This window comes from Rutidosis leptorrhynchoides, chromosome 11 (assembly GCF_046630445.1).
Source record: "Rutidosis leptorrhynchoides isolate AG116_Rl617_1_P2 chromosome 11, CSIRO_AGI_Rlap_v1, whole genome shotgun sequence".
NCBI lineage: Eukaryota > Viridiplantae > Streptophyta > Magnoliopsida > Asterales > Asteraceae > Rutidosis > Rutidosis leptorrhynchoides.
This window is the reverse complement of record NC_092343.1, coordinates 162,895,492-162,967,580: the sequence shown is the minus strand read 5'-3', so window position 1 is coordinate 162,967,580 and position 72,089 is coordinate 162,895,492. Positions and strand designations below refer to the sequence as shown.

Genomic DNA, 72,089 nt, shown 5'->3' with positions numbered 1-72,089 from the left:
TTGTTCATTTAAGAATAATGTGTGTTGGAATTGTCAAAAAGAGGGTCACAGATCTGCAGAATGTCTAGCGGCAAGAAAGAGTTATTCCGGGACAGGGTTCGGGTTAGGGGTACGTGCTTTGTCAGCTGGGGGATCATCTGCTTCCTTTGTGGGGGCAGAAACGCAAGAATCCTCCACGACCTGAAGCTAGAGCCTTTCAGATGTCAGTAGACGCTGCCACTACTACTGACGATGCAATCACCGGTATGTTCTTAGAAAATTCTTTGCCGGCTCGTGTACTATTTGACTGTGGAGCAAATTGCTCGTTTGTGTCAACTACATTTTGTGCTAAGTTAAATGTGTCTGTTAATGTAATAAATGAACCCTTAAGTGTCGAAGTGGGTGACGGTAGGACAGTTCAAGTCACAAAGTTTGTGTCTGGAATTACTATTTACATAGAGGGTAGTCTTTTCCCTGTGACTTGTTTAGTGATGCCTATACCAAGCTTCGATGTAGTTTTAGGCATGCATTGGCTTAGTGACCATAAGGCCAGTATTAAGTACGATAGGAAAGCTATTTCTTTTTCGGTGGATGGTGGAAAACGGGTAGTAGCTCGTGGTGATCGCGGTGGGTTCCGTTGTCCATTATTGTCGATGATGAAAGCTCGGAAATCTTTGTCCAAGGGATGTGATTCTTTCTTAGCTTATGTGATCGATATAAAGAAGGAAAAGAAAGTAGATTTCAAATATTCCTGTGGTGTCTGAATAACCAGAAGTGTTCCCAGATGAATTGCCAGGCTTACCGCCAATCAGGGAAGTTGAATATAAGATCAAGTTAGTGCCAGGGGCTACGCCAGTTACCAAAGCTCTGTATAGATTAGCTCCTTCAGAAATTAGAGAAATGATGTCCCAAATTCAAGAACTGTTGGACCGCGGGTTCATTCGTCCGAGTTCTTCGCCGTGGGGTAAACCAGTGTTATTCGTGAAAAAGAAAGATGGTATGCTCCGAATTTGTATAGATTATCGTGAATTAAATAAAAGAACAGTGATGAATAAGTATCCGCTTCCTAGAATAGATGACTTATTTGATCAGCTTCAAGGAGCTTCGTTCTTTTCAAAAATATATTTACGTTCGGGATATCACCAGGTGTAGTGACTCGAACTTTTCCATGATTATATATTAATTGAAAACTATATTTTCATGATTAAATGTTTCCAACATGTTAACCAATCAAACTTATTAAGACTTAATTAATTGAAATAGGTTTCATATAGACAATTGACCACCCAAGTTGACCGGTGATTCACGAACGTTAAAACTTGTAAAAACTATATGATGATATATATGATTATATATATAGTTAACATGATATTATGATAATTATGTATCTCATTAGGTATTTTAACAATGAGTTATATATATAAAATTGAGTTTATTGAATTAAGAAACTCGAAACGATATATATAACGATTATCGTTATAACAACGTCTTACTAAATACATATGAATCATATTATGATATTGATACACTATGTTTAACATGATAAAATGATAATTAAGTATATCATTAAGTATGTTAACAATGAACTACATATGTAAAAACAAGACTACTAACTTAAGAATTTCGAAACGAGACATATATGTAACGATTATCGTTGTAACAATATTTAACTGTATATATATCATACTAAGATATATTAATATATCATAATATCATGATAATGTAATAATTTAACATCTCTTTAGATATTATAAACAATGGGTTAACAACATTTAACAAGATCGTTAACCTAAAGGTTTCAAATCAACATTTACATGTAACGACTAACGAAGACTTAACGACTCAGTTAAAATGTATATACATGTAGTGTTTTAATATGTATTCATAAACTTTTGAAAGACTTCAAGACACTTATCAAAATACTTCTACTTAACAAAAATGCTTACAATTACATCCTCGTTCAGTTTCATCAACAATTCTACTCGTATGCACTTTTATTCGTACTCGTACAATACACAGCTTCTAAATGTATGTACTATTGGTATATACACTCTAATTATCAGCTCTTAGCAGCCCATGTGAGTCACCTAACACATGTGGGAACCATCATTTGGCAACTAGCATGAAATATCTCATAAAATTACAAAAATATTAGTAATCATTCATGACTTATTTACATGAAAACCAAATTACATATCCTTTATATCTAATCCATATACCAACGACCAAAAACACCTACAAACACTTTCATTCTTCAATTTTCTTCATCTAATTGATCTCTCTCAAGTTCCATCTTCAAGTTCTAAGTGTTCTTCTTAAATTCTACAAGTTCTAGTTTCATAAAATCAAGAATACTTCCAAGTTTACTAGCTCACTTTCAATCTTGTAAAGTGATCATCCAACCTCAAGAAATCCTTGTTTTTTATAGTAAGATATCATTCTAAATCATGGTAATACTCATATACAAACTTTGATTCAATTCCTATAACTATAACTATCTTAATTCGAGTGATAATCTTACTTGAACTTGTTTTCGTGTCATGATTCTACTTCAAGAACTTTCAAGCCATTCAAGATCCTTTGAAGCTAGATCATATCTTGTCACTTCCAGTAGGTTTACTACTAAACTTGAGGTAGTAATTATGTTCATAACATCATTCTATTAATACATATAAAACTATCTTATTCGAAAATTTGAACATGTAATCACTAGAACATAGTTTAGTTAATTCTAAACTTGTTCGCAAACAAAAGTTAATCCTTCTAAATTGACTTTTAAAATCAACTAAACACATGTTATATATCTATATGAGATGCTAACTTAATGATTTAAAACCGGAAAACACGAAAAACACCGTAAAACCGGATATACGCCGTCGTAGTAACACCGCGGGCTGTTTTGGGTTAGTTAATTAAAAACTATGATAAACTTTGATTTAAAAGTTGTTCTTCTGGGAAAATGATTTATCTTATGAACATGAAACTATATCCAAAAATCATGGTTAAACTGAAAGTGGAAGTATGTTTTTCAAAATGGTCATCAAGACGTCGTTCTTTCGACTGAAATGACTACCTCTTACAAAAATGACTTGTAACTTATGTTTCCGACTATAAACCTATACTTTTTCTGTTTATATTGATAAAATAGAGTTCAATATGAAACCATAGCAATTTTATTCACTCAAAACGGATTTAAAACGAAGAAGTTATGGGTAAAACAAGATTGAATATTTTTTTATTGTTGTAGCTACGGGAAATATTGTAACAATTCTATACAAATCATATCCTAGATAACTTATATTGTATTATACATGTATTCTAATATATTATGTAATCTTGAGATACCATAGACACGTATGCAAATGTTTTGACATATCATATCGACCCATGTATATATATTATTTGGAACAACCATAGACACTCTATATGCAGTAATGTTGGAGTTAGCTTTGAGTTGTGATCTAGCCTGAGACGTGTATACACTAGGTCATGGATTGATCCAAGATATGTATATCGATTTATTTTTGTACATCTAACTATGGACAACTAGGTGTAGGTTATTAACGAGGATAGCTGACTTAATAAGCTTAAAACATTAAAATGTATTAAAAAATGTTGTAAATATATTTTGAACATACTTTGATATATATGTACATATTTTATAGGTTCGTGAATCGACTAGTGGCCAAGTCTTACTTCCCGACGAAGTAAAAATCTGTGAAAGTGAGTTATAGTCTCACTTTTAAAATCTAATATTTTGGGATGAGAATACATGCAACTTTATAAATGTTTTATGAAATAGACACAAGTAAATGAAACTACATTATATGGGTGAATGATCGATGCCGAATATGCCCCTTTTTAGCTTGGTAGCCAAAGAATTTGAGAACAGACCCCTAAATTGACGCGAATCCTAAAGATAGATCTATCGAGCCCAACAAGCCCCATTCTGGAATTTGGAATGCTTTAGTACTTCGAAATTATCATGTCCGATGGGTGTCCCAGAATGATGGGGATATTCTTTATGCATCTTGTTAATGTCGGTTACCAGGTGTTCACCATATGAATGATTTTTATCTCTATGTATGGGATGTATTGAAATATGAAATCTTGTGGTCTATTATTATGATTTGATAATATATAGGTTAAACCTATAACTCACCAACATTTTTGTTGACGTTTTAAGCATGTTTATTCTCTGGTGATTATTAAGAGCTTCCGTTGTTGCATACTAAAATAAGGACAAGATTTGGAGTCCATGCTTGTATGATATTGTGTAAAAACTGCATTCAAGAAACTTATTTTTGATGTAATATATTCTTATTGTAAACCATTATGTAATGGTCGTGTGTAAACAGTATATTTTAGATTATCATTATTTGATAATCTACGTAATGCTTTTTAAACCTTTATCGATAAAATAAAGGTTATGCTTGTTTTAAAAAATGAATGCAGTCTTTGAAAAATGTCTCATATAGAGGTCAAAACCTCGCGACGAAATAAATTAATATGGAACGTTTATAATCAATATGAACGGGACATTTCACCAGGTTCGTGTTACTGAATCTGATATTCCTAAGACCGCATTTCGTACTCGTTATGGTCATTATGAGTTCTTAGTGATGCCGTTTGGGTTAACCAATGCTCCAGCAATTTTCATGGATCTCATGAATAGAGTGTGTAAACCGTTTTTGGATAAGTTTTTTATCGTGTTCATTGATGACATCTTAGTGTTCTCCAAAATTGAATCCGAGCATGCTGAGCATTTAAGACAAGTGTTGGAACTCTTGAAACGTGAACAACTATATGCAAAGTTTTCTAAGTGTGAGTTCTGGTTACGTGAAGTTCAATTTTTGGGTCATATTATCAGTACAGAAGGTATAAAAGTGGATCCGTCTAAAATTGAAACTGTGATGAATTGGAATTCACCAAAGAATCTGACAGAAATCAAGAGTTTTCTAGGATTAGCTGGTTACTACCGAAGGTTTATTAAAGATTTTTCAAAGATAGCAAGTTCTTTGACAAAGTTAACTAGAAAGGATGTGTCTTTTCAGTGGGGTAATGAACAAGAAACTGCGTTTCAGACTTTGAAAAGTTTGTTGTGTCAAGCACCAGTGTTAGCCTTACCCGAGGGATCCGACGACTTCGTTGTGTATTGCGACGCATCTTTATCCGGTTTGGGCTGTGTATTAATGCAAAGAGATCGTGTAATTGCGTATGCGTTGAAATGTCCCGTTCTTATTGATTAAAAACATTCCATATTAATTGATTTCGTTGCGAGGTTTTGACCTCTATATGACACATTTTTCAAAGACTGCATTCATTTTTAAAACAAACCATAACCTTTATTTCATAAATAAAGGTTTAAAAAGCTTTACGTAGATTATCAAATAATGATAATCTAAAATATCCTATTTACACACGACCATTACATAATGGTTTACAATACAAATATGTTACATCGAAATCAGTTTCTTGAATGCAGTTTTTACACAATATCATACAAACATGGACTCCAAATCTTGTCCTTATTTTAGTATGCAACAGCGGAAGCTCTTAGTATTCACCTGAGAATAAACATGCTTTAAACGTCAACAAAAATGTTGGTGAGTTATAGGTTTAACCTATATATATCAAATAGTATTTCAATACACATCCCATACATAGAGATAAAAATCATTCATATGGTGAACACCTGGTAACCGACATTAACAAGATGCATATTTAAGAATATCCCCATCATTCCGGGATCCTCCTTCGGACATGATATAAATTTCGAAGTACTAAAGCATCCGGTACTTTGGATGGGGCTTGTTGGGCCCGATAGATCTATCTTTAGGATTCGCGTCAATTAGGGTGTCTGTTCCCTAATTCTTAGATTACCAGACTTAATAAAAAGGGGCATATTCGATTTCGATAATTCAATCATAGAATGTAGTTTCACGTACTTGTGTCTATTTTGTAAATCATTTATAAAACCTGCATGTATTCTCATCCCAAAATATTAGATTTTAAAAGTGGGACTATAACTCACTTTCATAGATTTTTACTTCGTCGGGAAGTAAGACCTGGCCACTGGTTGATTCACGAACCTATAACAATATATACATATATATCAAATTATGTTCAAAATATATTTACAACACTTTTAATATATTTTGATGTTTTAAGTTTATTAAGTCAGCTGTCCTCGTTAGTAACCTACAACTAGTTGTCCACAGTTAGATGTACAGAAATAAATCGATAAATATTATCTTGAATCAATCAACGACCCATTGTATACATATCTCAGTATTGATCACAACTCAAACTATATATATTTTGGAATCAACCTCAACCCTGTATAGCTAACTCCAACATTCACATATAGAGTGTCTATGGTTGTTCCGAAATATATATAGATGTGTCGACATGAAAGGTCGAAACATTGTATACGTGTCTATGGTATCTCAAGATTACATAATATACAATACAAGTTGATTGAGTTATGGTTGGATTAGATTTGTTACCAATTTTCACGTAGCTAAAATGAGAAAAATTATCCAATCTTGTTTTACCCATAACTTCTTCATTTTAAATCCGTTTTGAGTGAATCAAATTGCTATGGTTTCATATTGAACTCTATTTTATGAATCTAAATAGAAAAAGTATAGGTTTATAGTCGGAAAAATAAGTTACAAGTCGTTTTTGTAAAGGTAGTCATTTAAGTCGAAAGAACGACGTCTAGATGACCATTTTAGAAAACATACTTCTACTTTGAGTTTAACCATAATTTTTGGATATAGTTTCATGTTCATAATAAAAATCATTTTCCTAGAATAACAACTTTTAGATCAAAGTTTATCATAGTTTTTAATTAACTAACCCAAAACAGCCCGCGGTGTTACTACGACGGCGTAAATCCGGTTTTACGGTGTTTTCCTTGTTTCCAGGTTTTAAATCATTAAGTTAGCATATCATATAGATATAGAACATGTGTTTAGTTGATTTTAAAAGTCAAGTTAGAAGGATTAACTTTTATTTGCGAACAAGTTTAGAATTAACTAAACTATGTTCTGGTGATTACAAGTTTAAACCTTCGAATAAGATAGCTTTATATGTATGAATCAAATGATGTTATGAACATCATTACTACCTCAAGTTCCTTGGATAAACCTACTGGAAATGAGAAAAATAGATCTAGCTTCAAAGGATCCTTGGATGGCTTGAAAGTTCTTGAAGCAGAATCATGACACGAAAACAATTTCAAGTAAGATTTCCACTCGAAATAAGATTGTTATAGTTATAGAAATTGAATTAAAGTTTGAATATGATTATTACCTTGTATTAGAAAGATAACCTACTGTAAGTAACAAAGGTTTCTTGATCTTGGATGATTACTTGGAATGGATTTAGAAAACTTGGAAGTAAACTTGCAATCTTGGAAGTATTCTTGATTTTATGAAACTAGAACTTTTGGAATTTATGAAGAACACTTAGAACTTGAAGATAGAACTTGAGAGAGATCAATTAGATGAAGAAAATTGAAGAATGAAAGTTTTTGTAGGTGTTTTTGGTCATTGGTGTATGGATTAGATATAAAGGATATGTAATTTTGTTTTCATGTAAATAAGTCATGAATGATTACTCATATTTTTGTAATTTTATGAGATATTTCATGATAGTTGCCAAATGATGGTTACCACATGTGTTAGGTGACTCACATAGGCTGATAAGAGCTGATCATTGGAGTGTATATACCAATAGTACATACATCTAAAAGCTGTGTATTGTACGAGTACGAATACGGGTGCATACGAGTAGAATTGTTGATGAAACTGAACGAGGATGTAACTGTAAGCATTTTTGTTAAGTAGAAGTATTTTGATAAGTGTCTTGAAGTCTTTCAAAAGTGTATGAATACATATTAAAACACTACATGTATATACATTTTAACTGAGTCGTTAAGTCATCGTTAGTCGTTACATGTAAATGTTGTTTTGAAACCTTTAAGTTAACGATCTTGTTGAATGTTGTTAACCCATTATTTATTATAACAAATGAGATGTTAAATTGTTATATTATCAAGATATTAAGATATATAATATATCTTAGTATGATATATATACAGTTAAATGTCGTTACAACGATAATCGTTACATATATGTCTCGTTTCGAAATCATTAAGTTAGTAGTCTTATTTTTACATATGTATTTCATTGTTAATACACTTAATAATATATTTAATTATCATTTAACATAATTAACCAAGTGTATCAATATCTTAATATGATTCATATGTACCTAGTAAGACGTTGTTATAACAATAATCGTTATATATATCGTTTTCGAGTTTCTTAAATTAATAGTCTCATTTTTATGCATATAACTCATTGTTAAAATACCTAATGAGATACATACTTATAATAAAATCATGTTAACTATATATATATAACCATATATATGTCATCGTATAGTTTTTACAAGTTTTAACGTTCGTGAATCACCGATCAACTTGGGTGGTCAATTGTCTATATGAAACATATTTCAATTAATCAAGTCTTAACAAGTTTGATTGCTTAACATGTTGGAAACACTTAATCATGTAAATAACAATTTCATTTAATATATATATAAACATGGAAAAGTTCGGGTCACTACAGTACCTACCCGTTAAATAAATTTCGTCCCGAAATTTTAAGCAGTTGGAGGTGTTGACGTATCTTCTGGAAATAAATGCGGGTATTTCTTCTTCATCTGATCTTCACGCTCCCAGGTGAACTCGGGTCTTCTACGAGCATTCCATCGAACCTTAACAATCGGTATCTTGTTTTGTTTAAGTCTCTTAACCTCACGATCCATTATTTCGACGGGTTCTTCAATGAATTGAAGTTTTTCATTGATTTGGATTTCGTTCAACGGAATAGTGAGATCTTCTTTAGCAAAACATTTCTTCAAATTTGAGACGTGGAAAGTGTTATGTACGGCCGCGAGTTGTTGAGGTAGCTCCAGTTGGTAAGCTACTGGTCCGACACGATCTATAATCTTGAATGGTCCAATGTACCTTGGATTTAGTTTCCCCTGTTTACCAAATCGAACAAAGCCTTTCCAAGGTGAAACCTTAAGCATGACCATTTCTCCAATTTCAAACTCTATATCTTTTCTTTTACTGTCCGCGTAGCTCTTTTGTCAACTCTGGGCGGTTTTCAATCTTAGTTGAATTTGGATGATTTTCTCGGTAGTTTCTTGTATTATCTCCGGATACGTAATCTGTCTATCCCCCACTTCACTCCAACAAATCGGAGACCTGCACTTTCTACCATAAAGTGCTTCAAACGGCGCCATCTCAATGCTTGAATGGTAGCTGTTGTTGTAGGAAAATTCTGCTAACGGTAGATGTCGATCCCAACTGTTTCCGAAATCAATAACACAAGCTCGTATCATGTCTTCAAGCATTTGTATCGTCCTTTCGCTCTGCCCATCAGTTTGTGGATGATAGGTAGTACTCATGTCTAGACGAGTTCCCAATGCTTGCTGTAATGTCTGCCAGAATCTTGAAATAAATCTGCCATCCCTATCAGAGATAATAGAGATTGGTATTCCATGTCTGGAGACGACTTCCTTCAAATACAGTCGTGCTAACTTCTCCATCTTGTCATCTTCTCTTATTGGCAGGAAGTGTGCTGACTTGGTGAGACGATCAACTATTACCCAAATAGTATCATAACCACTTGCAGTCCTTGGCAATTTAATAATGAAATCCATGGTAATGTTTTCCTATTTCCATTCTGGGATTTCAGGTTGTTGTAGTAGACCTGATGGTTTCTGATATTCAGCTTTGACCTTAGAACACGTCAAACATTCTCCTACATATTTAGCAATATCGGCTTTCATACCTGGCCACCAAAAATGTTTCTTAAGATCCTTGTACATCTTCCCCGTTCCAGGATGTATTGAGTATCTGGTTTTATGAGCTTCTCTAAGTACCATTTCTCTCATATCTCCAAATTTTGGTACCCAAATACTTTCAGCCCTATACCGGGTTCCATCTTCCCGAATATTAAGATGCTTCTCCGATCCTTTGGGTATTTCATCCTTTAAATTTCCCGCTTTTAAAACTCCTTGTTACGCCTCCTTTATTTGAGTTGTAAGGTTAGTGTGAATCATTATATTCATAGATTTTACTCGAATGGGTTCTCTGTCCTTTCTGCTCAAGGCGTCGGCTACCACATTTGCCTTCCCCGGGTGGTAACGAATCTCAAAGTCGTAATCATTCAACAATTCAATCCACCTACGCTGCCTCATATTCAGTTGTTTCTGATTAAATATGTGTTGAAGACTTTTGTGGTCGGTATATATAACACTTTTGACCCCATATAAGTAATGCCTCCAAGTCTTTAATGCAAAAACAACCGTGCCTAATTCCAAATCATGCGTCGTATAATTTTGCTCGTGAATCTTCAATTGTCTAGACGCATAAGCAATCACCTTCGTCCGTTGCATTAATACACAATCGAGACCTTGCTTTGATGCGTCACAATAAATCACAAAATCATCATTCCCTTCAGGCAATGACAATATAGGTGCCGTAGTTAGCTTTTTCTTCAATAATTGAAACGCCTTCTCTTGTTCATCCTTCCATTCAAATTTCTTCCCTTTATGCGTTAATGCAGTTAAGGGTTTTGCTATTTTGGAGAAATCTTGGATGAATCTTCTGTAGTAACCAGCCAATCCTAAAAATTGACGTATATGCTTCGGAGTTTTTGGGGTTTTCCACTTTTCAACGGTTTCGATCTTTGTCGGGTCTACCTGGATACCTTCTTTGTTCACTATGTGACCGAGGAATTGAACTTCTTCCAACTAAAATGCACACTTTGAAAACTTAGCGTACAGTTTTTCTTTCCTCAATACTTCTAGCACTTTTCTCAAATGTTCTTCGTGCTCTTGATCATTCTTTGAGTAAATAAGTATGTCATCGATGAAAACAATGACAAACTTGTCAAGATATGGCCCACACACTCGGTTCATAAGGTCCATGAACACAGCTGGTGCGTTAGTCAATCCAAACGGCATAACCATAAACTCGTAATGACCATAACGCGTTCTAAAAGCAGTTTTTGGAATATCATCCTCCTTTACTCGCATTTGATGATATCCAGAATGTAAATCGATCTTTGAATAAACCGACGAGCCTTGTAGTTGATCAAATAAGTCGTCAATTCTCGGCAGTGGATAACGATTTTTGATGGTAAGTTTGTTCAACTCTCTGTAGTCAATACACAACCTAAATGTACCATCCTTCTTCTTGACAAACAAAATAGGAGCTCCCCATGGTGATGTGCTTGGTCAAATAAAACCACGTTCTAATAGTTCTTGCAGTTGGCTTTGAAGTTCTTTCATCTCGCTGGGTGCGAGTCTATAAGGAGCACAAACTATTGGTGCAGCTCCTGGTACAAGATCTATTTGAAATTCAACAGATCGATGTGGAGGTAGTCCCGGTAATTCTTTCGGAAATACATCGGGAAATTCTTTTGCGACGGGAACATCATTGATGCTCTTTTCTTCGGTTTGTACTTTCTCGACGTGTGCTAGAACAACATAGCAACCTTTTCTTATTGGTTTTTGTGCCTTCAAATTACTAATAAGATGTAGCTTCGTGTTGCCCTTTTCTTCGTACACCATTAAGGGTTTTCCTTTTTCTCGTATAATGCGAATTGCATTTTTGTAACAAACGATCTCTGCATTCACTTCTTTCAACCAGTCCATACCGATTATCACATCAAAACTCCCTAACTCTACTGGTATCAAGTCAATCTTAAATGTTTCGCTAACCAGTTTAATTTCTCGATTCCGACATATATTATCTGCTGAAATTAATTTACCGTTTGCTAATTCGAGTAAAAATTTACTATCCAACGGCGTCAATGGACAACTTAATTTAGCACAAAAATCTCTACTCATATAGCTTCTATCCGCACCCGAATCAAATAAAACGTAAGCAGATTTATTGTCAATAAGAAACGTACCCGTAACAAGCTCCGGATCTTCCTGTGCCTCTGCCGCATTAATATTGAAAACTCTTCCGCGGCCTTGTCCATTCGTGTTCTCCTGGTTCGGGCAATTTCTAATAATGTGGCCCGGTTTTCCACATTTATAACAAACTACATTGGCATAACTTGCTCCGACACTACTTGCTCCGCCATTACTCGTTCCGACACCATTTGTTCCTTTCGTTCTGTTAACCCCTGGTCCATAGAGCTCACACTTCGCCGCGCTATGACCATTTCTTTTACACTTGTTGCAAAATTTGGTGCAGAACCCCGAGTGATACTTTTCACACCTTTGGCATAGCTGCTTCTGATTGTTGTTGTTGTTGCGGTTGTTATTGTTGTTGGGATGATTGTTGTAGTTGTTGTTGTTGTTGTTGTTGTTGTTGGGCCGTTTGTTGTAGTTGCGATTGATGTTGCGATTGTTGGGATAATTGTTGCGATTATTATTGTAATTGCTGTTGTTGTTGTATTGGTGATTCTTATCATCGTTTTCCTCCCACTTTCTTTTGACTTGCTTCACATTGGCCTCTTCAGCCGTCTGTTCTTTAATTCTTTCCTCAATTTGGTTCACTAGTTTGTGAGCCATTCTACATGCCTGTTGTATGGAGGCAGGCTCGTGTGAACTTATATCTTCTTGGATTCTTTCCGGTAATCCTTTCACAAACGCGTCGATCTTCTCTTCCTCATCTTCGAACGCTCCCGGACACAATAGGCACAATTCTGTGAATCGTCTTTCTTACGTGGTAATATCAAATCCTTAGGTTCGTAACCCTCTAAGTTCTGTCTTGAGCTTATTGACCTCGGTTCTGGGACGGTACTTCTCGTTCATCAAGTGCTTGAATGCTGACCATGGTACTGCGTACGCATCATCTTGTCCCACTTGCTCTAAATAGGTATTCCACCATGTTAACGCAGAACCTGTGAAGGTATGCGTAGTGTACTTCACTTTGTCCTCTTCAGTATACTTACTTATGGCAAACACCGATTCGACCTTCTCGGTCCACCATTTCAATCCGATCGGTCCTTCGGTTCCATCAAATTCCAAAGGTTTGCAGGCAGTGAATTCTTTATAGGTGCATCCTACATGATTTCCTGTACTGCTAGATCCAAGGTTATTGTTGGTATGTGAAAAGTACGAAATTCCTCTTCATTCAAATTCACGGTGTGTCGAGTAGTCGGTGCCATTTCCTTCAAAAGAGTCAAATGGAACAAGTTAATCATACAGAATATTAAGAGTAGTTAATAGTATTTCGTAGCATAATGTGAACTCATTTATAAAAGCTTTTTCTTCATATTAGCGTTTTATAAGTTTAAATTCGGGTAGTACCTACCCGTTAAGTTCATACTTGGTAGCTAATATACAATTCAACTACTACAATTCTATATGAAAAACTGATTATAATAATATTTCGCGTTCAAACTTTTATACAATATTTTACAAACTTACAATACCGCTTATTTTACATAAAGCATGAAATATAGCACACAATAACTTTGATACAAGATAGTTGTGAAGATAATTCTAGCTAGTACACAAGTTGTTCAGTAAAGGCAATAAAGACACGTAATTCATACATCCAGAAACAAGTCATGCATTCTGGTTTTACTAGGACTACTTCCCATCCTTGGTCTTGTGGAACATAACCGTCATGGCCGTTGATAAGACAGCGTGTTGTAACGTCGTCAAAGGGACGAGGGTTACGTAATGACCAACAGTCTCGTAATAACCTAAAAACCTCATTTCTTACCCCAATTACCGACTCTGTCACTTGTGGGAACGTTTTGTTTAATAGTTGTAGCCCGATGTTCTTTTTCTCACTATGGTGAGAAGCGAACATTACTAACCCGTAAGCATAGCATTCTTTTTTATGTTGCATGTTAGCTACTTTTTCTAAATCATGAAGTCCTATATTCGGATACATTGAGTCAAAATAATTTCTTAACCCGTTGCGTAAAATAGCATTTGGGTTCCCCGCAATATATGCGTCAAAGTAAACACATCGTAACTTATGGGTTTCCCAATGTGATATCCCCCATCTTTCAAACGAAAGTCTCTTATAAACCAAGACATTCTTGGAACGTTCTTCGAATGTCTTACAAACTGATTTCGCCGTAAATAGTTGTGCCGAAGAATTCTGACCGACTCTAGACAAGATTTCATCAATCATGTCTCCGGGTAGGTGTAGTGACCCGAACTTTTCCATGTTTATATATATTAATTAAGATTGATATTTACATGATTAAATGTTTCCAACATGTTAAGCAATCAAACTTGTTAAGACTTGATTAATTGAAATATGTTTCATATAGACAATTGACCACCCAAGTTGACCGGTGATTCACGAACGTTAAAACTTGTAAAAACTATATGATGACATATATATGGATATATAGATAGTTAACATGATACTATGATAAGTAAACATATCATTAAGTATATTAACAATGAACTACATATGTAAAAACAAGACTACTAACTTAATAATTTTTAAACGAGACATATATGTAACGATTATCGTTGTAAAGACATTTAATGTATATATATCATATTAAGAGATATTCATACATGATAATATCATGATAATATAATAATTTAAAATCTCATTTGATATTATAAACATTGGGTTAAAAACATTTAACAAGATCGTTAACCTAAAGGTTTCAAAACAACACTTACATGTAACGACTAACGATGACTTAACGACTCAGTTAAAATGTATATGCATGTAGTGTTTTAATATGTATTTATACACTTTTGAAAGACTTCAATACACTTATCAAAATACTTCTACTTAACAAAAATGCTTACAATTACATCCTCGTTCAGTTTCATCAACAATTCTACTCGTATGCACCCGTATTCGTACTCGTACAATACACATCTTTTAGATGTATGTACTATTGGTATATATACTCCAATGATCAGCTCTTAGCAGCCCATGTGAGTCACCTAACACATGTGGGAACCATCATTTGGCAACTAGCATGAAATATCTCATAAAATTACAAAAATATGAGTAATCATTCATGACTTATTTACATGAAAACAAAATTACATATCCTTTATATCTAATCCATACACCAACGACCAAAAACACCTACAAACACTTTCATTCTTCAATTTTCTTCATCTAATTGATCTCTCTCAAGTTCTATCTTCAAGTTCTAAGTGTTCTTCATATATTCTACAAGTTCTAGTTACATAAAATCAAGAATACTTTCAAGTTTGCTAGCTCACTTCCAATCTTGTAAGGTGATCATCCAACCTCAAGAAATCTTTGTTTCTTACAGTAGGTTATCATTCTAATACAAGGTAATAATCATATTCAAACTTTGGTTCAATTTCTATAACTATAACAATCTTATTTCAAGTGATGATCTTACTTGAACTTGTTTTCGTGTCATGATTCTGCTTCAAGAACTTCGAGCCATCCAAGGATCCGTTGAAGCTAGATCCATTTTTCTCTTTTCCAGTAGGTTTATCCAAGGAACTTAAGGTAGTAATGATGTTCATAACATCATTCGATTCATATATATAAAGCTATCTTATTCGAAGGTTTAAACTTGTAATCACTAGAACATAGTTTAGTTAATTCTAAACTTGTTCGCAAAAAAAAGTTAATCCTTCTAACTTGACTTTTAAAATCAACTAAACACATGTTCTATATCTATATGATATGCTAACTTAATGATTTAAAACCTGGAAACACGAAAAACACCGTAAAACCGGATTTACGCCGTCGTAGTAACACCGCGGGCTGTTTTGGGTTAGTTAATTAAAAACTATGATAAACTTTGATTTAAAAGTTGTTATTCTGAGAAAATGATTTTTATTATGAACATGAAACTATATCCAAAAATTATGGTTAAACTCAAAGTGGAAGTATGTTTTCTAAAATAGTCATCTAGACGTCGTTCTTTCGACTGAAATGACTACCTTTACAAAAATGACTTGTAACTTATTTTTCCGACTATAAACCTATACTTTTTCTGTTTAGATTCATAAAATAGAGTTCAATATGAAACCATAGCAATTTGATTCACTCAAAACGGATTTAAAATGAAGAAGTTATGGGTAAAAAAAGATTGGATAATTTTTCTCATTTTAGCTACGTGAAAATTGGTAACAAATCTATTCCAACCATAACTTAATCAACTTGTATTGTATATTATGTAATCTAGAGATACCATAGACACGTATACAATGTTTTGACCTATCATGTCGACACATCTATATATATTTCGGAACAACCATAGACACTCTATATGTTAATGTTGGAGTTAGCTATACAGGGTTGAGGTTGATTCCAAAACCAAAATATATATAGTTTGAGTTGTGATCAATACTGAGATACGTATACACTGGGTCGTGGATTGATTCAAGATAATATTTATCGATTTATTTCTGTACATCTAACTGTGGACAACTAGTTGTACATTACTAACGAGGACAGCTGACTTAATAAACTTAAAACATCGAAATATATTAAAAGTGTTGTAAATATATTTTGAACATACTTTGATATATATGTATATATTGTTATAGGTTCATGAATCAACCAGTGGCCAAGTCTTACTTTCCGACGAAGTAAAAATCTGTGAAAGTGAGTTATAGTCCCACTTTTAAAATCTAATATTTTTGGGATGAGAATACATGCAGGTTTTATAAATGATTTACAAAATAGACACAAGTACGTGAAACTACATTCTATGGTTGAATTATCGAAATCGAATATGCCCCTTTTTATTAAGTCTGGTAATCTAAGAATTAGGGAACAGACACCCTAATTGACGCGAATCCTAAAGATAGATCTATTGGGCCTAACAAACCCCATCCAAAGTACCGGATGCTTTAGTACTTCGAAATTTATATCATATCCGAAGGGTGTCCCAGAATGATGGGGATATTCTTATATATGCATCTTGTTAATGTCGGTTACCAGGTGTTCACCATATGAATGATTTTTATCTCTATGTATGGGATGTGTATTGAAATATGAAATCTTGTGGTCTATTATTATGATTTGATATATATAGGTTAAACCTATAACTCACCAACATTTTTGTTGACGTTTTAAGCATGTTTATTCTCAGGTGATTATTAAGAGCTTCCGCTGTCGCATACTTAAATAAGGACAAGATTTGGAGTCCATGCTTGTATGATCTTGTGTAAAACCTGCATTCAAGAAACTTATTTTGTTGTAACATATTTGTATTGTAAACCATTATGTAATGGTCGTGTGTAAACAGGATATTTTAGATTATCATTATTTGATAATCTACGTAAAGCTTTTTAAACCTTTATTGATGAAATAAAAGTTATGGTTTGTTTTAAAAATGAATGCAGTCTTTGAAAAACGTCTCATATAGAGGTCAAAACCTCGCAACGAAATCAATTAATATGGAACGTTTTTAATCAATAAGAACGGGACATTTCAGTTGGTATCAGAGCGTTGGTCTTAGAGAACCAGAATTTTGCATTAGTGTGTCTTATCGAGTTTGTTAGGATGCATTAGTGAGTCTGGACTTCGACCGTGTTTACTTGAAAAATGATTGCTTAACAAATTTTGTTGGAAACTATATATTTTTAACATGTGAATATTATGTGATATATTAATCTCTTAACGCGTTTGATATTATGTGATAGATATCTACCTCTAGAACAAGTCCCATTGACTCACCTAATAATAATGAAGAGTCAAATGTAAATTGGAATGATTCGTGGACTGATTCACAAGTTCCCGAAGAGGAACCGGAAGAAGAGTCGGAACCGGAAGAAGAATCGGAACCGGAAGAAGAATCGGAACCGGATGAAGAAATAGAACCGGTGGGGGAAATAATAAAACGGTTAAGTAAAAGAAAATCCTCAACCAACCGACCAAGGTTAATTATGGTCAATGGTGTTTCCGCCAAGGAAGCAAAATATTGGGAGGATTACCAATTCTCCGATGAATCGGATTCCGACGAGAATTCCGATGATGTTATAGAAATTACCCCAACTGAATTTAAAAAGGCAAAAGAAAATAATAAGGGAAAGGGCATAAAAATAGAGAAATCTAATTCCAACCCCGATGAACTTTATATGTATTGTCAACCCCCGAAGTCCTTAAGTTGTAACAATGACCCGGGAACCTCTAAACCACCAGGTTTTTCTAAACCAATGTGGAAAACGACGGCTCGTATTAGGGGAACATCATATATCCCTAGAAACTTGGCAAAATGAACCAAAACCGAAGAAGAAGAAACAAGCGAGTCGGAATAAGATAGTTGTATTCGTGTGGTGTAATATATGTAATATGGTGTGCTTATGCTTTATCATATATGTAAAAATTGCTTGTATTAATAAGTATTTTTTTTTATGAATCTAACTCTTGTCTATTTTACAGTATAAAAACACAAAATGGATAGACAACCCAATATTTTAAGAGATCTACCCGGAGACATGATTGATGAAATCTTGTCTAGAGTCGGTCAGAATTCTTCGGCACAACTATTTAAGGCGAGATCAGTTTGTAAGACATTCGAAGAATGTTCCAAGAATGCCTTGGTTTATAAAAGGCTTTCGTTCGAAAGATGGGGGATATCACATTGGGAAATCCATAAGTTACGATGTGTTTACTTTGACGCATATATTGCGGGGAACCCAAATGCTATTTTACGCAATGGGTTAAGAAATTATTTTGACTCAATATATCCGAATATTGGACTTCGTGATTTAGAAAAAGCGGCTAACATGCAACATAAAGAAGCATGTTATGCTTACGGATTAGTAATGTTCGCTTCTCACCAAAGTGAGAACAAGAACATCGGGCTACAACTATTAAACAAAACGTTCCCACAAGTGACGGAGTCGGTAATTGGGGTAAGAAATGAGGTTTTTAGATTGTTACGGGACTGTTGGACATTACGTAACCCTCGTCCCTTTGACCACGTTACAACACGCTGTCTTATCAACGGCCATAACGGTTATGTTCCACAAGACCAAGGATAGGAAGTAATCCTAGTAAAACCAGAATGCATGACTTGTTTCTGGACGTATGAATTACGTGTCTTTATTGCCTTTGCTGAACGACTTGTGTACTAGCTAGAATTATCTTCACAACCATCATGTATCAAATTTATTGTGTGCTATATTTCATGCTATATGTAAAATAAGCGGTATTGTAAGTTTGTAAAATATTGTGTAAAAGTTTGAACGCGAAATATTATTATAATAAGTTTTTCATATAGAATTGTAGTAGTTGAATTGTATATTAGCTACTATGTATGAACTTAACGGGTAGGTACTACCCGAATTTAAACTTATAAAACGCTAATATGAAGAAAAAGCTTTTATTAATGAGTTCATATTATGCTACGAAATACTATTAACTACTGATAATGCTAAAAATGAACATATATTTCATAGCATTATTCCTCAAGAAAAACAAGCTTTTAGTTGCAATTGTTCTATTTACAAGTGATATTCGTTTAAATAATAAAAGGTGAAGACAAAAGACAGATTCGACGAATTGAAGACGCAAACGACCAAAAAGCTCAAAAGTACAAAATACAATCAAAGAGGTTCCAATTATTGATAAGAAACGTCTCGAAATTACAAGAGTACAAGATTCAAAACGCAAAGTACAAGATATTAAATTGTACGCAAGGACGTTCGAAAATCCGGAACCGGGACCAGAGTCAACTCTCAACGCTCGACGCAACGGACTAAAAATTACAAGTCAACTATGCACATAAATATAATATAATATTTAAATAATTCTTATAATTATTTATATATTATATAAATAAATAAAAACCGTCGGCAAGAAAGACTCCAAATTGTGTGAGCTGTATTTGCAAACTCCGCGACTCGCGGAGTTTGAAGGCAAAAAATGCCGCGAGTCGCGGAGCCCCAAAGTTTGAAACTCCCTATAAAGCCAACCGAATTCTGATCATTTTTCATAACATATATATCCATCTCTCTATCTATATACGTAAAATATATATATATATATATATAATTTATATTTTAATTTTAATTTTAATTTTAATCCTAATAATAAGGGTATGTTAGCGAATGTTGTAAGGGTGTAAGTCGAAATTCTGTCCGTGTAACGCTACGCTATTTTTAATCATTGTAAGTTACGTTCAACCTTTTTAATTTAATGTCTCGTAGCTAAGTTATTATTATACTTATTTAATCCGAAGTAATCATGATGTTGGGCTAATTACTAAAATTGGGTAATTGGGCTTTGTACCATAATTGGGGTTTGGACAAAAGAACGACACTTGTGGAAATTAGACTATGGGCTATTAATGGGCTTTATATTTGTTTAACTAAATGATAGTTTGTTAATGTTAATATAAAGATTTACAATTGGGCGTCCCTATAAATTACCATATACACTCGATCGGACACGATGGGCGGGGTATTTATATGTACGAATAATCGTTCATTTAACCGGACACGGGAATGGATTAATAGCCACTAGAATAATTAAAAAGGGGTGAAATTATGTACAAGGACACTTGGTATAATTGATAACAAAATATTAAAACCTTGGGTTACACTCAGTCAACATCCTGGTGTAATTATTAAACAAAGTATTAAAATCTTGTTACAGTTTAAGTCCCCAATTAGTTGGAATATTTAACTTCGGGTATAAGGATAATTTGACGAGGATACTCGCACTTTATATTTATGACTGATGGACTGTTATGGACAAAAACCAGACGGACATATTAAATAATCCAGGACAAAGGACAATTAACCCATGGGCATAAAACTAAAATCAACACGTCAAACATCATGATTACGGAAGTTTAAATAAGCATAATTCTTTTATTTCATATTTAATTTCCTTTATTTTATATTTAATTGCACTTCTAATTATCGCATTTTTATTTATTGTTATTGTATTTAATTTCACTTTTAATTATCGTACTTTTTAATTATCGCAAGTTTATTTTATCGCACTTTTATTATTCGCAATTTCATTATCGTTATTTACTTTACGCTTTAAATTAAGTCATGTATTTATTTATTATTTTACATTTGGTTTTAACTGCGACTAAAGTTTTAAAATCGACAAACCGGTCATTAAACGGTAAAAACCCCCCTTTATAATAATAATATTACTTATATATATATATATATATATTTGTATTTTTATAAAAGTAAACTAATATAGCGTTAAGCTTTGTTTAAAGATTTTCCCTGTGGAACGAACCGGACTTACTAAAAAACTACACTACTCTACGATTAGGTACACTGCCTATAAGTGTTGTAGCAAGGTTTAAGTATATCCATTCTCTAAATAAATTAATATCTTGTGTAAAATTGTATCGTATTTAATAGTATTTTCTTGTAACATTTAATAGTATTTCGTATACCCCGCTGCACACATCAAGTATTTTTGGCGCCGCTGCAACGCTAATATAAAATAAAAAAAAGATTTTTAGTTTACTTTTATTAAAATTCGTTTTTATAAAAATACGTTTTAAATATTCGAAAATATAAAAAGAAAAACAAAAATTTATATATTTTTAAGATTTTGTTAAAAATTTAAGTTTTATAAAGTTTCTTTATTTTTATTTTATAAAAATATAAGTTTTATTTAAGTATTTGGTTTTTATTTAAAACATATAAAAAAAACCGTCAAATTTTGAACTGTACCAAAGTTGAATTTTGGAACCCCGCGACTCGCGGGGTTTGCAGCTTCGGGAACCGCGACTCGCGGAGCCGTCTGACACGAACCTGGTCCAGTAATTAATACGATTTAGGTTTTAATTATTTATTATTATTATTATTAAACCTAATTAGGTTTTATATATAATATTATGTAGTTTAAGTTTTTAATTAATTTGTAATATTAAATTTTAATTAGTTTTATTTATATATAAAAATTAATACTATTATTAAATAAATAATATAAAAATAATATTTTTATAAAAATTGTACTTTTTACAACTTTTTATATATTTTTTTATTTTGTCCCTTTTTAATCGTTTTAGCGTAATATTTGTATTTTTCGCTCATATTTAGTTTTAAACTTAGTTTTTGCCATAGTTATTTTTTACTTCTAGATTTTTAGGCTTTGCCGTAGAATTCCTTAAGTACTTTTTCTTTAGACTAAGATTTAGGTGCTTTAGAATTTTGCGACGCCTTTTTAAGTTTTAGTTTCTTTTTAAGTTATTTCCATTTGGGATTTAGTTTTTCATGTAAGCTTTAATATTTTTAGACACCTTTTTACCTATGTATCAATTATCATTCCAATTAGTAATCTCAATTTGCGATTATAATTTTAAGTTAGTTGTAGTAATAAGGTTAGGTTAGTCACGTATTTTTAAGTTTTATAAGTTTCTTTTATTTTTCCGTCACCTTTTATTTTTCAACCATTTTTCTTTTTCGACCTTTTTCGACGAACTCTTTTTCTTTCTTATTTCTCGCTATTCTAGTTTTAGGACATAGATTTTTATTCTACTTCTTATCTAAATTTCTTAAAATTACGAAAATTTATTTTAAGTGGTTAAATTGATAGACATCAAAATTTTCTGGTTCGTAGTAATAGTTGGATTTGTACGTGGACCGGGTTATTGGAGCCAAACAGTCCTCAATTATATTGAGACCAAACGAATCCTGCCCCTCTGCTGCATCTTTTGGCTATTCGAAACGTGGGCAAAATCAGAAAAGTCTATTGATTGGATAACTTATTATAATTTTTCTTTCCTTTTAAAAACTAATAGGATATTCAGTGAATGCGTCGAGCAAGACGTTCACCACCTTTTGTACGTTCACCACCTGTAACTAGATCAAGACATTTAGCAAATATTACCGCCGTTGATTTTTCTTTAGAATCGTCATCCAGTCGACCAAGTACTCCAGTTCAAATTTCCGATAATCCATTTTTTGAACCCGACCTCACAATTGAGAATCCGGAGAATATTCAAGAATGGTTCGTAGATCCTGAGCCACTAAACTTTCCTCCGGAACCACCAATCATTCAAACAGAGATTGTTGAGGAACGAACCATTAAATCAGAATCTTCTAGTGATTCCGATTCAACAAATTCAATTATGGAGAATCTAGAACCTTTAAGTATGGAAGACCGAATGAGAGCTAAACGCACTGGCCAAGGTCACGCAATTACTCATCCAGACATTAATGCGCCAGATTATGAAATCAAAGGACAAATTCTACACATGGTGACTAATCAATGCCAATTTAGTGGTGCGCCGAAGGAAGATCCAAATGAACATCTTCGTACCTTTAATAGGATCCGCACACTATTTAAAATCCGAGAAGTGGAGGATGAACAGATATATCTCATGTTATTTCCCTGGACTTTAAAGGGAGAAGCCAAAGATTGGTTGGAATCGTTACCTGAAGGGGCGATTGATACATGGGACGTTTTAGTTGAAAAATTTCTTAAACAATTCTTTCCTGCATCTAAAGCCGTAAGACTTCAAGCAGAAATTGTTACGTTTACACAGAAGCCAAATGAAACTCTATATGAGGCGTGGACTAGATTTGGAAAGTTATTAAGAGGATGTCCGCAACATGGTTTAGACACCTGTCAAATAGTACAAATATTCTACCAAGGATGCGACATCACTACAAGGAAAGACATAGATATAGCAGCTGGTGGTTCTATTATGAAGAAAACCGAAACTGATGCTTACAAAATTATTGATAACACTGCTTCCCACTCACACGAGTGGAACCAAGAAAAAGATATCGTTAGATCATCTAAAGCAGCTAGAGCCGATTCTAGCCATGACTTAGATTCCATTTCCGCAAAGATAGATGCTGTCGAGAGACGAATGGAAAAGATGACTAAAGATATTCACTCAATACGAATTAGTTGTGAGCAGTGTGGAGGACCACATTTGACAAAAGATTGTCTCAGTATTGAATTAACAATGGAACAAAGAGAGAATATTTCATACATAAACCAAAGGCCTGGAAATAATTATCAGAATAATTATCAACCGCCAAGACCTATTTACAATCAAAACCAGAATTATAACCGAAATATTCCATAAAACAACCAACAAGGTCCTAGCAATCAACAAGTATCCAATAATACTTACAATCAGCAAAGACCTAATTTTCAAAACAAACCACCACAACAAACCAATGATAAAAAGCCGAATTTAGAAGATATGATGACGAAGCTAGTTGAAACTCAAACACAGTTTTTCACATCTCAAAAATAAACCAATGAACCAAATTCTCAAGCATTTAGATATCAACAAGCTTCCATTCAAAATCTGGAACAAGAAGTAAGTAACCTAGCAAGGTTAATAGGTGAAAGAAAACCGGGAAGTCTACCTAGTGATACAAATGCTAACCCCCGGAATGAAATAGCTAAAGCTATTACCACAAGAAGTGGTACAACACTTAAACCACCGAAAATACCTGTAACTTCTGATGAAGCTATTCCTACTCCACAAGAACCACAACCTGATCAAGATAAGGAAAAAGAACCGGTAGTTGAAAAGGTTAATGAAGATAACACAGCTAAGGCTAAACCTTATGTTAAACCATACCAACCACCACTTCCTTACCCGGGTAAAATGAAGAAAGAGAAACTTGAAGCCGAGCAATCCAAATTCTTGGATATGTTTAAACAGATAAATGTAAATCTTCCTTTCATTGATGTGATTTCAGGAATGCCTAGATATGCTAAATTCTTGAAAGATCTAATTTCAAATAGAAAGAAAATGGAAGAACTCTCGGCTGTTACTATGAATGCTAATTGTTCAGCAGTGCTGTTGAATAAGATACCAGAAAAATTATCTGATCCAGGAAGTTTCACAATTCCATGTTTTCTGGGTAGTCTTAGTTCAATAGAAGCATTGGCAGACTTAGGTGCTAGTATAAATATAATGTCGTATTCACTATACGCTAAAATAGACCTTGGAGAATTGAAACCAACCAGAATAAGCATACAACTAGCCGATAGATCAATAAAATATCCTAGAGGGATAATGGAGAACATGCTAGTTAAAGTTGGTACTTTAGTATTTCCAGTAGATTTTGTTGTTCTGGACATGGAAGAAGATTCTCAAGTTCCTCTCATATTAGGAAGACCATTCTTAAACACGGCTAAAGCAATGATAGACGTGTTCGGTAAGAAACTGACCCTAAGTATAGAGGATGAGAGTGTTACCTTTTCAGTTGATAGAGCAATGCAACAACCACAATCTGCAGATGATACATGTTATTATATTCAAACTATAGATGCACATGCAGAATTGTTAGAAGAATTTCCAGAATTACAAGGAACAGGAGAATGTTCTTTAGGAGAAGGTAATGAACCAATTGATGAAGCTGAAATGTTAGCTACACTTATAGCTAATGGATATGAACCAACAACAGAAGAAATTCAAATGCTAAAAGAAGAAGACAGATATCGATATAAATCATCGATAGAAGAACCTCCGAAATTAGAGTTAAAGCCACTTCCAAACCATTTGGAATACGCTTATTTACATGGTGAATCTGAATTACCTGTAATAATATCGTCTTCTCTTACTGAAAATGAGAAATCACAACTCATTTCTGTGTTGAAAGCTCATAAACCAGCCATTGCATGGAAGATTCATGATATTAAAGGAATAAGTCCTTCGTATTGCACACATAAAATCCTTATGGAAGAAGGTCATAAAACGTATGTGCAAAACGAAGACTAAATCCTAATATGCAAGATGTAGTTAAAAAAGAAATTATTAAACTGCTAGATGCAGGTTTAATTTATCCAATTTCTGATAGTCCATGGGTAAGCCCAGTTCAATGCGTGCCTAAGAAGGGTGGCATGACTGTCAATACAAATGAGAAAAATGAGCTTATTCCTACTAGGACAGTAACAGGATGGCATGTATGTATTGATTATAGAAAATTAAATGACGCCACCAGAAAAGATCACTTTCCCTTACCTTTCATTGATCAAATGTTGGAAAGATTAGCCGGAAATAGTTACTATTGTTTTCTAGATGGATTTTCCGAATATTTTCAAATTCCAATAGCACCCGAAGACCAAGAGAAAACCACATTCACGTGCCCTTATGGTACTTTTTCTTACAAACGCATGCCATTTGGACTTTGCAACGCCTCTGCAACCTTTCAAAGGTGTATGATGGCGATTTTTCACGACATGATAGAAGAATGCATGGAAGTATTCATGGATGACTTTTCAGTCTTCGGTGATACATTTGAAACATGTCTAGTTAATCTTGAACGAATGCTTATTAGATGCGAACAATCAAATCTAGTACTTAATTGGGAGAAATGCCATTTCATGGTTAAAGAAGGCATCGTTCTTGGACATAAAATTTCAAAAGAAGGAATTGAAGTGGATAGAGCTAAAGTAAATGTAATTGCTAAACTTCCACATCCCACCAATGTTAGAGGAGTTAGGAGTTTTCTAGGGCATGCCGGTTTTTACCGACGTTTCATAAAAGATTTTTCTAAAATTGCCACTCCTATAAATAAACTACTAGAAAAGGATGCTCCATTCATCTTTTCAGATGAGTGTATCAAATCTTTTAATATTCTTAAAGAAAAACTCACTAATGCGCCGATCATGATAACACCAAATTGGAATCTACCATTTGAACTAATGTGCGATGCAAGTGATTTTGCAATGGGATCCGTTTTAGGACAAAAGATTGAAAAACGATTTCAACCTATATATTATGCTAGTAAGACGTTACAAGGAGCACAAACGAACTATACAACTACTGAAAAAGAACTCCTTGCTATTGTCTTTGCTTTTGACAAATTTCGATCATATCTCGTTCTAGCAAAAACGGTGGTCTATACCGACCATTCTGCTCTTAGATACCTATTTTCGAAACAAGATGCTAAACCAAGATTAATCCGTTGGATCTTACTCTTACAAGAGTTTGATATTGAAATCCGAGATAAAAGAGGAGCAGAAAATCTCGCTGCTGATCATCTTTCTCGTCTTGAAAATCCCGAATTAGAAGTTCTAAATGAATCGGCCATACAAGACAACTTTCCTGATGAATATCTATTGAAGATAGATTATAATGAAATCCCATGGTTTGCAGACTATGCAAACTATTTAGTTTGTGGATTCCTTGAAAAAGGATTATCGTACCAAAGACGAAAGAAATTCTTCAGTGATATAAAACACTATTTTTGGGAAGATCCACACCTGTTTAAAAGTTGTCTAGATGGAATAATACGCCGATGTGTATTTGGAGATGAAGCTAGTAAAATTTTAAACCATTGTCACACAGGACCAACAGGAGGGCATTATGGGCCTCAACTAACAGCAAGAAAAGTTTATGATGCTGGATTCTATTAGACTACAATTTACAAAGACTCACACCTTCTTTGCAAATCCTGTGATGCTTGTCAAAGGGCCGGAAAAATAAGTCAACGTGATGAAATGCCACAAAATGTCATCCAAGTATGTGAAGTATTTGAAATTTGGGGTATTGACTTTACGGGTCCATTTCCAAAATCTCATAATAATCTATATATACTCGTAGCCATTGATTATATATCTAAATGGGCGGAAGCACAAGCTCTCCCAACTAACGATGCACGAGTTGTAGTCAACTTTTTAAAACGTCTTTTTGCAAGGTTTGGAACACCGAAAGCTTTAATAAGTGATCGGGGTACTCATTTCTGTAATAATCAACTTGAGAAAGTTCTTAAAAGATATGGAGTAACTCATAAAATCTCCACCGCATATCATCCACAAACAAGTGGACAAGTTGAAAATACTAACCGAGCTTTAAAACGTATTCTAGAGAAAACCGTAGGATCAAATCCGAAGGAATGGTCCATTAAATTGGAGGATGCACTCTGGGCTTTTAGAACAGCCTACAAAACTCCAATTGGAACCACACCTTTTAGACTTGTTTATGGAAAAGCATGTCATCTTCCAGTAGAAATTGAACACAAAGCATTTTGGGCTTTGAAGACATGTAATCTTGATTTACATGAAGCCGGACGTCTACGATTAAGTCAACTAAATGAATTAGAAGAATTAAGACATGAAGCATACGATAATTCGTTAATCTATAAAGAAAGAACGAAGAAATGGCATGATAAAAGAATCAGAAGTTCAAAAGAATTTAAAGAAGGAGACAGAGTTCTTCTTTTCAATTCACGATTCAAGCTATTTCCTGGAAAATTGAAATCAAGATGGTCTGGACCATTCATAGTCAAAAGAGTTTTCTCATACGGAACGATAGAATTAATAAATTCAAATGGGATTGAATTTAAAGTTAATGGTCACAGAGTTAAACACTACATAGATAGTCTGATGGAAGTCGATAATGAAGTTAATCACAATTTCGACACCACAGCTAACTAAGTGTGGGGAGAATCAAGTCTTTAAAGGATAATATGTATTTCTGTTAGAGTTAGATTGTCTGTTTTCGTGTAGTTCTCGAAAATGGAACCCGAATGGTCTTTCCCTAGCAGACCCTAAAGAACTACTCTTCTCCCCCCATTCTGAATTTTTATTTTTTTTAGGAAATGAAGACTGCCTGTGAACTAAACCATGGTCTAATGCTACACGCTTTGATCACTAAACGTAATAATGACACACTACCGAGTGAAATAGTATCAGTAATCAGAGAAAGAATGGACGGAGTTAGAAAAGAATCCAGATGCGAAGATAATAAGTTACAATTTGGTAAAGGAAAATCAAAATCCGCAGCGAAAAGAAGAGCACGACACCTAGAAAGATGTCACAAATGCAGAAAATGGTCACATGGAGGTAAATGTTCAAATAATCAAACCTATTCAAATACCGAATTTGTTACTTTATGCAGAGACGGACCGTTCATATGTTTAGAAGAAAAGACACTGAATGCTCGAGGTTACGCCTATGTATCCATGGAAAACCAATTAAACCGACTATCTTATGAATGGGATAGATCATATAACTAAGAAATCTATTTCACAGGTATATTTGTACAGTTTTTTTTTTTAACCTTTTGATAATAAACGCTAATTTGTTTGCTATAAAGTATTAAATTGGTATTGAATAAAATTAGGTTTGGCGACCGAAATTATTGATATCATTCAAAAATTTATTACATCACTGCAAAATTTAACGTTTATTCTTAAGGTATAAATATCTTTAATCAATCAACCCAAAATATTTCAAAAATTCGTCATGAGTTAAATTAGGTCTTGGAACCGAAATTACTTTACCGAAAAGAGGGGCGCATATTTTTGATAAAATTTGATTGATTAAAGTGGGATAAAAAGCCAAAAAGATTTTTAATTTTATTTTTACCATGTTTTTAAAATTAATATATAAATCTTAAATTAATATTGTAAACTTTGTAAAAACAATATATTTAAAATTGTAAATATTTAAAAAAATTAATTTAAGTTTGGTGTGAATTTATAATATGAATTTTTAAATTAAGTTTGGTGTGAATCTTTAATTTTTAAAATATGAATTTTAATTTTATGCAATTCAAATTTTAAGTTTGGTGTGAATTTTTAATATTAATTTTGAATTTTATATTTAAATTGTGTGAATTTAAAAACAAAAATTTACTTTATCTGACTAAGTTAAAAATATGATTTTTAAAATTCGTCGTAAGTTGAAGACTAGGTCTTTGAACCGAAATTGCTTTACCCGAGGGAGGGACGAGAACTTTTATTATCATTATTTTTAATCTTATTGAATTAATGTATGCCAAAAACATTAAAAAACCCAAAAATCTTAGCTTTTAAAACAATCGCTACAAAAAGACAAATTTTAAAATTTTGTCGAAGGACGGACTAGGACATCGATCCGAAACGACCTCGTCCTAAATAACAAGGGAAACAAAATTTTAAAATTAATTACTTAATTGTTTTAATTAGTATAAGATGTTATAAAATATATATATATATATAAACTTCGCGACTCGTGGAGTTTGAAGGGTCCAAATACCGCGAATCGCGGGAGGACCAAAATACAGAAAAAAAAAATATAAACGCAGAACTGATCAGTCCACACCACAAAAACAGAAAACACTGCGAATTACTGCCGAAAAAACTCGAAAAAAACCCCCCAAAATCACAATTTTTAACCGTTAATCATCAAATCTTTTACTAAAATCATGTTGAGAAGGATGCTATCAAGGAATTACTCAAGAAAAATGGTAAATTTCTACACCTAAACACCATTTAATCCGAAAATTAGTGTTCTTGAGCAATTTTTTCCCCAATTTGATTTTGATGCTTTTTAGTGTAATTATTCTTAAATTGTTTATGTATTATGCTTGTATAACCTAGATTGATGCTATTTAACATGATTAGAAGCCTTAAACTTCAAATTTTGAGTAATCTAGGGTTTGTGTTCTTGAGCAAATTTGGGGCTTTTTGATATAAACAGGTTATGGCCGATTTTTGTCATGAATTGTTGCTAAATTAAGTAGTGTAACATGTTTAGGTAGTTAAATGATCCAAACTTTGAGCCTAAACATGATTTTGAGAATTAAAGTAGACTTTTTCAAGTCTAAAATTCATGAACTTGATTTTTGAAAGATAATGCCATTTGAAACTTGTTTAATTGCTAGTAATGATTATTTTGACATGTTATTTGAGTTGAATGCTTATGAACTTGGCAAACATTTACGTATATGCTTATTTGAAAAAGTGTAGATTTGATAAAAATATGAAAATGAGCTTAAGTTTGATATAAATTGATCATGTCATTGTAATTATTTTGATTGATGATTTTGCTGACACTAATGCATGTTTGGATGCACAAAAATTATGTTTGATGTGTTTTGCAGACTGAAAGGGGTGAATCTTCATCACAAGCTCGCAATGCTCCTGCTGAGAATGCGAAACAACAGGAGGTGGATAACTACTACAAGCAAGATATACCTCATCCAGTCATGACATTTTCTGATATGCACTTGGAAGATTTGCACCCGAACCTGAGATTTGACAGACTTTGGATAGATTATCCAAAATACCAAAGGGGTTTGCATACTCTTCATTCTAAAGTTGTTGAGGTACCTAGGGTCATAGAATGGGGACCATTAGAAGCTGTAGAATTGGCCCGGCCAATTAGGGAATTACTTGCACAGAGGTATGGTAATTCTACTTTTAACGACTGGGTACGTTTATTTACCATGCGTAGACCTGTATATAAAGTATGGTGCGAAGAATTGTTGTGTAGTATAGAATTAAATGATCGGGTAGCTAGTTTAACCGATCGATCTTTTATTAGATTTTTTTTAGGAGGTTCGATGCGCCACATGTCTTTACTAGACATGGCTCAGGCTTTACGTATATATACGCCTGAGGAGTTAGCATCTGCCGATTGTAGAGGGTTGATACTAAATGGTAGAAAGATAGATGAAAATTTTGATACACATGGTGTATGGAGTCAAATGACAAGCCATCACCGATTCAAAGGGGGAAATTACTCTTATTTGGATATAGATAGAGCTGAATTAAGAGTGATTCATAGGTTTTTAGCTAATTCGATTACACAAAGAGGTAAGAACAAGGAAAAGGTAAATGAACATGATTTGTTTTACCATATGTGTATTCGAGACCCACAAAGCGCTGTAAGTATACCTTATTGTGTGGGTTATTATTTATCAGCTATGGTTAGGGGGATGAGACCGCATAGCATAATAGGAGGTGGTATTTTTATTACTTTGATTGCTGAATATCTCGGTGTGGATATAAGTCAGGGGGGATTATTAGTCGAAGAACCGGAACCCCGCGATACGATAGGTTTAAATGTATACCATGGTGCGAAAGTTTTGAAGAGGCGAAATAACGCCACAGTACAATACCATGGTAGACATCCACAGGTTGAGAGAAACCAATAGCAAGGTAATGTAGGAGGGGGAAATGAAATGCAAGAAATGCAAAGGTTTATAGCTTCACAGGAGTACGAAAATGCTAGACAGAGAGCATTTGAAGATTGGCAAGTTCATCAAAACCAAATCATAGCTCATTACCAACATATAGGTAGAAACTATATTCCTACTCCGAAACCCATATTCCCTCCCTGGTCTATAGAGATGCAACCACCGTATCCTACGTATAACCCTGCCGAAGCATTTTATAGCACCTATGGTTATGCTTGGAACCCCTATTGGTATCAGTATCATCCCTAGTCTACTTAGTTTTATTTATTTTATAATTTGTACTGTTGATACGTTTAATACTTATGTTAATATTGTAATAGTTTTTATAATTTTCTAACTTTTATTCTTAGATTTTAATAATTTTTGAATGTGGGGTAATATACCAAACTTCAAAAATATGTATATATGTTTGCAGTTTATCTTATGTACACAACAGGGTAAAACAACGCATTTTCAAAGACTGGCATTAAGTTCAGCAAAAGCAACTAATTTTGACGACAAGATGCAAAATATATGTGAAATAACAACAAGACGGAATGAAAAAATGATGTGCACCATTTATCATTCAGCAAACAAACGCCAATATATTTGGAAACTTTGGTAAAATTTAATCATTTTCACACAAATCACCCTCAATAATTTAAATTGTTACTGATTTCTTGCAAATGAGGGCATTGCAAGATCTTAAGTGTGGGAAGGGGTTAAATTCTTTCGGATTTTATAATTTTTATCTTAAACACTTGGTTACCATTAAAAATACTAGTAAAGCTAGTAAAGCAGTAGTTGTATTAGAATCTAGTGCTCTCTGATAATAAAGAACAGCCCTAGTCTTATATACTAACTACCCAATTCTAGTAAAATTTTTCAAAATTTTCAATTAAATGAACTCAAAATCATGTTTATACATATTTATGAACGACAAAACTAGGTTTTAACACCGAAATTATTGTTACCTCAGAAAGGACATAAATTGAGAAACAAACCAAAATGTTAAAATTCATTTAAAATGGAATAGAAGACAATAAAAAGGAAAATAAAAGCCAAGTGTGGGAAAATTCTCCAAGTTATTCAAAACATATATCACATATTTTTGTACAAATAACTGAAAATACTTTTGCTTTGGACTAAACTAAAAAGTTTTACCTGATTTACTGTAAGAGAGATGGATCTACACGATGAATCAATTCCATCATTAAAAGGAAGTAAAGTCTTCCGAAAAAGACACGCACTTCTTGATTTAGGTCAAGAAGTTGTCGTCCAGACCAGCTGTAGGTTGACGAAAAATCTAGAAAAGTCATCACTAAAATCAGCAGAAAATCCACGGACCTCAGCATTAAACAGGGTCGCCAAGTGGTCAGATTTATCCTAACCATGAGAAGGATTTATCTCGTACAATGGGGGGGCACCATGCAAATTAGCTTGATAAGACTAGTGAATCAGATCCCCAGAAAGGATAATCTCCTTAAAAGATCAAAAATCAGCTTTTAAGCTTGATATTACTCAATCCTTGAGATTGACCTTAAAGATTGAGAATTACAAACTCATGGAATTCAATGATATCTAAACTCGAGCTTGAACGAGAAAATATTTTGATCAAAATTACAAACCGATTTGTTTTCTGAAAACTCTATTTTCAATGCGTTCATTACCATTGAACGTAAAATCCTAGGAATTCACCTGGAATTCATTAGGTCACCTGAACTAAATCGGGTGTCAACCGAAGAACGGTGGTTGCATAGTGGTCAAAGACAGGACCTTTTGCCAAACCTGCAAATTATAAGGGTGAGCTTTACTATTGCTCCTACAAAGGATAGTAATTGCGTCTGACACGTTATAGACCATAATTAAAAGCATGTCAGGGGACATTGCCTTAACAGTTGCTTGTTCAACTCTTTCCTTTACAACTGGACGGTAGTTTACCGAAAGGTAATATACGGGACAAGTAAACTGGACGTGTTACTTTCCTAATACAAAGTTAGCAAGTGGGTGACACAAAACCATAAGTTTTGAGCTAAAATTTTCAAATCTGAAACCCACCAAGCCCACAAAAATATTTTGCAAACACCGGTGAAGGGTTATTTCGGAAAACTTATCTAGGGTAAAAACTAGATTTAATTCTCAAAAGATCAAATGTTTTCATAAAGATCCAATTTCCTTAATGGATCTATATTTTTATAGTCATGTGGGACTGTAAACCATATCGTTACTACCATTGTTTATACCGCCATATAGAAATCACTGATGTACAAAGTGTGAAGAATAAAGAAGTGATTCTAGTATTTCAAAACGATATTGCTTGAGGACAAGCAACGCTCAAGTGTGGGAATATTTGATAATGCTAAAAACGAACATATATTTCATAGCATTATTCCTCAAGAAAGACAAGCTTTTAGTTGCAATTGTTCTATTTACAAGTGATATTCGTTTAAATAATAAAAGGTGAAGACAAAAGACAGATTCGACGAATTGAAGACGCAAACGACCAAAAAGCTCAAAAGTACAAAATACAGTCAAAGAGGTTCCAATTATTGATAAGAAACGTCTCGAAATTACAAGAGTACAAGATTCAAAACGTAAAGTACAAGATATTAAATTGTACGCAAGGACGTTCGAAAATCCGGAACCGAGACCAGAGTCAACTCTCAACGCTCGACGTAATGGGCTAAAAATTTCAAGTCAACTATGCACATAAATATAATATAATATTTAAATAATTCTTATAATTATTTATATATTATATAAATAAATAAAAACCGTCGGCAAGAAAGACTCCAAATTGTGTGAGCTGTATTTGCAAACTCCGCGACTCGCGGAGTTTGAAGGCAAAAAATGCCGCGAGTCGCGGAGCCCCAAAGTTTGAAACTCCCTATAAAGCCAACCGAATTCTGATCATTTTTCATAACATATATATCCATCTCTCTATCTATATACGTAAAATATATATATATATATATAATTTATATTTTAATTTTAATTTTAATTTTAATCCTAATAATAAGGGTATGTTAGCGAATGTTGTAAGGGTGTAAGTCGAAATTCTGTCCGTGTTACGCTACGCTATTTTTAATCATTGTAAGTTATGTTCAACCTTTTTAATTTAATGTCTCGTAGCTAAGTTATTATTATGCTTATTTAATCCGAAGTAATCATGATGTTGGGCTAATTACTAAAATTGGGTAATTGGGCTTTGTACCATAATTGGGGTTTGGACAAAAGAACGACACTTGTGGAAATTAGACTATGGGCTATTAATGGGCTTTATATTTGTTCAACTAAATGATAGTTTGTTAAGATTTACAATTGGGCATCCCTATAAATTACCATATACACTCGATCGGACACGATGGGCGGGGTATTTATATGTACGAATAATCGTTCATTTAACCGGACACGGGAATGGATTAATAGCCACTAGAATAATTAAAACAGGGGTGAAATTATGTACAAGGACACTTGGTATAATTGATAACAAAATATTAAAACCTTGGGTTACACTCAGTCAACATCCTGGTGTAATTATTAAACAAAGTATTAAAATCTTGTTACAGTTTAAGTCCTCAATTAGTTGGAATATTTAACTTCGGGTATAAGGATAATTTGACGATGATACTCGCACTTTATATTTATGACTGATGGACTGTTATGGACAAAAACCAGACGGACATATTAAATAATCCAGGACAAAGGACAATTAACCCATGGGCATAAAACTAAAATCAACACGTCAAACATCATGATTACGGAAGTTTAAATAAGCATAATTCTTTTATTTCATATTTAATTTCCTTTATTTTATATTTAATTGCACTTCTAATTATCACATTTTTATTTATTGTTATTGTATTTAATTTCACTTTTAATTATCGTACTTTTTAATTATCGCAAGTTTATTTTATCGCACTTTTATTATTCGCAATTTCATTATCGTTATTTACTTTAACCTTTAAATTAAGTCTTGTATTTATTTATTATTTTACATTTGGTTTTAACTGCGACTAAAGTTTTAAAATCGACAAACCGGTCATTAAACGGTAAAAACCCCCCCTTTATAATAATAATATTACTTATATATATATATATTTGCATTTTTATAAAAGTAAACTAATATAGCGTTAAGCTTTGTTTAAAGATTTTCCCTGTGGAACGAACCGGACTTACTAAAAAACTACACTACTCTACGATTAGGTACACTGCCTATAAGTGTTGTAGCAAGGTTTAAGTATATCCATTCTCTAAATAAATTAATATCTTGTGTAAAATTGTATCGTATTTAATAGTATTTTCTTGTAACATTTAATAGTATTTCGTATACCCCGCTGCAAACATCAACTACTCTTAATATTCTGTATGATTAACTTGTTCCATTTGACTATTTTGAAGGAAATGGCACCGACTACTCGACACACCGTGAATATGAATGAAGAGGAATTCCGTACTTTTCTAGCTTCAAACATAGCCGCAGTACAGACTGCGCTACATACTAACAATAACCTTGGATCTAGCAGTACAGGAAATCGTGTAGGATGCACCTACAAAGAATTCACTGCCTGCAAACCTTTGGAATTTGATGGAACCGAAGGACCGATTGGATTGAAACGGTGGACCGAGAAGGTCGAATCGGTATTTGCCATAAGTAAGTGTACTGAAGAGGACAAAGTGAAGTACGCTACGCATACCTTCACAGGTTCTGCGTTAACATGGTGGAATACCTATCTAGAGCAAGTGGGACAAGATGATGCGTACGCACTACAGTGGTCAGCATTCAAGCACTTGATGAACGAGAAGTACCGTCCCAGAACCGAGGTCAATAAGCTCAAGACAGAACTTAGAGGGTTACGAACCCAAGGATTTGATATTACCACGTACGAAAGACGATTCACAGAATTGTGCCTATTGTGTCCGGGAGCGTTCGAAGATGAGGAAGAGAAGATCGACGCGTTTGTGAAAGGATTACCGGAAAGAATCCAAGAAGATATAAGTTCACACGAGCCCGCCTCCATACAACAGGCATGTAGAATGGCTCATAAACTAGTGAACCAGATTGAGGAAAAAATTAAAGAACATACGGCTGAAGAGGCCAATGTGAAGCAAGTCAAAAGAAAGTAGGAGAAAAACGGTGATAAGAATCACCAATACAACAACAACAGCAATTACAACAATAATCGCAACAATTATCCCAACAATCGCAACATCAATCGCAACTACAACAAACGGCCCAACAACAACAACAACAACAGCAACAACAGCAACTACAACAATCATCCCAACAACAATAATAACCGCAACAACAACAACAATCAGAAGCAGCTATGCCAAAGGTGTGAAAAGTATCACTCGGGGTTCTGCACCAAATTTTGCAACAAGTGTAAAAGAAATGGTCATAGCGCGGCGAAGTGTGAGGTCTACGGACCAGGGGTTAATAGAACGAAAGGAACAAATGGTGTCAGAACGAGTAATGGCGGAGCAAGTAGTGTCGGAGCAAGTTATGCCAATGTAGTTTGTTATAAATGTGGAAAACCGGGCCACATTATTAGAAATTGCCCGAACCAGGAGAACACGAATGGACAAGGCCGCGGAAGAGTTTTCAATATGAATGCGGCAGAGGCACAAGAAGACCCAGAGCTTGTTACGGGTACGTTTCTTATTGACAATAAATCTGCTTACGTTTTATTTGATTCGGGTGCGGATAGAAGCTATATGAGTAGAGATTTTTGTGCTAAATTAAGTTGTCCATTGACGCCTTTGGATAGTAAATTTTTACTCGAATTAGCAAATGGTAAATTAATTTCAGCAGATAATATATGTTGGAATCGAGAAATTAAACTGGTTAGCGAAACATTTAAGATTGATTTGATACCAGTAGAGTTAGGGAGTTTTGATGTGATAATCGGTATGGACTGGTTGAAAGAAGTGAAAGCAGAGATCGTTTGTTACAAAAATGCAATTCGCATTATACGAGAAAAAGGAAAACCCTTAATGGTGTACGGAGAAAAGGGCAACACGAAGCTACATCTTATTAGTAATTTGAAGGCACAAAAACTAATAAGAAAAGGTTGCTATGCTGTTCTAGCACACGTCGAGAAAGTACAAACTGAAGAAAAGAGCATCAATGATGTTCCCATTGCAAAAGAATTTCCCGATGTATTTCCGAAAGAATTACCGGGATTACCCCCACATCGATCCGTTGAATTTCAAATAGATCTTGTACCAGGAGCTGCACCAATAGCTCATGTTCCTTACAGACTCGCACCCAGCGAGATGAAAGAACTGCAAAGCCAATTACAAGAACTTTTAGAGCGTGGTTTCATTAGACCAAGCACTTCACCGTGGGGAGCTCCTGTTTTGTTTGTCAAGAAGAAAGATGGTACATTCAGGTTGTGTATCGACTACCGAGAGTTGAACAAACTTACCATCAAGAACCGCTACCCACTACCGAGAATCGATGACTTATTTGATCAACTACAAGGCTCGTCTGTTTATTCAAAGATTGACTTACGTTCCGGGTATCATCAAATGCGGGTGAAAGAAGATGATATTCCAAAGACTGCTTTCAGAACATGTTACGGTCATTACGAGTTTATGGTCATGCCGTTTGGTTTAACTAATGCACCAGCTGTGTTCATGGACCTTATGAACCGAGTGTGTGGACCATACCTTGACAAGTTTGTCATTGTTTTCATTGATGACATACTTATTTACTCAAAGAATGACCAAGAACACGGTGAACATTTGAGAAAGGTGTTAGAAGTATTGAGGAAGGAAGAAATGTATGCTAAGTTTTCAAAGTGTGCATTTTGGTTGGAAGAAGTTTAATTCCTCGGTCACATAGTGAACAAAGAAGGTATTAAGGTGGATCCGGCAAAGATAGAAACTGTTGAAAAGTGGGAAACCCCGAAAACTCCGAAACACATACGCCAGTTTTTAGGACTAGCTGGTTACTACAGAAGGTTCATCCAAGACTTTTCCAGAATAGCAAAACCCTTGACTGCATTAACGCATAAAGGGAAGAAATTTAAATGGAATGATGAACAAGAGAAAGCGTTTCAGTTATTGAAGAAAAAGCTAACTACGGCACCTATATTGTCATTGCCTGAAGGGAATGATGATTTTGTGATTTATTGTGACGCATCAAAGCAAGGTCTCGGTTGTGTATTAATGCAACGAACGAAGGTGATTGCTTATGCGTCTAGACAATTGAAGATTCACGAACAAAATTATACGACGCATGATTTGGAATTAGGCGGGTTGTTTTTGCATTAAAGACTTGGAGGCACTACTTATATGGGGTCAAAAGTATTATATATACCGACCACAAAAGTCTTCAACACATATTTAATCAGAAACAACTGAATATGAGGTAGCGTAGGTGGATTGAATTGTTGAATGATTACGACTTTGAGATTCGTTACCACCCGGGGAAGGCAAATGTGGTAGCCGACGCCTTGAGCAGAAAGGACAGAGAACCCATTCGAGTAAAATCTATGAATATAATGATTCACACTAACCTTACTACTCAAATAAAGGAGGCACAACAAGGAGTTTTAAAAGAGGGAAATTTAAAGGATGAAATACCCAAAGGATCGGAGAAGCATCTTAATATTCGGGAAGACGAAACCCGGTATAGGGCTGAAAGGATTTGGGTACCAAAATTTGGAGATATGAGAGAAATGGTACTTAGAGAAGCTCATAAAACCAGATACTCAATACATCCTGGAACGGGGAAGATGTACAAGGATCTCAAGAAACATTTTTGGTGGTCGGGTATGAAAGTCGATGTTGCTAAATATGTAGGAGAATGATTGACGTATTCTAAGGTCAAAGCTGAGCATCAGAAACCATCAGGTCTACTTCAACAACCCGAAATCCCGAAATGGAAATGGAAAAACATTACCATGGATTTCATCACTAAATTGCCAAGGACTGCAAGTGGTTTTGATACTATTTGGGTAATAGTTGATCGTCTCACCAAATCAGCACACTTCCTGCCAATAAGAGAAGATGACAAGATGGAGAAGTTAGCACGACTGTATTTGAAGGAAGTCATCTCCAGATATGGAATACCAATCTCTATTATCTCTGATAGGGATGGCAGATTTATTTCAAGATTCTGGCAGACATTACAGCAAGCATTAGGAACTCGTCTAGACATGAGTACTGCCTATCATCCACAAACTGATGGGCAGAGTGAAAGGACGATACAAACGCTTGAAGACATGCTACGAGCATGTGTTATTGATTTCAGAAACAGTTGGGATCGACATCTACCGTTAGCAGAATTTTCCTACAACAACAGCTACCATTCAAGCATTGAGATGGCGCCGTTTGAAGCACTTTATGGTAGAAAGTGCAGGTCTCCGATTTGTTGGAATGAAGTGGGGGATAGACAGATTACGGGTCCGGAGATTATACAAGAAACTACCGAGAAGATCATCCAAATTCAACAACGGTTGAAAACCGCCCAAAGTCGACAAAAGAGCTACGCTGACATTAAAAGAAAAGATATAGAATTTGAAATTAGAGAGATGGTCATGCTTAAAGTTGCACCTTGGAAAGGCGTTGTTCGATTTGGTAAACGAGGGAAATTAAATCCATGGTATATTGGACCATTCAAGATTATTGATCGTGTCGGACCAGTAGCTTACCGACTTGAGTTACCTCAACAACTCGCGGTTGTACATAACACTTTCCACGTATCGAATTTGAAGAAATGTTTTGCTAAAGAAGATCTCACTATTCCGTTAGATGAAATCCAAATCAACGAAAAACTTCAATTCATCGAAGAACCCGTCGAAATAATGGATCGTTAAAAGACTTATTTACATGAAAACAAATAAGTGGGAACCATCATTTGGCAACTAGCATGAAATATCTCATAAAATTACAAAAATATGAGTAATCATTCATGACTTATTTACATGAAAACAAAATTACATATCCTTTATATCTAATCCATACACCAACGACCAAAAACACCTACAAACACTTTCATTCTTCAATTTTCTTCATCTAATTGATCTCTCTCAAGTTCTATCTTCAAGTTCTAAGTGTTCTTCATATATTCTACAAGTTCTAGTTACATAAAATCAAGAATACTTTCAAGTTTGCTAGCTCACTTCCAATCTTGTAAGGTGATCATCCAACCTCAAGAAATCTTTGTTTCTTACAGTAGGTTATCATTCTAATACAAGGTAATAATCATATTCAAACTTTGGTTCAATTTCTATAACTATAACAATCTTATTTCAAGTGATGATCTTACTTGAACTTGTTTTCGTGTCATGATTCTGCTTCAAGAACTTCGAGCCATCCAAGGATCCGTTGAAGCTAGATCCATTTTTCTCTTTTCCAGTAGGTTTATCCAAGGAACTTAAGGTAGTAATGATGTTCATAACATCATTCGATTCATACATATAAAGCTATCTTATTTGAAGGTTTAAACTTGTAATCACTAGAACATAGTTTAGTTAATTCTAAACTTGTTCGCAAACAAAAGTTAATCCTTCTAACTTGACTTTTAAAATCAACTAAACACATGTTATATATCTATATGATATGCTAACTTAATGATTTAAAACCTGAAAACACGAAAAACAACGTAAAACCGGATTTACGCCGTCGTAGTAACACCGCGGGCTGTTTTGGGTTAGTTAATTAAAAACTATGATAAACTTTGATTTAAAAGTTGTTATTCTGAGAAAATGATTTTTATTATGAACATGAAACTATATCCAAAAATTATGGTTAAACTCAAAGTGGAAGTATGTTTTCTAAAATGGTCATCTAGACGTCGTTCTTTCGACTGAAATGACTACCTTTACAAAAATGACTTGTAACTTATTTTTCCGACTATAAACCTATACTTTTTCTGTTTATATTCATAAAATAAAGTTCAATATGAAACCATAGCAATTTGATTCACTCAAAACGGATTTAAAATGAAGAAGTTATGGGTAAAACAAGATTGGATAATTTTTCTCATTTTAGCTACGTGAAAATTGGTAACAAATCTATTCCAACCATAACTTAATCAACTTGTATTGTATATTATGTAATCTTGAGATACCATAGACACGTATACAATGTTTCGACCTATCATGTCGACAAATCTATATATATTTCAGAACAACCATAAACACTCTATATGTGAATGTTGGAGTTAGCTATACAGGGTTGAGGTTGATTCCAAAATATATATAGTTTGAGTTGTGATCAATACTGAGATACGTATACACTGGGTCGTGGATTGATTCAAGATAATATTTATCGATTTATTTCTGTACATCTAACTGTGGACAACTAGTTGTAGGTTACTAACGAGGACAGCTGACTTAATAAACTTAAAACATCAAAATATATTAAAAGTGTTGTAAATATATTTTGAACATACTTTGATATATATGTATATATTGTTATAGGTTCGTGAATCAACCAGTGGCCAAGTCTTACTTCTTGACGAAGTAAAAATCTGTGAAAGTGAGTTATAGTCCCACATTTAAAATCTAATATTTTGGGATGAGAATACATGCAGGTTTTATAAATGATTTACAAAATAGACACAAGTACGTGAAACTACATTCTATGGTTGAATTATCGAAATCGAATATGCCCCTTTTTATTAAGTCTGGTAATCTAAGAATTAGGGAACAGACACCCTAATTGACGTGAATCCTAAAGATAGATCTATCGGACCCAACAAGCCCCATCCAAAGTACCGGATGCTTTAGTACTTCGAAATTTATATCATGTCCGAAGGAGGATCCCGGAATGATGGGGATATTCTTAAATATGCATCTTGTTAATGTCGGTTACCAGGTGTTCACCATATGAATGATTTTTATCTCTATGTATGGGATGTGTATTGAAATATGAAATCTTGTGGTCTATTATTATGATTTGATATATATAGGTTAAACCTATAACTCACCAACATTTTTGTTGACGTTTTAAGCATATTTATTCTCAGGTGATTATTAAGAGCTTCCGCTGTCGCATACTTAAATAAGGACAAGATTTGGAGTCCATGCTTGTATGATATTGTGTAAAAACTGCATTCAAGAAACTTATTTTGTTGTAACATATTTGTATTGTAAACCATTATGTAATGGTCGTGTGTAAACAGGATATTTTAGATTATCATTATTTGATAATCTACGTAAAGCTTTTTAAACCTTTATTGATGAAATAAAAGTTATGGTTTGTTTTAAAAATGAATGCAGTCTTTGAAAAACGTCTCATATAGAGGTCAAAACCTCGCAATGAAATCAATTAATATGGAACGTTTTTAATCAATAAGAACGGGACATTTCAGTATGTCTCTTAAAATATTGGGTTGTCTATCCATTTTGTATTTTTATACTGTAAAATAGACAAGAGTTAGATTCATAAAAAAAAAAAAATTATTAATACAAGCAATTTTTACATATATCATAAAGCATAAGCACACTATATTACATATATTACACCACACGAATACAACTATCTTATTCCGACTCGCTCGTTTCTTCTTCTTCGGTTTTGGTTAATTTTTGCCAAGTTTCTAGGGATATATGATGTTCCCCTAATACGAGCTGTCGTTTTCCACAACGGTTTAGAAAAACCTGGTGGTTTAAAGGTTCCCGGGTCATTGTTACAACTTAAGGGCTTTGGGGGTTGACGATACATATAAAGTTCATCGGGGTTGGAATTAGATTTCTCTATTTTTATGCCCTTTCCCTTATTATTTTCTTTTGCCTTTTTAAATTCAGTTGGGGTAATTTCTATAACATCATCGGAATTCTCGTCGGAATCCGATTCATTGGAGAATTGGTAATCCTCCCAATATTTTGCTTCCATGGCGGAAACACCATTGACCATAATTAACCTTGGTCGGTTGGTTGACGATTTTCTTTTACTTAACCGTTTTATTATTTCCCCCACTGGTTCTATTTCCTCCTCCGGTTCCTCCTCTTCCGGTTTTGATTCTTCTTCCGGTTCTGATTCTTCTTCCGGTTCCTCTTCGGGAACTTGTGAATCAGTCCAATATATATTCGACTCTTCGTTATTATTAGGTGAGTCAATGGGATTTGTGTTAGATGTAGGCATCTATCACACAATATCAAACATGTTAAGAGATTAATATATCACATAATATATACATGTTAATAATATATAGTTTCCAACAAAAATGTTAAGCAATCATTTTTAAAGAAAACACGGTCGAAGTCCAGACTCACTAATGCATCCTAACAAACTCGATAAGACACACTAATGCAAATTTTCTGGTTCTCTAAGACCAACGCTCGGATACCAACTGAAATGTCCCGTTCTTATTGATTAAAAACGTTCCATATTAATTGATTTCGTTGCGAGGTTTTGACCTCTATATGAGACATTTTTCAAAGACTGCATTCATTTTTAAAACAAACCATAACCTTTATTTCATAAATAAAGGTTTAAAAAGCTTTACGTAGATTATCAAATAATGATAATCTAAAATATCCTGTTTACACACGACCATTACATAATGGTTTACAATACAAATATGTTACATCGAAATTAGTTTCTTGAATGCAGTTTTTACACAATATCATACAAACATGGACTCCAAATCTTGTCCTTATTTTAGTATGCAACAGCGAAAGCTCTTAGTATTCACCTGAGAATAAACATGCTTTAAACGTCAACAAAAATGTTGGTGAGTTATAGGTTTAACCTATATATATCAAATCGTAACAATAGACCACAAGATTTCATATTTCAATACACATCTCATACATAGAGATAAAAATCATTCATATGGTGAACACCTGGTAACCGACATTAACAAGATGCATATTTAAGAATATCCCCATCATTCCGGGATCCTCCTTCGGACATGATATAAATTTCGAAGTACTAAAGCATCCGGTACTTTGGATGGGGCTTGTTGGGCCCGATAGATCTATCTTTAGGATTCGCGTCAATTAGGGTGTCTGTTCCCTAATTCTTAGATTACCAGACTTAATAAAAAGGGGCATATTCAATTTCGATAATTCAACCATAGAATGTAGTTTCACGTACTTGTGTCTATTTTGTAAATCATTTATAAAACCTGCATGTATTCTCATCCCAAAATATTAGATTTTAAAAGTGGGACTATAACTCACTTTCACAGATTTTTACTTCGTCGGGAAGTAAGACTTGGCCACTGGTCGATTCACGAACCTATAACAATATATACATATATATCAAAGTATGTTCAAAATATATTTACAACACTTTTAATATATTTTGATGTTTTAAGTTTATTAAGTCAGCTGTCCTCGTTAGTAACCTACAACTAGTTGTCCACAGTTAGATGTACAGAAATAAATCGATAAATATTATCTTGAATCAATCCATGACCCAGTGTATACGTATCTCAGTATTGATCACAACTCAAACTATATATATTTTGGAATCAACCTCAACCCTGTATAGCTAACTCCAACATTCACATATAGAGTGTCTATGGTTGTTCCGAAATATATATAGATGTGTCATGTATACATGTCTATGGTATCTTAAGATTACATAATATACAATACAAGTTGATTGAGTTATGGTTGGAATAGATTTGTTACCAATTTTCACGTAGCTAAAATGAGAAAAATTATCCAATCTTGTTTTACCCATAACTTCTTCATTTTAAATCCGTTTTGAGTGAATCAAATTTCTATGGTTTCATATTGAACTATATTTTATGAATCTAAACAGAAAAAGTATAGGTTTATAGTCAGAAAAATAAGTTACAAGTCATTTTTGTAAAGGTAGTCATTTCAGTCGAAAGAACGACGTCTAGATGACCATTTTAGAAAACATACTTCTACTTTGAGTTTAACCATAATTTTTGGATATAGTTTCATGTTCATAATAAAAATCATTTTCCCAGAATAACAACTTTTAAATAAAAGTTTATCATAGTTTTTAATTAACTAATCCAAAATAGCCCGCGGTGTTACTACGACGGCGTAAATCCGGTTTTACGGTGTTTTTCGTGTTTCCAGGTTCTAAATCATTAAGTTAGCATATCATATAGATATAGAATACGTGTTTAGTTGATTTTAAAAGTCAAGTTAGAAGGATTAACTTTTATTTGCGAACAAGTTTAGAATTAACTAAACTATGTTCTAGTGATTACAAGTTTAAACCTTCGAATAAGATAGCTTTATATGTATGAATCGAATGATGTTATGAACATCATTACTACCTCAAGTTCCTTGGATAAACCTACTGGAAATGAGAAAAATAGATCTAGCTTCAAAGGATCCTTGGATGGCTTGAAAGTTCTTGAAGCAGAATCATGACACGAAAACAATTTCAAGTAAGATTTCCACTCGAAATAAGATTGTTATAGTTATAGAAATTGAATTAAAGTTTGAATATGATTATTACCTTGTATTAGAAAGATAACCTACTGTAAGTAATAAAGGTTTCTTTATCTTGGATGATTACTTGGAATGGATTTAGAAAACTTGGAAGTAAACTTGCAATCTTGGAAGTATTCTTGATTTTATGAAACTAGAACTTTTGGAATTTATGAAGAACACTTAGAACTTGAAGATAGAACTTGAGAGAGATCAATTAGATTAATAAAATTGAAGAATGAAAGTGTTTGTAGGTGTTTTTGGTCGTTGGTGTATGGATTAGATATAAAGGATATGTAATTTTGTTTTCATGTAAATAAGTCATGAATGATTACTCATATTTTTGTAATTTTATGAGATATTTCATGCTAGTTTCCAAATGATGATTCCCACATGTGTTAGGTGACTCACATGGGCTGCTAAGAGCTGATCATTGGAGTGTATATACCAATAGTACATACATCTAAAAGCTGTGTATTGTACGAGTACGAATACGAGTGCATACGAGTAGAATTGTTGATGAAACTGAACGAGGATGTAACTGTAAGCATTTTTGTTAAGTAGAAGTATTTTGATAAGTGTCTTGAAGTCTTTCAAAAGTGTATGAATACATATTAAAACACTACATGTATATACATTTTAACTGAGTCGTTAAGTCATCGTTAGTCGTTACATGTAAATGTTGTTTTGAAACCTTTAGGTTAACGATCTTGTTGAATGTTGTTAACCCATTATTTTTTATAACAAATGAGATGTTAAATTGTTATATTATCATGATATTATGATATATAATATATCTTAGTATGATATATATACAGTTAAATGTCGTTACAACGATAATCGTTACATATATGTCTCGTTTCGAAATCATTAAGTTAGTAGTCTTATTTTTACATATGTATTTCATTGTTAATACACTTAATAATATATTTACTTATCATTTAACATAATTAACCAAGTGTATCAATATCTTAATATGATTCATATGTACCTAGTAAGACGTTGTTATAACGATAATCGTTATATATATCGTTTTCGAGTTTCTTAAATTAATAGTCTCATTTTTATGTATATAACTCATTGTTAAAATACCTAATGAGATACATACTTATAATAAAATCATGTTAACTATATATATATAACCATATATATGTCATCGTATAGTTTTTACAAGTTTTAACGTTCGTGAATCACCGGTCAACTTGGGTAGTCAATTGTCTATATGAAACATATTTCAATTAATCAAGTCTTAACAAGTTTGATTGCTTAACATGTTGGAAACACTTAATCATGTAAATAACAATTTCATTTAATATATATATAAACATGGAAAAGTTCGGGTCACTACATGCGTCTCGATAGTTAAAACCAAGTGAAAAGAATTATCCAGCACATGATTTAGAAATGGCTGCAGTAGTGTTTGCGTTAAAGTTGTGGAGGCATTATCTTTATGGTACGCATTATGTTATCTGCACCGATCATAAAAGTTTACAGTATATATTTTGGCAAAAAGATATGAATATTCGCCAGAGACGGTAGCAAGAATTAATTAAGGATTACGACTGTGAGATCAGATATCATCATGGCATGGCAAAAGTCGTGGCTGATGCGTTAAGTCGTAAGAAATTCGCTGACAATGTAAAATTTATGCGAATTGAGATTGTGTCTGATTTAGTGGATCGACTAAAGATAGCTCAACTCGAAGCATTACAAGATGAACATTTGAAATCTGAGTTAATGGTGAAAGAAGAGTAGAATTGATGAATGATTCTCGAGGATTAAAAACTTATTGTGAACGAGTTTGGGTTCCGTTGCTTGGAGGATTTAATCTTAAATGAAGCACATAAATCGAGATTATCTGTGTATCCCGGTATTACAAAAATGTACCATGATCTGAAAGTGTTATATTGTTGGACAACTATGAAAGCAGACATCGTGCAATAAGTGGAAAAGTGTTATATTTGCACCCAAGTGAAAGCAGAACACCAGAAACCGTATGGGTCTTTGCGTCAATTAGAGATTCCAAAGTGGAAATGGGAACATATCACCATGGATTTTGTGACAAAACTACCTAGAACCCAGAAAGGAAATGACATGATTTGGGTAATAGTGGATCATTTAACCAAAAGTGCGCATTTTCTAGCTATTAGTGAAACAGCTTCATTGACAAAATTAGCTCAGTTGTATATGAATGAAATAGTATCGCGACATGGGATACCGTTGTCTATTGTGTCAGATAGAGATTCTCGATTTGTGTCTAGTTTCTGGAACAGTCTACAAGAGAATTTGGGTACTCGTGTCAACCTTAGTACAGCTTATCATCCTCAGACTGACGGTCAAAGTGAACGAACTATTCAGACTTTAGAGGATATGTTAAGGGCTTGTGTCTTAGAGTATGGTGGATCGTGGGATTATCATTTGCCATTGATCGGATTTGCTTATTAAAATTCCTATCATTCAAGTATTGGCATGCCACCTTATGAAATTTTGTATGGCAGAAAGTGTCGAACTCCATCGTGTTGGTTGGAGGCAGGTGAGAAATAGTTTGCGGGTCCAGAAATTGTGCAGCAGACTGCGGAAAAAGTGGCTATCGCAGGTGAAAGGCTGAAAGCTGCTAGAGATCGACAAAAGATGTATGCAGATCCTCGTCGACGACCAATGACATTTACCGTGGGTGAATATGTGTATTTAAAAGTGTCACAATGGAAGGGTGTAATTCGGTTCGGCAAACGAGGAAAACTAGCTCCAAGATACATTGGTCCTTTTAGAATCCGTCAAGTGCTAAATGATCAAACTGTAGTGTTAGATCTTCCTCCAGAGTTAGCTGGTATTCATGACACATTCAACATCTGCTATATTCGTAAGTGTAAAGTGGACGATGAAAATCAAATTCTTCCGTTCCAAGATCTGAAAGTAGATTCAAGTAAGAAATTGGTGGAAGAACTAGTGAGGATCGTCGACAGAAAAGTGACTAAGTTACGTAAAAAGCAGATTCCCATGGTGCTTGTGGAATGGAAGCATAGTTTAGGCACCAATCTGACATGGGAGACCGAGGAGTTGATGACCTTTAAATACCATCATCTGTTTAACCGTGACCAGATTCCGAGGACGGAATTTTCTTAAGAGGGGTAGATTTGTGACAGCCTAGTTATGGGCCTAGAAGAAATAGGTATATCGTGTTATTTTATTGTCATAATTTAAATGTGATATTTAAATTATGGGTAATTAATATGATTTAATTATAAGGAGTGAAATAATAAATTATGTGTTAATAGTTTATTATGTGAGCATATGAATGCGCATGTGACAATGGTCACAGAAAATATATGTTTGAGTGATTTGGACCTTGTTAGGACTGCTTAACGAGGTACGTTGTGTTTTAGATAACGGATAAAACACCTCTATATTTAATTGAGGAAATTACCCTCCTATTAAGTAATCCGTATGTATCTATTATATTTATGTTTATATTCTATTTCACTTGTAAAACCCAAGTTAACTACCGACACAAACACTGTTACTACCAAATATCTAACCTTTGATCTTAAAATTAGTTAAAGCTTTTTGGATGGGAATTGTTTTCGTGATCCAGACAGAAAAACCAAGGTATATATAATACTTTTTCAATTAGATTTAATCTTGTTATTTGAGTGAGTTTCGTGACTTTTATGAAACTTGATTAACTACTTGAATCTTGATATTTAGATTCAAAAACTTGATTGATATTTTATAATTGATTTGTTGGATTAACAGTAAACAAGAAAGTGGAGATACATACGGCTAGATTCTTGTGTAATTAAATGGGGTTTTATTAGTTTTGATAATTATAGGGTTGTGATCAAATCTTGGGGTTTGATGTGTTTATGCTTAAACTGAATTTGGTTATAGTTCGTATATATTATATACATGATTCAGGTATACTTGATTTGTGTTAAATTTGTATAAATGGTGATTTAAATTTTAGGGTTCATGTTTGTATAAATTGGGGATTTTGGTACTTTGATCCAAAATCTTGTGTATAAGTATTAGATCTTAGTGATTTTGAGTAAGGAATATGGGTATATATGCTTTGCGAATATTTTCTGTTAAATGTGAAGCGCGATTCAACACTTGAGCACTATACTAACTTGAGATATTTTGTGATGATTCTCAGGTGATAGACGAAAAGATGAAGACTCAGTGATATAAGACAACTGAGTGCTTGTGCTTCCAGGTGAGTGGGATTATCTTTATGGATGTGATTATACAGTGACAAGTATAGTGATTCGTGCCTTGCTTACAATTAGACTGTGTAATGAGTCTGTGACCAGTGTTGTGACTATATGTGATTGTGTGCACCCATTGCTAACGTCGAGGGTGAATTCCGGCGTCACGTCGATGGTGTTCCCGACGTAAGAGGTCAATGCTATTTACCTTGGTGTCGGGTAGTAGTATTGGGTCCAAGCGTTACTGATTGGTGGTATAGTGTGAATGACGAGTGCGTCACGTCTGGAAGACTATACTAGTGATTCAGAAATGGGGGCTATCGGTATATTCCAGCTTGATCAGCTACGGGTTGCCGGTCCTCTTGTTTATGACTTTAAGTGATTAGTGACCAGTGCCTTTAAGCTGTGCTTGATGTTTATAGTGATGTCCACCTAGATATTGTAATTCACTTAGCGTTATGCTAATTCCCTACAGTGTTTTGTTCTGCAGATATAGATTAGCAGCTTTTGGTGGGTTTTGCAAGGCAAGTGAAGATGTTTGACACAGTGTATAACTCTGATGTTTTGTAATAATCTATATGGTCAACTGGTTTGTATTAATAACGTAACACCTGTGATTTTGTGTAATCATATTACTATGTAGTAATATATGATGTGTAAACTTTTAAGTCTTCCGCTGTGAGTGTTCAAAAAAAAAAAGAATGTGTATGTAAAAAGTACGGTGTTACAGGCTAAAGGTCAATTCATCGTCGAGCAGTTTATAGACTTGTCGTCTCTAGGTAAGTTGCCGCCGTAGCAGAATTTGGTAATGTTAAGAGTGGCGTTCTTTTGTTAAGTATTTTGCTGAGTTTGTAAGAGCATAAGGTGTGGATCCGTTCACCACATATGTTCAATCACTAGAACATAGTCTGACCCCGATTTCACTTTTTAATAGTGGAGAAGGTCGTTGTGGAGTGTCATGATAAAATATATTTGGGGTTTGAATTAAAATGTAAATGAAAAAAATAGAAAAACATTAAAACAATATGAAGTGGAAATATCAGCTGAAGCCGAAAAAACCAGTTGAACAACACATAATAAGTTTCAAAGTCGTCGACATCTTCATTCTTCAGTTAACTGTATCTCTATTGCTGACGTGGCCATGGTGATGCGTATTTCTTCCCAATCATTCTTTTCTGTAATTATTCCATCTCTTTAACCTTTTATTTATTTATTGCTATAATTTTCAACTCTTTTTTCCTTGTTTTAAAATCGTTGTTATTAATTGTAGTTTGATTGATTGATAGCAAGTGCTTATTGAATTTAAAGTACATGAAGTTCAATTATTCAATCTCAAGTACTTACTGTACTAAATTTTAAGCATTTGCAATTTGTAATTAAGAGTAAATGTTCTGCTATATGAATTAATCACCACTTTTTGTAAATTAACGAAGGAGCTAATGAGTGATTGCAAACCATCACTAGCTGGTGGTCTGCGTCTTAATATCGGTCTCATGTTCATGTTCAAATATCACTATTAGGATAATTCTGGTGACTAGTAAAAGGGCCGAAAACGGTTATGGGATATGGTTTAGGACGGACACGTATATCTGAGTGTATAACCTAAACAGGAAAACTTCATTTGTTCATCCTTTTAACTGTCTACCTTTTGTGTAACTGAGACAAATCATTAATGAAGTCTGGCTTAATCAGCTGCACAGTCGTTGAGAACACGTTGATCTTTAATTATGAAATGATATGAAGCACAATTTGCCATAAATTATCTTTCTTAATCCTTTCAGTTGGTTTTGTATATCAATAATGACCTAGCAATTAAGAGGAAAAGAGTTATTCACCTTCAACCGCCTTCATAAACTACAATTCTTGGATATAACTTAATTCACTCACTATATAAGAGACACAATAGCTGTATTTGTCTTGAAAATGTATGTCCATACAAAGCTATAAAATTTGGAAATCATTGAGTTACCATAGCTAGATCATTCAAATTGACTAAATTGATTGTCTTTTGTTTCTGGTTTCATATTTGAATATGCTGTGTTTCAGTAATTCAAAGGAAGTTTTCATACAGTTAATGACAGGCATGTAAATATGTAATGCTTTACCTTTTGCAAATTTTTTATGTTCTTTCATATTATCTCAGAATGCTGAGCCTGTATAACAAATATGTATTATGTATATCATATTAAAGAGAACAGATATGTTCATCCAGTCTATAATCTGTCTATAAATAATTACTCAAAAACATACACTCAACTCATGGTTGTTATACTTTTGTAGGTTTTCGCTTCAATGTACTGTTGAAGTGGCAGTTTAGATCAATTTACCTAACCTGCCCATTTTACTACTTATGATATTCTGGTTTCATAAAAGGGAAGTATCCTGTTTAGTAGCTGTCACCTGCTGATAATCATCTGCTTGTATTAACAAATTATGTTTACCGTTCTTATGTTAAGTTGATATTTGATTCAGCCCGAATGGAATTTAAAGTACTGGTTTCAAGCCAATTACTCATCAGGTGAATTCGATACATTCAGTTGATACTATCTGCATTTTTCTGTTTGGTGATTCGCCATCCTTTCAATGCATAACTTGGACTATTGGCAATTAGTATTTGTAAATCTCTTGTATATTCTTTCTTGACCCAAAATTTCTATAAATTGATTTTTAAAGCCTTTCTCGTTAAAACAAAGTTTTATATCACGTGACAGGTTGCACCATCGTGCTGGTAGTAGCTCACTTGAGTTACATGGGACCGTCTATATAGTTGCGTGTGTGGATTGTGGGTTTTCTTTTCCACGTGAATCATTTCAGCAACAATCGAATTCCCTAAATTCGGAGGTCATTAATTTCAAACTATTGTTTTCTATCTTTTATGTTTTTATGTCACAACTGGACAAATAGTCTATATATGATAAGCGTTTAAAGATTCAAATTTTGAGTCTACCTGCATGAAATGTTCCAAAACTCCCTACTCGGGGAAGTATTTGGTCTGGACTTTAGTGGGAGTAATCGGCAACTCGGGGATTATTCGGATTTAATTTATTATAGATAAAATTAATAAATTTCAAAATTATCTATATAAAAATAGAAGAAAACTATAAACATAAATTTTTACATAATTGTTAAGAAACATAAACATAATCGTTCGTTTGTTCAAAAACTCTAAAATAATTCATAATAAAATTTTGACCAATTTTGACTTTAACCGACTGAATCCAACTTTGACCATCAAATCCGATTTTGACCCATTAACCAACGTTGACCGATTAATTAATCGGATTTTATAAATTCGGATCGATCTGTTTTTAAAAAGAAGTAAGCGGGAAGTTTTACAACAGTGCCTACATGAAAATAACTATTATGGAACATTTTCTCTCTACCTGCATGAGAATAACTATTAGTCGGCTCGCGAAGCCGTTCAGAAACTCGACCCGGAAAGGGAACCCCCAAAAAAAAGTATTGAGATATATATATATATATATATATATATATATATATATATATATATATATATATATATATATATATATATATATATATATATATATATATATATATATATATATATATATATATATAAAATAGGGGCAGGATCAATGGGGTAGTAACCAATCGGGGGGAAGAGGGGGGAAGCAAAAAAAATTTTTTTTTTCCTTTTTTTTGGAATTTTTTTTTTCCGGCATCAAGATCACACGAAAATATGAACATCTAGAAGAGACACTTCGTGATGAATGTCATTATTTAGGCGGGAAAACGATCGACAAAAATAACATTCAAGATAATATTGTTCGTGAAGAATATGAACGTTTTTTTTTTCATGTTTTGTGAAGTAAAATTTAGCCCGATTTAGAGTTTAGGGTTTAGGGTTTAGGGTTTGGTGTTTTGGGTTTATTCCATAAACCTAAAACACCAAACCCTAAACCCTAAACCCTAAACCCTAAACTCTAAACCGTTCGTGTTAAAAACTCAATTTAAATCCTAAATCTAAACCCTAAACCCTAAATTTCTAAACCCTAATATCTAAACCATATAAACCCTAATATCTAAACCTCAATAGCTAAAACCTCAACATACGCTCGAAAAACACGATAATTGTTATATATTACTTCTTCGAGCGTTTTCCCGCCAAAATAAAAACATTTATCACAAAGTGTCTCTACTAAATGTTCATATTTTCATCTCATCTATAATGTTCGTGAACAAAGTTTTTTCAAAAAACGAAAAAAAAAAAAGTTTTTGCTTCCCCCCGCTTCCCCCCGATTGGTTACTTCCCTCTTGATCCTACCCCTATATATATATATATATATATATATATATATATATATATATATATATATATATATATATATATATATATATATATATATATGTTGACTGCAGTGGGCAGCAGCTGGATTATAATAGCAATTCAGACAAGAGTTTTGGGATGAAACAAAGACCAGACGGTGATATTGAAATCGATGAAAAATTCTGGGAAGAAGATTTCCACATACCTACTTGCTCAAAATGTGATGGAATTCTTAAACCTGATGTACCCCAAATCTATTTACTAGTATCATCAATACATGGAATCCATTATTACTGGATCTACTTGACTAATTGGTATAACGTGTCTCTGTTTGAAGGTTGTGTTTTTTGGTGATAATGTACCAAAAGATAGAGCGATTGTAGCTATGGAAGCTTCTGCAAGGTGTGATGCTTTTCTTGTTCTTGGTTCATCGGTTATGCCATTGTCTGCTTTTCGACTTGTCAGGTACAAATGTTCATGCAACTTTATTTGACTAAAACGTTACTATCTTTTGTTATTATTTTTTTTGTGTGTGGTTTGTATGTTTAATTGAGAAATTTACATGAATCGTACAGAGCAGCTCATGAGGCCGGTGCTGCTACAGCAATTATAAATATAGGCAAAACTCGAGCTGATGATATTGCAGATTTCAAAATTAACGCAAGATTAAGAGAGGTATGTTGTACCCGAAAATCATTTTAATGTGAGTTTAGCATTTAATTACCTGAATCCTGATTTCAGTTAGTTGGTATTGTAGATCTTACCACATCTGCTCAACACTGGATCACTCAGTGTTCCTGTTTTTTAAGACTTCAAACAAGACAATACATATAAGTAATTGTTTGTTGTGCGGTTGAAACCTAAAATTAATCAATTCGTGATGCTGACTTCATCAACTTCTCTTATGTGTGTAGTAAAGTTATTTTCGATTCACAGTAAATATGCAAAGATATATTAATGTTTGTATAAGCACTATTTGGAAATGTAATATGTATATTGTATTCAAACAATGAATGTATAAAATAGTTATTTCATGGATGTTTGTTGCTAAAGTATTAGGTGTTGGTGCATAATCCCGAATTCTATATTGTAATAAGTTCTATTTGTATTGTCGTTTACATTTCAGTCATGTATAAACATTGTCATTGATACTTTGTGTTTGAATTGATTAAGCAATGACGTGAAATGGTTTAGAGCTGATTGGTTGGCAGCTCAGACCATTGACCGATGGTAGGGACCATCGGTCGAGCGACTTACACCGTCGGCCGTAGGTCAGAGACCACCGGCCGATGGTCGCTGTAACTATATATAAATACGGGTGTTGGGTTATATTGTTAGGTTACACACCCTACACCCTCTAGCCGTCGTATTTCGCTGTTACCATTGTCCCAGACCGTACCCCAACCGAATACAATCATCTAGGCGTAGATTCTATCTATATTTCATTGGTTAGATTGATCCCAAAGTGAACAACGTATTCGATTCATCCTAGTTTAGTGTTTTCTGCCTCTACTTTAGGTATAACGTTTAATCTAAGGTCCTAGATCGTCTACAAAGTGGTATCAGAGCTAAGGCTTGTTGATCTAAAAGTTTTTGAGTCGAATTCATCGTTTGAGTTCTAGGGTTTTTGGTCAAAACGGGTTTTTGATTAAAAGTTGATATTTTTACGTTTAAATCTTGTGTTTTTGTGTTTATTTTGTTACTGGGTGAGTTTTTTAGGTTTCTAACGGTTTGGTTTGTGTTTAGAACGTCAAAATCGATCGAAATTGAAGTTTTTAGCGAAAACCGTAGTTTTTCCTGCCCAGTATTTGAAATGTCCCGTTCTTATTGATTAAAAACGTTCCATATTAATTGATTTCGTTGCGAGGTTTTGACCTCTATATGAGACGTTTTTCAAAGACTGCATTCATTTTAAAACAAACCATAACCTTTATTTCATCAATAAAGGTTTAAAAAGCTTTACGTAGATTATCAAATAATGATAATCTAAAATATCCTGTTTACACACGACCATTACATAATGGTTTACAATACAAATATGTTACAACAAAATAAGTTTCTTGAATGCAGTTTTTACACAATATCATACAAGCATGGACTCAAATCTCGTCCTTATTTAAGTATGCGACAGCGGAAGCTCTTAATAATCACCTGAGAATAAACATGCTTAAAACGTCAACAAAAATGTTGGTGAGTTATAGGTTTAACCTATATATATCAAATCGTAACAATAGACCACAAGATTTCATATTTCAATACACATCCCATACATAGATATAAAAATCATTCATATGGTGAACACCTGGTAACCGACATTAACAAGATGCATATATAAGAATATCCCCATCATTCCGAGACACCCTTCGGATATGATATAAATTTCGAAGTACTAAAGCATCCGGTACTTTGGATGGGGTTTGTTAGGCCCAATAGATCTATCTTTAGGATTCGCGTCAATTAGGGTGTATGTTCCCTAATTCTTAGATTACCAGACTTAATAAAAAGGGGCATATTCGATTTCGATAATTCAACCATAGAATGTAGTTTCACGTACTTGTGTCTATTTTGTAAATCATTTATAAAACCTGCATGTATTCTCATCCCAAAAATATTAGATTTTAAAAGTGGGACTATAACTCACTTTCACAGTCGGGAAGTAAGACTTGGCCACTGGTTGATTCACGAACCTATAACAATATATACATATATATTAAAGTATGTTCAAAATATATTTACAACACTTTTAATATATTTTGATGTTTTAAGTTTATTAAGTCAGCTGTCCTCGTTAGTAACCTACAACTAGTTGTCCACAGTTAGATGTACAGAAATAAATCGATAAATATTATCTTGAATCAATCCACGACCCAGTGTATACGTATCTCAGTATTGATCACAACTTAAACTATATATATTTTGGAATCAACCTCAACCCTGTATAGCTAACTCCAACATTCACATATAGCGTGTCTATGGTTGTTCCGAAATATATATAGATGTGTCGACATGATAGGTCGAAACATTGTATACGTGTCTATGGTATCTCAAGATTACATAATATACAATACAAGTTGATTAAGTTATGGTTGGAATAGATTTGTTACCAATTTTCACGTAGCTAAAATGAGAAAAATTATCCAATCTTGTTTTACCCATAACTTCTTCATTTTAAATCCGTTTTGAGTGAATCAAATTGCTATGGTTTCATATTGAACTCTATTTTATGAATCTAAACAGAAAAAGTATAGGTTTATAGTCGGAAAAATAAGTTACAAGTCGTTTTTGTAAAGGTAGTCATTTCAGTCGAAAGAACGACATCTAGATGACCATTTTAGAAAACATACTTCCACTTTGAGTTTAACCATAATTTTTGGACATAGTTACATGTTCATAATAAAAATCATTTTCTCAGAATAACAACTTTTAAATCAAAGTTTATCATAGTTTTTAATTAACTACCCCAAAACAGCCCGCGGTGTTACTACGACGGCGTAAATCCGGTTTTACGGTGTTTTTCGTGTTTCCAGGTTTTAAATCATTAAGTTAGCATATCATATAGATATAGAACATTTGTTTAGTTAATTTTAAAAGTCAAGTTAGAAGGATTAACTTTTGTTTGCGAACAAGTTTAGAATTAACTAAACTATGTTCTAGTGATTACGAGTTTAAACCTTCGAATAAGATAGTTTTATATATATGAATCGAATGATGTTATGAAAATCATTACTACCTCAAGTTTAGTAGGTAAACCTACTGGAAGTGACAAGAAATGATCTAGCTTCAAAGGATCTTGGATGGCTTGAAAGTTCTTGAAGTAGGATCATGACACAAAAACAAGTTCAAGTAAGATTTTTACTCGAATTAAGATAGTTTATAGTTATAGAAATTGAATCAAAGTTTGAATATGAATATTACCTTGAATAAGAAAGATAACCTACTGTATATAACAAAGGTTTCTTGATCTTAGATGATTACTTGGAATGGATTAGAAAGCTTGGAGGTAAATTAGTAAACTTGAAGGGATTTTTGAAGTGTTCTTGAAGTGTTCTTCCTATGATGATTATAGCTTGATTCTTGAAGTGATTTTTGATGAAGATGATGATTAACTACTGGAAAAATACGTTCATAATAGTGTGTGTGTGTGTGTTGAGAGAGAATTAGAAAGAGAATTGGAAGTGAAATGGAGTGAATGATGAGTGGTAATTGGTGAGTGGTGAGTGGGGTTAAAAGGAGTTCTAGTTAGTTGACTAGATCATGGTAGAAGTTAAAATTGATTAGTCATACATGACATAATCAAGTGTGGAATCCCATGCTAGTTCCTATTGGTATATACCCATAGTAAGTACGTTTTGAAGCTGTGTATAATACGGGTAAGAATACGACTAGAATTCTTGATGAAAGAAAAGAATGGGAAAGTAACTGTAACCATTTTCGTTAAGTATGAGTGTTTTGATATATGTCTTGAAGTCTTCCAAAAGTATTTTAATACATCTAAATACACTACATGTATATACATTTTAACTGAGTCGTTAAGTCATCGTTAGTCGTTACATGTAAGTGTTGTTTTGAAACCTTTAAGTTAACGATCTCAATTAATGTTGTTAACCCATTGTTTATTATATCTAATGAGATGTTAAATTATTATATTATAATGATATTATGATATATTAATATATCTTAATATGATATATATACATTTAAATGTCGTTACAACGATAATCGTTACATATATGTCTCGTTTCGAAATCCTTAAGTTAGTAGTCTTGTTTATATGTACATAACTCATTGTTAATATACTTATGGAGATACTTACTTATCATAATCTCATGTTAACCATATGTATATCCATATATATATCATCATGTCGTTTTTACAAGTTTTAACGTTCGTGAATCGCCGGTCAACTTGGGTGGTCAATTGTCTATATGAAACATATTTCAATTAATCAAGTCTTAACAAGTTTGATTGCTTAACATGTTGGAAACATTTAATCATGTAAATATCAATCTCAATTAATATATATAAACATGGAAAAGTTCGGGTCACTACAGTACCTACCCGTTAAATAAATTTCGTCCCGAAATTTTAAGCTGTTGAAGGTGTTGACGAATCTTCTGGAAATAGATGCGGGTATTTCTTCTTCATCTGATCTTCACGCTCCCAGGTGAACTTGGGTCCTCTACGAGCATTCTATCAAACCTTAACAATTGGTATCTTGTTTTGCTTAAGTCTTTTAACCTCATGATCCATTATTTCGACGGGTTCTTCGATGAATTGAAGTTTTTCGTTGATTTGGATTTCATCTAACGGAATAGTGAGATCCTCTTTAGCAAAACATTTCTTCAAATTCGAGACGTGGAAAGTGTTATGTACAGCCGCGAGTTGTTGAGGTAACTCAAGTCGGTAAGCTACTGGTCCGACACGATCAATAATCTTGAATGGTCCAATATACCTTGGATTTAATTTCCCTCGTTTACCAAATCGAACAACGCCTTTCCAAGGTGCAACTTTAAGCATGACCATCTCTCCAATTTCAAATTCTATATCTTTTCTTTTAATGTCAGCGTAGCTTTTTTTTGACTTTGGGCGGTTTTCAACCGTTGTTGAATTTGGATGATCTTCTCGGTAGTTTCTTGTATAATCTCCGGGCCCGTAATCTGTCTATCCCCCACTTCACTCCAACAAATCGGAGACCTGCACTTTCTACCATAAAGTGCTTCAAACGGCGCCATCTCAATGCTTGAATGGTAGCTGTTGTTGTAGGAAAATTTTGCTAACGGTAGATGTCGATCCCAACTGTTTCCGAAATCAATAACACATGCTCGTAGCATGTCTTCAAGCGTTTGTATCGTCCTTTCGCTCTGCCCATCAGTTTGTGGATGATAGGCAGTACTCATGTCTAGACGAGTTCCTAATGCTTGCTGTAATGTCTGCCAGAATCTTGAAATAAATCTGCCATCCCTATCAGAGATAATAGAGATTGGTATTCCATGTCTGGAGATGACTTCCTTCAAATACAGTCGTGCTAACTTCTCCATATTGTCATCTTCTCTTATTGGTAGGAAGTGTGCTGATTTGGTGAGACGATCAACTATTACCCAAATAGTATCAAAACCACTTGCAGTCCTTGGCAATTTAGTGATGAAATCCATGGTAATGTTTTCCCATTTCTATTCCGGGATTTCGGGTTGTTGAAGTAGACCTGATGGTTTCTGATGCTCAGCTTTGACCTTAGAACACGTCAAACATTCTCCTACGTATTTAGCAACATCGGCTTTCATACCCGGCCACCAAAAATGTTTCTTGAGATCCTTGTACATCTTCCCCGTTCCAGGATGTATTGAGTATCTGGTTTTATGAGCTTCTCAAAGTACCATTTCTCTCATATCTCTAAATTTTGGTACCCAAATTCTTTCAGCCTGATGTGCTGGATCGTAACCTTTATTTTGAACGGATTTGAGTTGTTTTGTTACACGAATTGATTTATTGTATATGTGGTATTTTATTGAGTTTAGGTTGATTTCACACATATATAGGCAACTAGTCCTATCCGTGCAGTTTAGTTTGTTGGTAAATCCGATTCGTTCCACAGGGAGATGGAGTGTTTAATGGTTTTTAATAGTCTTTGATGTCAAACTTAATTAAAGGGGGTTTTGGATTAGGAATTTATAGTATAACAGTAAAAGAAAATAACTTAAACTAATTTACTAAATAAAATAAAATTACAATATTACAAGAATTAACTTAAAAAGATACTAAATGAAATTATACTAATTATGATGCGACAATTATATTACTAGATGGTAATTAGTAAAATAGTAATTTTTAATAAAACTATATATTTATAATTTTGTTTTGAGTAATTATAATATAAACTTATTTAAATTAACTAAATGACAAGTTTTAATTATATTAATATAAATTATTAGGAATAGTAATTTAACTAATTACAAACTAATTATAAATTATAAACTTTTAATTAACACTAATTATTAGGATTTAACATGTATTAAAGTATTTTATAAGAACTAATATAAGTAATAACCTAAATATAATAGTAAAATAACTAAAACCCTAATTTTAAACTATACCATACACGATTCGCGTATGGCTAAAACGATGTGACAAACTAACTGGTTACGAATTTTAGTGTTTTTATGTATTTTTCTATATTTTAAAATTTTAATTCATAAATAATAGTAATAAAACTTTTTACAATAAATATAAATGGGATAAATGGAAGTGTTTACTTAATTGTGTCACCCCTAGGTCCATGGATTGTTTTAAGTTTACGCCCTATTTAAAATGTTCTAGTATCAAACTTTATATTTTTCTTTCGAATAAATATAAGGTTACAACTTAACTAAATAAAATCTAATTTTCATCGGATTCTTTTTAGAAAGCTACTATTCCCCAAGTATTTAAATTGTGACCTAGCCTAGTTTTGACTTTCGCCAATACCCAAATTATAACGGTTTCCCTTTTTATAATTTCACTGTCATGTACTTATTGATATTACCCAAACCACCGAAGTTTATTTCTAAATTGGTGTTAATAACTTATCCATAAATTCGTCTAGATCATTTTTAATGTTGAAGCTTAATTTATATAAATAAAAACAACTTTCGTTATTTAAATTTAATAAATTAAGTGGCAAGGGTTAAATACCTAATTACATAAAAATGGTTCTTTTAACTAGGCTCAATATTAAAAATACTAAAGTTACATTTTAACTTTTACAAATGGTAACAATCCATTTCACTAGGGGCTCTACATCTAAGCAAACACTATAGAAATTTAGCTATTCATTACACTAGGGTAAACATAAAAATATAGATATGCAAACATAATAACAACGCTAATTTTAACAGAGTAAACTTACTAAAATATCTTCACTTTCATTAACTTCAAACGGTAGGAAAATTACAATAATAACACCCTTTTCACGCGTACAATAACACCCTTCATCACGAACAATACACCCTTAATATTTGTAACTATCCTAAATACTTGAAACTAATTATACAGAGTAATAAAATGACACTATATTTGACTATAGTAATTGTTGTGTGTGTTGTCTTTCTGCACACCCCCTGTACTCCGTATTTAACATGTAATAGAAGTAGTAGGTGAAATTTAGTTGGTTCTTTGCTGTAGCTCATTTTAAGAAAAAGAATTGTTTTAAAAATCAAAAGCCAGCCGCCCCATTATCACGTTCTGGAAACTATTCTGGCCTAATATTACGCGTTTCGTGTATGGCTACACGATTCGCGTATGACCAATATTCTACACGTTTCGTGTAGCTCTACATGATTCGTGTAAGAGTAACTGGCAGTTTTCTTTATTTTTCTTTTTCGTTTGTTCTTTGTTGATCCCGTGTTGACGTGTACTGATTTGGCACTTTCCATTTAAACTCTTTTCTTCTTTTATCTTGTACTTTCATTCGGATAAACGTTTCTTGATATAAATTTGGTTAAAACTATCGTTTTATCGTTGTTTCTTCGAATAGCAAGCTCTTGTCTACTTTTATCGTTTTTCTCGTGAAATGCTCATTGAATGTCTTTGTAGATGGTAAAAACCTATGAAATATAAGTGATATTGCGTCGAATAATATGTATGTTTAGAGCAATATCAAAATACCCCACACTTGAACGTTGCTTGTCCTCAAGCAATTACATCTTTGAACAGAATTAGAACATTATATATATCTTTATTATCGAACATTAGATCACACAACACACACTACACGAAATGAAACACACGCTATATGAAATATATTACACAACACAGTATTTATTGGATCACACGCACACGAAACGAAATTCTGACAACAGAAACAAACATGAAACTCGTGATTAGGGTTTAAAAATTTGGATCCTTAGGGAAAATTGGACCTTGTGAAAACGTTTTATGATTTTATAAAATGTCATGCTAGTTTTTACACTAGACACGTTTTCCGATTTTAACCTCAAATTCCGGTTAAGGGTAACTGAAAACCGAAGTCTCAGTCGGCGATTAGCAAGCTATTCGCCCCCATGATTGTAGTATCATGGAACTTGAAGCCGAATGTCCAAAAAATAGTTTTACACAATATAATTCATAAAATAGCATAAGTTTTAGAACAAAATTATATCGTGTCCAAATATCATCGGTGAACCATGAGTTTGCACACCTCAATTTGTTATGGCATATGTATGTTGACCGCGGTTAAACATAGATGCAGTTGATCTTTACGGAGATCATCCCTCTGGGGATTAGATTCATTAGTCTTAAAAGCTAATTTGCATTGTGCCCCCCATTGTACGAAACATATCCTTCTCATGGTTAGGATAAGTCTGACCACCAAAAACCCTGTTTGATGCTGAGGTTAGGTGGATTTCCAGCCGATCTTAGGGATGACTTTTCAAGATTTTTCGTCAACCTACAGCTGTTCTGGACTACATCTTCTAACATAAGTTAGCAAGTGTGTCAATTTGGAAGACTTTACTTCCTTACGGGATGGACTTGATTCATCCTCTATTACTCGTAATAGTGGAATATATTCAGGTTTATACGTTCCAAAGCAATGATATCTGCAATAACTTCATAGAAACATGTGATATATGGTTCTCAACATAAGGTTTTATAAATTCTTGTTATACTTGGTTTTCTTTTATAGGTTTTAAACAAATAAACTTATGCGTTTTTAATGTATTGAGACGATAATTTCGGTTTTTGACACCTATGCTTTAATCGCTCGTAGTTACCTTAAAAATTCATTTGATATATTTGTTTAAAATTTTTATAAATCTTGATAAAAATCACCAAATTATAAGTTCTCGAGAATTTATATATTCGCACCCCACACTTAAGATTATGTAATGCCCTCATTACATAAAATCAGATAATAATGTATAAATTTGAGAGGACAAATAGTGTGAAGTATTTGGAACTTCCTTTGTTAACCCATTTGGATTTTCAAATTGTTTTACCTATGATTTTATCCAACGTTTGTTATCACAATGTAATTCGATGTTTCGTTTCGTCTAATTGCATTTTCTTCTGTACCTGTCAAAACCATGTTAAAAACATACAAAACATGGGGTTGTACTTCAATCGTACAAAACAATATTACCCCACACTAATTTCTTACTAATATATAATAAAACATAAGAAGTATAAAAAGTATCAATACACACCATACAATTATGTTATTACAAACCATAAAAATAAAAATGTTTTAAAGAATAGAACTAGTTAAATGGATTCCAAAACGGGCCTCCCTGTTCGCCTTCTTCCTGTTGCTGTTGCTGCCGTTGCTCGTTTAGGCGTTGTTCCTCGTAGAAACGCCTATATGCATCCTGACTCGCGGCTATGGCGACGTTATGGTCATATGGTGGAGGTAGAGGGTCATTGGGTGTCTGCCATTATGGGTATGAAGGATAGGCTGAGGGTGCGTAATTCTGCGGGTTAGACGCGTATAAATATGCCTGATGATGCGCCCACTCTAATTGTGCTCCCTGACCCCTCTGATCGTATCGGATGTTAGACAGAAAATTATACTGATCTAGTTGGGTATGCCCAATATCCCCCAATTGCCGAGACAAAGCAGTATACTGGTCTTCTGATCTCACTCCCCAGTTTTGATATGAGTTACGTACATCTAAACTCAATGCGTTAAAAGAATTTTGGAGCATATCGAAATCAGAAGTACCTGTATGAGACGAGCTAGCCTGATCTGTCTCTCTGCGTCTCCTCCTAGCTTCCCTCGCAGGTTCATCATCCTCTTCCATAGCTGCGTGAGCAGCAACTTCCTGTTGCATTAAACTACGTACCCCACCCCTTACACGTATAGCCTTAGCTGTCTTATACACCTCCAATCCTAAAGTTTTAACCTGTTGATCTATCGGTTGGATTGGAGGTGCTAATTCGTTCGGGTCGAGACCGAACCAGGCTGCCAAACATGTGATATAGTGACCCCCCGACATGTCACTGGATCCTCTAGCACCCTTACCAAAATGGGCTAAAAAGTAGGCCACTCCATAGGGTATACTAATAAATGTATCCCTATCTCTGATTGCATCCAAATACCAAAGGTCAACATAATTAATCTTATCTGTATTAAGGAATGCCCTTTGGTTAATTGTGTTCGCTATAAATTTATGAATTATTCGATAGCGAACATCAGTGATCTTAAGGTATGATTCTTGGCCTGCTACATAAGTATTCTTTTGGGAAAAAGAGCACCAGACACTCAAAGAATCATAATCTCCTGTATACCTAGCTCCTGTAAAAATATATTCCCAAAAACCTGGAGCATTCATCTCATTACCGTCGTAAATCCCTAAAGCCATGGTCATGTCGCCTAGGGACATTACTCTATCTACACCACCCAATCTAAATTGTAGGAAACTAGTATCTTCGATATTTTCCGGGTGTATATTCATCCTAACGGTAGAATAAAATTCTAAACACCATTCTCTATATACAGGAGAATTTAACCTAAACAATCTCTCAAAGTCATTATAATACGTGATTTCCCCAAATTCATTCGTGAAACTTTGGGTTAAAATTTCCCTTATCGGTGTATCTAAGTTGACTGGGTCTCCTAGGGGATCCCAATCAACAACGTAAACTGGAGAGATGGTTCGATTTACCAGAATGAGTAAATCCTTAACTTTTTGCACCCTTTGATGTAATTCGTTAGGAAATTGCAAGATCGGGTGTAGGTTCAAGAGTTGTTGTTCCATTTCGGGGGTAACTTGATCTTGTGCTTGTTGTTGGTTAAATGCCCTCATTCTAAATGGTCCCTGCATAACATTTTAAAACAAGAAAATCATCCCAATAGGATGTGTTAATGTTAGCAAAGAGTCTAAATTCAACCTACAAACTTGTTTTCAACACCACATGAATCAATTTATTTCAACAACTTTGGAAGTTTTAGTTCTATGATTCAAAACAAAACAGAAACAAACCAAAAATCATAAATCAAAAATCAAGTTTCATATGCAAAGTTTAATTCACAAGTGAAAACACGCAATTTATCTAAGTGTATCTAATTCAATTCAATCACATTGCGTGTATTTCAGCTTCTAAACAATCCTTAATAGCATTAAAGTTCATACTTGATTCATTAAAATGACAAAAACTATCAAAAACATACTAAAATTAAAAATTACAAAATCAAACAAACAAAATCATGTTCAAGAGTTATAACTACTGACAAAACACTTAAAAACATTTAATTACAACCAAAATAACACACCTCAGTAGCAATTTCACAATTATCCCCAATTTGTATAAACCCTAATTTTTTAATAACCAATTAAACATCAATTTTTCATGCTAATCGGGTTTAATATCATACTAACAACAATAATATAGCAATAATCAAGCAAAAATCAACAAGAACATGTATATACTTCGGATTAAAGCTATAAAGAAATATAATGAAAAATTGGAAGAACACTAGGTAAAATGGGTTTAGGACCCTTACCAATCTAGGCATGTTGAAAGATTGAAGAATTGGAGAAGATTGGAAGTGTTAATTTAAGTTTTTGGGTGTGATTTTCGGGTTTTTGTGTTAGGTTTTCGTCACAGCAGCAGAAATAAAAAAAATGGGAGTGTGAAAACTGTCTGCTGCTCGATCTGATATGTCCAGCTATTTTTTGACCTTACGTGTTTCGTGTAGGTCTACACGATTCGCGTATGCTTTGAATTCCACGCGTTTCGTGTAGGTCTACACGATTCGCGTATGCTTTGTCTGTAATTTTTTTTTTATATAACTTAAAATCAATTGAATTTAAAAATATCTTTTATAAATTTATATTTGTAACGGAAATTCGGTTGTTAGACCTGATCTTAATCCGTTTATAAATTTTTATAAATTTTTTCGGTTGTTTCTTTGTAACGGAAATTCGGTTGTTATACACGAATTTCCGTTACAAATATAAATTTATAATTTCAATACATGTTTTAATAATTTCAATTTATAAAATTCAATCCATTAAAAGTTAAAGTTTTTAATGTTTTTCGAAAACAAATTTAAAATAAAATAAAATAAAAACACTCTATTTTTGTGTTAAAATTATTAACATTTTTAATTTTAAAACAAGTACATGAAAAATAAAAATTACACAAATTAAAATACACTCTATTTTTTTTGTATACCCCTAAATCAACTAATTTTCAAACTTAAAACTTTGTTTCCTATCGATTAGGTAGAGATAAATTCGGTCGTCAAACCTATCATTATCCACGACAAAGATTTACAAGTTATATATTTTTACGGTTATTGATAAAAAGGTATATTTTGCAATCTACTGTAGACTTTTAGAATTTAACAAAAAATTTTGTGCAATTTGAAGAATGAAAATTCAGTTGTGACACCTAAACATTTTCATTTTCAAAGAAACAAGTTAAACTCAAGGCGTTTCACCTTCAATTTAGTAGAAAGGATTTTTTTTTTTTTTTTTATTTTGTTTTCGTGGTTTACTATTTAACAGATATCTTATGAATCCAACAAGAAATTTCGTGCAATTTGAAAAACGATAATTCAGTTGTAACACTTAACATTTATCGTTTTCAATGAAAACATATTGAACTCAAGGTTCATCACTTTTAAATGGTAGACCGTTTTAATAGAACATACAACAAACAAAAACAAACCAAACACAACAAAACATTACACACAAAAATGCACAAACACACAATTGGCGAGAAAAAGATTTAAAGAGTGAAGCCTCGTTGGCTCGCCTCGTAGTGGAGTCGCATTATTTCGCTCCCCATTGCTTCGTAGGCGTAACCTCGCTGGTTTAAGAGGTTTTCTTCTGCACATTTTAAAGGCCCTTCTCGGCATAAGGTTACGTACTCGTAATTAGAGTCCGTTTGGTTCTTTGGGCAATCTCCGGAGTGAGTCGGTTTTCCACATTTCACACATTTACCCAAATGACGTGCTCGACGCCTTTTAGCTGATTTAGATTTTCCTCTTGCATAGTTTGTCTCATTTAGTTTCTGTCTTTCTTCTTTCCTCGCCTTATCGCATCTTTTCTTAATATCTAACACCACATCCCTCGGTAAAATCTTATCGCACTTTAAAATGAAATGGTTGTAGATATACTGACTGCGCATCTTGAAATTACACAATAAAAACAAAAAGAAATTAAAAAGGTAGAATGGAGGGAGAAGACTAGTTCTTTAGGGTCTGCTAGGGAAAGACCAATCTAACCCCTCTTAAAGATAAGAATAAAAATCGATAATGGAGTTTAAAACTTTAGAGTTACCCTGAATTTATTTGTCCTTAGGGTAGAAGGTGGTTTCGTCTCTTTCCGTAGTATTGATTTCTTCAAAGTATAACTTGAGTCTGTGTCCGTTCACTTTGAAAGTTCCACCGTCTTTACCATACAACTCTGCATATCCAGATGGAAAAACCTGTTTTATTATATATGGCCCAGTCCATCGGGATCTAAGTTTACCAGGTGAAAACTTGAAACGTGATTGGAATACCAATACTTTATCCCCTTGTTCAAATTCTTTCTTTTTTAATCGTGCATCGTGCCATACTTTAGTTTTTTTCTTTATATGTTTTAGAATTTTCGTAGGCTTGTAATCTTAATTCATCTAGTTCGTTAAGTTGTAATAACCTATTTTCTCCAGCTTGTACAAGGTCAGTATTACATTCTCTCATAGCCCAGTATGCCTTGTGTTCAACTTCAACAGGTAGATGACACGCTTTACCGTATACAAGTCTAAATGGCGTGGTACCTATTGGTGTTTTATACGCAGTCCTAAAAGCCCACAACGCGTCATCTAACTTGCGTTGCCAGATTTTAGGGTTGTTATTAACCGTCTTCTCAAGTATGCGTTTTAAGGCACGATTCGTGTTCTCCACTTGACCACTTGTTTGCGGGTGGTACGGAGTAGAGAAACGATGAGTTACGCCATACTTCTTCAACACCTTTTCAAGAAGGTTGTTGGTAAAATGTGTTCCTCGGTCGGATATGAGTGCTTTTGGGATTCCAAAGCGTGAGAAGAGATTTTTCAAGAAGTTTACCACCACCCTAGCATCATTTGTAGGCAAAGCTTTTGCTTCAGCCCACTTGGATACATAGTCAACGGCTACTAGTATGTACTTGCACTTATGTGAACTTGGAAAGGGTCCCATGAAATCGATTCCCCAAATGTCAAAGATTTCACAAACTTGGATGCCGGTTTGAGGCATCTCATCCTTTTTCGTGATGTTACCCGTTCGTTGGCATGCATTACAAGTCCGAACGAAATCATGGGCATCTTTAAAGATCGTGGGCCAATAAAAGCCCGATTCAAGGATTTTTCTTGCAGTGTGGTTTGGTCCGAAATGACCGCTGGTTGGCCCTTGATGGCAATGCTCAAGAATTTGTTGAGCTTCTTGTACGTACACACAACGGTGAATTATTTGATCCGCACCAACACGAAATAGGTCTGGGTATTCCCAGAAATATGACTTCAAATCTGCAAAGAATTTCTTCTTTTGCTGATAAGTAAGTCCTTTTTGTAGAATGTCTGAAGCAAGATAGTTTGCAAAATGGGCAAACCATGGGATTTCAGATTCTTTTTCAACCCTCATTAGAGATTCGTCAGGAAATGTATCTTTGATGATTGTATCATCAAGTTTATCTAATTCGGGGTTTTCAAGTCGGGAAAATGATCGGCAGCTAGATTCTCAGCTCCTTTCTTGTCACGTATCTCAATGTCAAATTCTTGAAGTAAAAGAACCCAACGTATGAGACGATGTTTTGCATCTAGTTTCGAGAATAAATACCTAAGTACCGAATGGTCCGTGTAAACAATGGTCTTGGACAACACCAAATATGACCGAAATTTATCAAATGCATAAACAACCGCTAGGAGTTCTTTTTCCGTGGTGGTATAATTAATTTGGGCTCCCGTTAGAGTTTTACTTGCATAATAAATCGGAAGAAAATGATTATCGGGACGTTGTCCTAAAACAGCACCTAAAGTATAGTCGCTTGCGTCACACATTAGCTCAAATGGTATACTCCAATCCGGAGATACCATATTTGGAGCTTGTGTGAGTTTTGACTTTAGAATCAAGAATGCATTCTCGCAATTAGAATCGAAGTCAAATGGAGCATCCTTTTCAAAAACTTTGGTCAATGGGCGGGCGATTTTAGAAAAATCTTTGATAAATCGCCTATAGAATCCTGCGTGACCAAGAAAGCTTCTAATTGCTTTAACATTTGATGGTTTAGGTAGCTTAGAGATAACTTCAATTTTAGCTTTATCTACCTCTATTCCCGCACGAGATATTTTGTGACCAAGTACAATGCCCTCTTTCACCATGAAGTGGCATTTTTCCCAATTTAGGACCAAGTTTGCTTTCTCACATCGGATAAGCATACGTTCTAGATTGAAAAGACATGATTCAAAGGAGTCTCCAAACACGGAAAAGTCATCCATGAAGACTTCCATACAATCCTCTACCATATCATCAAAGATTGCCATCATGCACCTTTGAAAGGTTCCGGGTGCATTGCATAAACCAAACGGCATGCGGCGATAGGCAAAGGTACCGAAAGGACAAGTGAATGTGGTCTTTTCTTGGTCGTTGGGATCAATTGGAATTTGGAAGTAACCGGAGAAACCGTCTAAAAAGCAATAATATTCTTTTCCCGCTAATCGTTCAAGCATTTGATCAATAAAAGGTAACGGGAAATGATCCTTTCTAGTGGCATCATTTAGACGTCTGTAATCAATACAGACTCTCCAGCCGGTAACTGTTCTAGTTGGGACGAGTTCGTCCTTTTCATTTAATATAATGGTTGTACCCCCCTTTTTGGGTACTACTTGTACTGGACTAACCCATGGACTATCGGAGATGGGGTAGATTAACCCGGCGTCAAGAAGCTTGACGACCTCCTTTTTAATAACCTCTTTCATGTTGGAATTTAGCCTGCGTTGTCTTTGTACTACGGGTTTGTAGTCATTCTCAAGGAGAATTTTATGTGTATAATAAGACGGGTTTATTCCCGAAATGTCGGTTGTTTTCCAGGCTATAGCCTTTTTATGGGTTTTTAATACAGAAATTAGCTTATCCTTCTCATTATCTGAAAGATGTGAAGCAATAATTACTGGTAATTGAGATATACCTTCGAGATAAGCATACTCCAAGTGTTTGGGTAGCTCTTTAAGCTCTAGTACGGGTGGTTCTTCTAAGGAATTTTTTATACGAAATCTATCTTCATTTTTGATTTCCTCAAACGATTCTTCTTCCATGGGAATTTCTTCTATTATGGTCTCGTCATCCGTGACCACCTTCATCAACTCATCAAAATCTTTATCAATATTGAAGTATTCATTCTCACTTACCGGGGCT

General features: G+C 33.8%; 1 protein-coding gene and 1 long non-coding RNA gene across 2 annotated transcripts; both read left to right on the top strand.

Annotated features, from left to right (window-relative positions):
• The first annotated feature begins 51,393 nt into the window (after window positions 1-51,393).
• On the top strand, window positions 51,394-54,840 carry LOC139877550 (uncharacterized). Its single transcript, XR_011768655.1, has 4 exons — window positions 51,394-51,622; window positions 52,726-53,061; window positions 53,157-53,286; window positions 54,829-54,840. It is a non-coding gene; the product is annotated as an uncharacterized lncRNA (long non-coding RNA).
• A 4-nt stretch (window positions 54,841-54,844) lies between these two features.
• Window positions 54,845-55,767, top strand: LOC139877549 (NAD-dependent protein deacylase SRT2-like). Its single transcript, XM_071864985.1, has 4 exons — window positions 54,845-54,979; window positions 55,074-55,201; window positions 55,312-55,411; window positions 55,494-55,767. The coding sequence occupies exons 1-4, from the start codon at window positions 54,875-54,877 to the stop codon at window positions 55,542-55,544; spliced, it is 384 nt and encodes a 127-aa protein (XP_071721086.1). The 5' UTR covers window positions 54,845-54,874; the 3' UTR covers window positions 55,545-55,767.
• Window positions 55,768-72,089: the final 16,322 nt, after the last annotated feature.

Coding starts and splice junctions, on each gene's coding strand:
- LOC139877549 (XM_071864985.1), top strand. CDS start 54,875: ATGAAACAAAGACCAGACGGTGATATTGAAATCGATGAAAAATTCTGG. Junction 55,202..55,311: donor TCTGCTTTTCGACTTGTCAG/GTACAAATGTTC, acceptor TGAATCGTACAG/AGCAGCTCATGAGGCCGGTG. Junction 55,412..55,493: donor TTAACGCAAGATTAAGAGAG/GTATGTTGTACC, acceptor TTGGTATTGTAG/ATCTTACCACATCTGCTCAA.